The sequence below is a fragment of the Paroedura picta genome, chromosome 9, assembly GCF_049243985.1.
Source record: "Paroedura picta isolate Pp20150507F chromosome 9, Ppicta_v3.0, whole genome shotgun sequence".
Classification (NCBI taxonomy): Eukaryota; Metazoa; Chordata; class Lepidosauria; order Squamata; family Gekkonidae; genus Paroedura; species Paroedura picta.
Genome location: NC_135377.1, coordinates 82738989 through 82810774, shown reverse-complemented (window position 1 = coordinate 82810774; position 71786 = coordinate 82738989). Strand labels below are relative to the sequence as shown.

The 71786-nt window shown below is 48.0% G+C and overlaps 1 protein-coding gene across 8 annotated transcripts; it reads right to left on the bottom strand.

Annotated features, from left to right (window-relative positions):
* Positions 1-15783: 15783 nt before the first annotated feature.
* RNF152 (ring finger protein 152) lies at positions 15784-69600 on the bottom strand. 8 transcript variants are annotated; one of them, XM_077353438.1, is made up of 4 exons: positions 68541-68728; positions 66959-67084; positions 52454-52531; positions 15784-17343 (listed from the first exon to the last, which is right to left on the bottom strand). In XM_077353438.1, exon 4 carries the CDS (start codon positions 17188-17190, stop codon positions 16579-16581), a length of 612 nt encoding a protein of 203 aa, XP_077209553.1. In that variant the 5' UTR covers positions 17191-17343; positions 52454-52531; positions 66959-67084; positions 68541-68728; the 3' UTR covers positions 15784-16578. The 8 variants fall into 8 exon arrangements, with proteins under 8 accessions (XP_077209553.1, XP_077209555.1, XP_077209556.1 ...); XM_077353440.1 differs by lacking the exon at positions 52454-52531 and adding an exon at positions 34968-35057; XM_077353441.1 differs by lacking the exons at positions 52454-52531; positions 68541-68728 and adding exons at positions 34968-35057; positions 68073-68367.
* Between the last annotated feature and the right edge of the window lie 2186 nt (positions 69601-71786).

The window sequence follows — 71786 nt, the reverse complement described above, 5'->3', positions numbered from 1 at the left end:
TCATTGGCCATTTTGGGAGGGGGGAGCAGGTCAGCATGACCATATATGGTCCTATCACCCAATCAAAGTTTAACACATTTTTAAAATATCCTAAACATTAATTCCCACCCATTTGGGAAACCCCTAATGGAACCCTGGTTGGAAAAGCCTGGTCTATCCAGATAGTCTCTGGGGCCCATTATGCACGGCCGCCGAAACGGCGATTTCGGGTCACATGGAAAACGCGGAGGGGGAAGACGCGACGCATACCGGTTATACACGGGGCGGGGCGCGACGGCGGCAAAACCCAGAGTAACCGATTATGCACGCGCCGATCCGGGCGCCGCTTCTGGTTGCGCCCCGCTCACCCGGAAGCTGCGCTTTCTTCCGCGTTTCACTGACGCGGCTTTTTTGGCGGCATGCACCGAAGCTGCAGCCGGTTGCAGCCGGCTCCGTGCGTTATCCGTGATTTTAGTCGCCGCCATTCCACCCCGAATGTGCGCTAAAACCCCCGTGCATAATGGGTCTGGGAGATGCAGGGCATGGAAGTGGAGAATTCTCTCATGCTGCATCTTTGGGCGCTCCATGCAAAAGAAGGTCGGTGACTGTATCAGGCAGCTGCCTCGTGCTGCTGTCAGAGACCAGTCCAAGCTCAGCACCCTCTTGAGTTAAGCTCGACCTTCACTGAAGTGGTCCTCCACTGAGGACCAATTCTCTCATACAAATAAATCTGACTCTGGCCTGACATTTGAAGGTCACCTCCTGGTACATAATTCTTGGCAGTGAAGCCTGGATTTCCTTCCTTGCTGCCAATCTTATTAAAACTTTCCCATGTGAACCCTTGCCAAGTTTCCTGGGGAGGTGGGACGCAAAGAGCACATTAGTCTGCTCAAAACCATTTTTAAAGGTTTTTAGTCATAAGAAACGGGTGTTTCAAAAGTCCCTAGGAAAGCCAACATTGTTGCCTATACAAAGGACAAGACAGAAGAGATTGGACATTTAAAAATATCTTCAGATGCAGGGCTCTCAGAACAGGGGGAGGGAGAGGAAGTTTGGGGGACACTAAGACAGAGGAAGTTTGGGGGACACTAAGACACTAACACCCACCCAGCAGACATTGCTTTGAACACATTCATATTTCTCAACAACCATTTGATGCATTCCCCCCTCCCCTCCCCCCTCCTGTTCACAAAGTCAATATTTGGCAGCCTTTGGTTCAACAGCTCGTATATCTGGAGGGCTGTTTAGCCTTCATGGGCACAAATTCATGTGAAAATAAATTATCTACATTATTGCAAAGGACGCATATATCAAAAACTTCTGGCTGACAGGCAGCAAGCAGTAAACGCTATGATTATATTTTACTGGGTTGTTATGAACTTAAGGGGGTGAGCGAGACAGAGGGAGGAAGGAAGGAAGGAAGGAAGGAAGGAAGGAAGGAAGGAAGGAAGGAAGGAAGGAAGGAAGGAAGGAAGGAAAAGGAGAGGGAGGGAGAGAGGGAAAGAAAGTGCTTTGTGTGATTCTAATGCAAAAAGAGATGCCACCTCTGCATCCACAGCAAACGTTGGAGAGCCTAAACTAATATCAACCATCACGACTTATCACTTACCAGCAAACAATGCTCGAAAGAGCTTTTAGGAGAGTCGATGTTTCAAGGGTGGGTAAACAGGGAATTAGCAAGGCGACACAAAAGCAAAGATTTAAGGAAAGGAAAGCATGCTTTTCTTTTCTTTTTTGTCTCCTGGTACAAAACCAAAGTAGTGCAGAAAGCATAATGGTGGATTAAGAGTGCCATCCTAAAGGGTGTGACGCCTCTCCTAAACCCCTTGTCATCAATGGCCTAAAGGAGGGCTTCACTCACCACAAGACAGCTCTGACTTGGACGTAACTCTGCTTGGGATTGCACTGCAAAGACATTAACACTGCATGGATAACTTTCTGCTTTGTAGTCGATTGTAGGGAATCCTGAAAGACATGCACATCCTGGCACTTGGCCAAACTGCTCCGGCAAAAATAGTCCCCCCTCCCTCCTCTTAACATTTGCTAGTGCGTCCTTCAGTACAGATCACACAAGAAGAAGTGTTGTTTTTATACCCCGCTTTTCACTACCCGTAAGAGTCTCAAAGAGCCTCTTGTGGCGCAGAGTGGTAAGGCAGCCGTCTGAAAGCTTTGCCCATGAGGCTGGGAGTTCAATCCCAGCAGCCGGCTCAAGGTTGACTCAGCCTTCCATCCTTCCGAGGTCGGTCAAATGAGTACCCAGCTTGCTGGGGGGTAAACGGTCATGACTGGGGAAGGCACTGGCAAACCACCCCGTATTGAGTCTGCCAAGAAAACGCTGGAGGGCGTCACCCCAAGGGTCAGACATGACTTGGTGCTTGCACAGGGGATACCTTTACCTTTACCTTTAAGAGTCTCAAAGTGGGAAATCAAACCTGACTTAGCAGATTAGAGGCTGCTGCTCTTAACACACATAAGCAAACTGAGTTACACATAAGTAGGGATGCCAACCTCCAGGTGCAACCTGGGGATCCCCTGGAATTATAACTCATCTCCAGGTGACAGAGATCAGTCCCCCGGAAGAAAATATGCCGCTTTGGAGAGAAAATATGCTGCTTTCCACTGAAGTCCTTCCCACCCTAAATCCCACCCACTCCTGACTCCACCCCCCAAAGCCTCCAGGTGTTTCCCAACCCTGGGTTGGCCACCCTACGCATAACCCACCCCACTCCTAACCTGCCTACGGGTGTTTTTTCAAGAGCTCAGATACTTCTCAGAATGACACAGCAGACTACGGCAATGTAAGGAGTTAAAATTAAAATAAATGGCCAGTTATTTTGCCTGGAGCCTGAACACCAAACATCATGACTGTGCTGGTTCACAAGCCCATCTGAATGGGATGTTACTTCTCCTTCAGTGAATAAGCAATTTTGGACCCTGCCCGTACCATGAGTAAGGATGCAGTGTGGAGAAGAACCCATGTGCCTCTTGGGCATTCAATAAGGCCTGCGATGCCTGCCATTGGCCATTTGATTCCTTAACCCAGGGGTAGTCAAACTGCGGCCCTCCAGATGTCCATGGACTACAATTCCCAGGAGCCCCTGCCAGCATTCGCTGGCAGGGGCTCCTGGGAATTGTAGTCCATGGACATCTGGAGGGCCGCAGTTTGACTACCCCTGCCTTAACCACTGGAGCCCACAATCTGTTCTTAAACCCTGGAGTTACCCAGGCAGACGGAATCATTGTTCTTTGTAGATTGTAATGCAGCCATGACTACTAGCATGCAATGCAGTATACTGACACGGTTTTCTCTGGCCTGCAAACAGAGGAGGCAGCCAAATGCTCTCCTTCAAAGAAGAAGAAGATGATGCCCTGAGATGCTTCCGTGCTTGAGAGGAGAGGGAAGGGGCAGAAGGGCAAGGACTCAGCTAACCGCTGTCAGCAATTGATTATATATTTGCTCATTATCCTCTTAATGTGGACATCTTTAGAGAACGCAACGAAATGCAATTCAATCGCCAGCGAGTACAAACAAATCCAAATTGCTGTTTTGTTTTTTCTGTTTCTCTCTTTGTTACCCATTTTCATTATGTTGTATGTAAATTTGCTCTTACACTTGTCCTATAAGTATGAACAGATGGCTTCCATTCCATGACACTGTCTTGGGCTTTAAGGTGCCCCTGGACTCTAAATTTGTTCCATTGTTCTTTAGCCTGGTATTCTTATTAGGGAAGTTCTTTAGCTTAAACAAAGAGACACAGAGACTCTTAATATGGACCTTTATTGCAGGAGAAGCCCTAATAAAAACATTCAAACAGGTACAGAGCAGATGGAACAAACATGGCTGGAATTAAGGATACCTCTCCCTGTTTTTCTTGGTTCTTGTTTCTCTGCTTGACCACTGCTAAACCACTGAAAAAGGCAAGACACAAGAGAAACAAAAATCCAGAGAGAGTCTGACTGTAGCAAGCCACAAGCCCCTTTCTTATTCTCCTCATGAATCCTTCTTGCGCTCCCAAGGGTTTTGAGATGATCCTGTTTTATGGCACAATCGTTTTACGATGCCACAGTCCATGAGCCATTAAGCTGGCGCCAACCATGTTGTCTCAGATGCGTTGGTTGCAGCAAACATCTTGGATCCTCTTTATTGACTTGTGCGAGGGTCACATGCTCAGTGCCGGTTAGATTTTTAGCGATGACATGCTGCAAATGCCATGAGGTTGACCTTTGGATCTCTGTGAGGCTGACAAGTGAAGTCAGAATCATTCTCTCTCTCCAAAGGCTGGACTAACCCTAGAAAAAAGCAAGAGTCCAGTTGCACCTTCTGCAATGACCCACCAAAGCTCGTCCACTGCCCCAGATTCTGTTAGTCTTTGAGGTGCTCCAGGACCCCTCAATCTGTGCTGTTTTTTTCTGACCTGTTGGCATGTCTTTCTGTGGAATTCAAGACCGACCTGTGCAGGCTGATATTCTCTTTTCCTTGGTCTGGGGACTACTTTCTTCATTCTAGCTTGAAACATAATTCTGTGTGTAGGAATGTAACAGCATGATCCCAAACTGGGTTACATTCTTCTAAGGCATAAACCAGACTTTCTCAACCTTTTTATGTCTGAGAAACTCCCGAAACACTCTTCGGGCTTGGAGAAACCCAAGAAGTGGCAGGATAATGAAGAATAGGGTTGGGAAACAGAGCTGTGGACACACCCACCTGGGACTCCTCCCCTTTCCCATCATTGGCCATTTTGAGAGGGGGAGTTGGGTTAACATGACCATATAAGGTCATATCACCTGATTAATGTTTAACAAATTATATATACACTAGGGGCAAAGCCCGTTGTATCCAGGAATACAACAGGCACTAGAGCTTGGCAGTGGGAAGAGGAAGGGGAGGAGTTGTCCAGTCTGTAAGGGCATGGGGTTGTCATGTGTGTTGTGTGGGAGGTTGTGGTGGTGTGGTGGCAAATGAGGCCATGGGTGTGGAGATATGGGTGTCAAGAACCTGTGGTGTGGAATGTTTGTTGAGTGTGGGACAGGTCTGACCTTTGGGAATTGTGGCATAGTGGTTACAGATGAGCTTTCCAGAGCCATGTCTTCAGATATGTGAAGGGAAAATCAGACTGGAGACTCTTCTTAGGAGGAGATTACATGGCAACCAATTCCTCCCAGTTCTGCGTCATTTCCCTTCTTGTGTGAATTAGGCCACATTCACCAAAATGCCCCTCTGCCCTAATACACATGGGGTAGTCACAGTACACAGGTGTCCACCCTGTTCCTTCTGTCTCCCATGTTTTCACTGTTGGTAAAATGTTATGTGCCCACGTGCTTCTTTCATGGTTGCTCCTTAGAAGAACGGATTTTGTACCCTATTGTTTACTACCCAAAGGAGTCTCAAAGCGGTTTACAAACACCTTTTCCATTCGTCTCTCCACAATAGTCAACCTGTGAGGTATGTGTGGCTGTGAGAGGTCTGAGAGAACTGGGAATGGGCCGCAGTGACCGAGCAGGCTTCAGGTGTCTCAAAGCATTTTCCAATCGTCTTCCCTTTCTCTCTCCATAGCAGACTTCACATGAGGGAGGTGGGGTAGCGAGCCTCACAGGGAAGCTGGCAACCCTAAGAGGAAGACTATCTGTGTACAGCAGCCTTGACCTTAGTAAGGTTTTTAATACTATTTTTGTTATTTGCCAGGCCAAGGTTATTTGCCAGTCCAATAAGTCATTCAGTTACTATGTGTCTCCAGACATTTACTTGTTCTCTATTTACAGTTTCAGGCTGTAAATATTTATTTAGATCTTCCTGCACTTTCCAAACTCACAGGACTGATGCTGGTCTGCCTGTCTGTGCCCCAGAATACAAACAGTTGCTGGTAAGGGCTGGCCATAACCCATAGGCCAGGAGGGACACTTCTGCACCACTCCCTACCAACTGCAGGCAAAAATAGCTCATTTGAAGGCTGGACTCTGAGGCATTGTATGATTTTGAAGTCCCACCTCCAAACCTCCAGGAATATTTCCAATCTACAGGTGTGGCCTGGAGAGCTCCTGGAATTACAGCTCACCTGCAGAGTAGAAAGGTCAGCTCCCCAGGCAGAAAAGGGCTACTTTGGACAGGGTTGTGGTAGAGAAGAAACATTTAAAGCTTCCCACACAGGTTGTAGTTGAATTAAAAGACTTGAGGCCTACTGCACTGACCACTGCAGGGAGAGGAGGTCAGTGGGGCTGCCAAGGGGGATGAGAACAGAGGTTTGGACAGGCTGCACCAGCCCTTTTCACCCCAAGGCTGTCCTAACTGTCATGTCCAACTGTAAATTGCCTCAGAACCCTGATAGAGCTGGATGGAGGCTGCAGAGTGCTCCCCCTCCCCCCCCTTCAGGCCTGCTGGGAAGGAGCCTCTGACAGGCCCTGACTGAGGAGAGGGAGGCCTTTCCAAGAGCAATGCAGGGGAGCCTGAGGACCTTCCTTTTGAGGGGGGGGATTTTCCCCTTCTGCCAAACAGTTGCCTGACAGGAAGGCCACAGAAAACCCCCTCCTCACTTCTCACCCCTTCTCAGCCATGTGTCTTTCTTCTTTGCAACTCTCTGCAGATTTGAGGCCACTGCACAGCGTTATTCTGCAGAGGAAACTGGCTCTTTTGTCTCCTGTTTCATCTGCACAACAACCCAGCAGACTGGCAGCCAGACTGGGCTGGGTGAATGGAATTTTGGTCTGTCCTGCTGAGGGGCCAATAGGAAGGCGCTTTGCGCGCCTCCCCATTGGCTGCTTGGCCCTGGATGGACACTTGGCTCCTGATTGGGCCCTCTGAGTTTTTATCCTGGACAGGGCCCGCCCTAACTCCTCCCCAAGTGGCCTTACCCTTTTATTTAATACTGCAGGAGCGGTTAAAGACTAGCTTCAACGCTCGTTCCTAAGAACAGGCTTTGAAAGGGTCCCCCTTCCCCCCCCCCCCATGCCTCTTAAGGTGGCTTTGGGCCGCTTGGAACAGCTCGCAGCCAGATCAAGAGGCGTGGGCAGGGACTGGCCAGCTCGTCAGCAGGCCAGGGACAGAACTTTAGAAGGGGGGAGGGAAAGGAGCTCATTAGCACAGGCCAGGATGGAGGTTGCCCTGGATGAAGGATGAGATGAAGGTCATTAGCACAGGGCAGGATGGAGCAGCCCTGGACCGAGGTCGTTAGCAGCCCAGGACAAGACAGAGGTTGTTAGCACAGGGCAGGATGGAGCATCCCTGGTCCGAGGTCGGTAGCAGCCCAGGACAAGACAGAGGTTGTTAGCACAGGGCAGGACGGAGCATCCCTGGTCCGAGGTCGTTAGCAGCCCAGGACAAGACAGAGGTTGTTAGCACAGGGCAGGACGGAGCATCCCTGGTCCGAGGTCGTTAGCAGCCCAGGACAAGACAGAGGTTGTTAGCACAGGGCAGGACGGAGCATCCCTGGTCCGAGGTCGTTAGCAGCCCAGGACAAGACAGAGGTTGTTAGCACAGGGCAGGACGGAGCATCCCTGGACCGAGGTCGTTAGCAGCCCAGGATGAAAGTCGTTAGCAGCCTGGAGGGCTCGCCCCCTCCACCACCGCCTTTCGCCCAAGGCCCTCTCCTCTGACCTGCTGCTGTCTCCAGCAGCAAGGCGCGTCTGAGAGCCAAGAGGCTAGCATTCAGGAATGGCGGGTGGGAGCTGTAGGGGCAGGGCCAATCAAAATGCAGCCAGCCACACCCTGATTGGCTCTATTCCAACTCGGACACCCCGGACATGTTTCACCCCCTAGGCTGTTTCACAAATATTAAGAGGAACAATGGATAAGGATATCTATATCTATATCTATATCTATATCTATATCTATATCTATATCTATATCTATATCTATATCTATATCTATATCTATATCTATATCTATATCTAATTAACTCTCACACATTTGGGAATCCATTTCAGGGCTATCAAGAAATGGCAGGGTTTCACAAAACCCTGGTTGAGAAAGCCAGCCATGGACTTAGAAGGGTGTAACTGCTGCAGATTGCATCCTGTATAAGGAGCAGGTTTCTGTCTTTTGCAGGGATGGAGCTGTAAAAGAGAGCTTGGTACAAAACACAACTTCTGAAGCCTGTACTGGGTTAAGTTTTTCCCATTCTTTGAAAATGGATTCATTTTCAGGCATGTTTCATACGCTGGCTTGTGGACCTAGAGTCCAATAAGCCCCATGGAAAGTGCTGGGATGTTAAATTACCCTAATTAGTAGCTTACTTTAGCTTTGTTTGGACGCATAAGTACAAGAGATGAGGCAGAGTTGTTTTCAGTTTGCCCCAGAGGGCCAGACCACAGCAAGTGGGGTGAAATTAATTCAAGAATCCTTGACTAAACATCCAGAGGAAGTCCCTGAAGGTTAGAGCAGTTCCTCAGTAGAACAGGCTTCCTCGGGAGGTGGTGGGTTCTGCATCCTTGGAATTTTTCCAAGCAGAGGCTAGGTAGCCATCTGACAGAAATGCTGATTCTGTGAACTTAGGCAGATTGTGAGTGGGTGGGCAGAAGGGATTGTGTCCATGCTTGGCTCTTGTAGACCTTTCTTTCATGCCCAGGGAAATGCCAATTGCTACTTTGGTGTCAGGAGGTGAATTTCCTCCAGGCCAGACTGGCCAGGGTTTCTGGTTGGGGTGGGGCATCATCTGAGCAGGGGTCACTGTGGATGGGCAGGTAGTTCTGAACTTCCTGCATTCTGTAGGGGGTTGGACTAGATGACCCTGGAGGTCCCTTCCATCTCTGTGATTCTAGGAGAGCTTTAACAAACTTCTGAGAAGCAACTAAGTCTCATTTCTAGGCTGCTGGCTTCAGAGCAACATTCACTCTTGTTTTCCTTGCAAATGTTTGGCCCAGCCCTTCAGGGGCTAAGGGGTCATCCGGCATTTAGGGGAGTAGGGTGTCTGAACCAGCAAGGCTTGGTATGTGGCCATCCCTAAGAAATGTGCTTTCAAAATCCGCTCCTCTGAGCTCTTGGCTTGCTAATCTCGCATCCGAAGGCTTTCAAGGAAACGGGCATGACGCTTCTTGGTGTGTAATTAATCATGACAGGGAAGAACTTGCAAGATCAGGGGTTTCAGGAAGGCGAGCAGGACAGACGACAAGCCTTTGCAGTCTCCAAATGAAGAATTACAAGATTTTTGAGTCCCAGCAATTGGTCTCCCTGGGGCAGACAAAGAGAAAAGCTCACAGCAGCTGGGTCAAGCATCAGCCCTTAACAAATACAAGACACTAGGAGAGGGATTGTTGCTCAGTGCTGTGTGCACAGAAGGTCCCAGGTTCAAGCCTCCCTCTGAAAGGACTGGGCCATAGGTGATGAGAAAGACCTGACTGGGATCCTGGAGAGCCGCTGCCATTCTGAGTAGGCAATACTGACCTTCTTGGACTACTGGTCTGATCCAGTATAAGGCAACTTCATGTGTCCCCAGCAAAACTGACTCCTGGAGAGAGGATTTGGGGCAGAGTTTTTGGCATATTTGTCCTGTGTGCATTTATTTTCATTTCATTTTATTATTCCAGCTTGTATACCACTCCTGTCCACAAACTGACTCAGCCGTATGATAAAACAACCATGAAAACAATTAAAATGGCATACAATATTAAAATTAACAATTAAAGGTCAGCAACTAACAAAGCCCCCACCCCTCCCACAGCCATCCTCCTTCTGAACTGCAGAGCTGGTCATACATGATGGCAGAGGAAAGAGGAGAGGGAAATAGAGAGGAGGGGAGGGGAGGGGAGGGGAGGGGAGAGGAGAGGAGAGGAGAGGAGAGGGGAGGGGAGGGGAGGGGAGGGGAGGGGAGAGGAGAGGAGAGGAGAGGAGAGGAGAGGAGAGGAGAGGGAGGCCCCTATGGTGCTAAATTGCCCTAACCTCAACTATAGACCTGGTGGAAGATTACACTACACCCTGCTTTTCTCTACTGAGGAGTCTCAAAGCAGCTTATGGTTTCCTTCCCTTCCCCGCAACAGGCACCTTGTGAGGCAGGTGTGCCAGGAACAGCCCCGAGTGATCTGAATTGGCCCAAGGTACCCCAGCAGGTATCACGTGGAGCTGGCTTTGGAACACATGGTCCTGACTACATTCTTTCCCACAACCTAACCATCTCAAGCAACCAGAAACCCACTATTTCATACCTACAACCATTCTTTCTCCCAATGACAACTGCATCTCGGCCCCAGAATGTTTAGCGGTGGTGGTGGAAATGGGGAACTGTGGATCAGCAAAGAAAGGGGTTTCTTATAGATATAAATCTTCCATAATCCCTCGTAATGTTCTCATTCAGAGGTCAGTTTATCCCCCCCCAAAAAAAAACACACACACACACACATACACAAAAATTAGCTCTAGCAACAAGTGTCATGGATGCTTTGTTGAAATGCCACTGGGAACGGTTTTGGTGAATATTTGTAAAACAATTTTGTTGCCAAAACAAGGCGAAAGTCCCCTGCATGAGGAAGATGGGAGGAAATCCTGCAGTGCACTGGCTTATTCAACAGCTTTTGTTTGAAATTGGGTCAATATTAATTGGAAAATCTTTTGGTTGGTTGGTGGGTATAGAGCAGCCAGAGAACAAGGCAGGCGGCCTGGCGTCAAGGGCCATTTGCCGTCCAAGAAAGGTCATTAATACATTCAGATCCCCTTTGCCGTCCTTCAACAGATCCTTAGCTTGATAAAGAGGAACAGGAAGCCTTTTGTATGGGAATTCTTACCATCGCAGGCTGCCTGGCGCACAAACTGAACTGTCTCACCGCATTTCCCAAGCAAGTCTCTGACAACAAGGTTGCAAAGCGACACAGTCTCGTGTCCAGCTGGAAAGAGACGGCATTGTGTAACAAGCTGGCTTTATTTATGAAACATAAAAAACAAATGCTCTTTTGCAGAGAGGCACATAAGCTTCATTGTTGACCCAGCGTTAATTAGTCATTGTATTACGTTAAGCTGGGACGTCTTGGCCTGCAAAAGACCTAATGTTCAGAAAGCAGGAATGGAAAACCCAGATCTAATTGATGTGCCCTTGGCAGTTATGGCTCCGCAAACATTGGTTCACGTTAGATGTTGCATGGAGCCAAACTGGGATCTCCGGTGGATCTCTGGGGAAGGATCTCGCTCCGTTCAACTTGTGTTGGAGCTGGGAAAGCAGTGGAACACGGGATCTGCCCTTTGTGCTTGGTTTGGCAGGCCCCCTTGTTATGCAGTAGGAAAAGGGGGTAGGATCCCCATGGTTGATAGAATGGACCATACCACTTCAGAGCTAAGGGAGGGGAGCCATTTGTTCCCACTGCCTTGTAAATACAAAATTAGCACAGCAGGAAGGTGGTTTCTCCGTGAAGGGCTAGCTGATGGTCTTTTTAATATGGCCACCGAAGAATGCCAGCTCTAGGTTGGGAGGAACCTGGAAGTGGAGGCTGAGGAGGGTGGGGCTTGGGGAGGGGCTTCCACAGGGAGTCCACTCTCCAAAGTGGCCATTTTCTCTAGATGAACTGATGTCTGTCACCCAGAGAACAGTTGTAATAGCAGGAGACCTCCGGACACCAACAGGAGGCTGGCAATCCCACCGCTGACACCTTTCTATCCAACTATGGGGCCTACCATCACATTCTGTGGCTTGAGAAGACTGAAGTTAAGCAACAGGCTTGTGAAGAATGCCGTGCCAGGGAGAGAACGTGACCAGAATCCTCTCCTTGGCTCAAAGGGAGATGCCAGGCTGGAAGAGCCGCTGCTTCAGCCCAGCCAAAATCCTCCTCTTCACGGAGAAGCACCTCCTTCAAACTCTCTCAGCCTGACCGACCTGACTATCACTTGTGGTGATGATAACATGGAGGGAAGGAGAACAACGCAAGCCACGTGGGGGGCACCACTGGGGAGGAGGGCAGACTATTGTAAATCGCTACACACAGGGCTACCCTTGACGCTTCTCCAGAAACTGCAATTGGTCCAGAACGCTGTGCATACAACACTCTAGCAACATTATATATTGCACACAAAACACAGTCCTGCTGCCTCACCCACCCCTTGTTGCATGGGCTTACTCAGTGGAGTAGGCAAAGAGGGGTTCTGAAGAGCCTGGCTTGCTCATAGGGAAAGTCTGCAGCATAGATTTGATCCTGCCATGGGCTGAGTGCAGGATGCCAAGAAAGGCACCACACAGAGAGAATGTGCTCGCTTCACAGAATCCTAGAGTTGGAAAGATTCAGAGACCATCTAGCCCAACTTCCTGCTCAATGCAGGATCAGCCTAAAACAGGCTTTATCAACCAGGGTTGTGTAAAACCCTCTGGGTTCTTGAAGGCCCTGAAAGGGTTTCCTGAAAGGGTGGGAGTTGATTTATATATATTTTTAAGAATTGTTAAACATTTGTTGGGTGATAAGAACATATTTGGTCATGGCCACCCCTCCCCCCTCCCAAAGTGGCCAGTGATGGGTCTGGAGGGGGTGGGGAGGGAGGGGTCCTGGGTGGGCACGTATACAGCTCTGCTTCTCAACCATATTCTTCATGATTGCGTCACTTCTGGGGGTTCTCAAAGCCTGAAGAATGTTTCAGGGGGTTCTCAATGATCAAAAAAAGTCAAGAAAGGCTAACCTAAATCATCCATGAGGAGTATCTGTCCAGTCTCTGCCAGTGAGGGGGAGCTCACCATTTCCTTAGGCAGCCAATTCCACTGCTGAATTACCCTGTGAAAACTTTTTTTCCTGATCTCTAGTCAGTACCATTCTACACATTATTGCGGGTCCTCTCCTCTGCTGCCAACAGGAACCTTTCCTTGCCCTCCTCTAAGTGACAACCATTCAAATACTCAAAGAAGCAACCCTGTTCCCTCTCGACCTCCTCTTCTCAGGCTGAACATCCCCAAGTTGGGTTCTGCGTTCCGGCGCGCACCGAAGCCCAAGGCAGACAGAGCTCTGTGCCTGCATGTGGGCGCCGGCTGGCATGCCACCACCACCCCTCCCCTCCATGCTGCTGGCCGCCTCGGGCTTCAGTGCTTGGCGAAGCGTCCGGAGCACGCAACCCTATCCCCAAGTCCTTGTTTTTCCTTGTAGAGCTTGGCCCCCAGGCCCCAGATCATTCTCGTTCTCCTCTGCACCCTCTCTATTTGGTCCATATCCTGCTTGCAATGAGGCCTCCAAATCTGTACACAGGACTCAGGCATGGTCTGACCGATGTGGTATACAGCAGGGCTATGGCATCTCGTGATTTCACGTGATATCTCTGTTGATACAGCCCAAGAATGCATCAGTCTTTTTTTTTACTGCCGCATCACACTGTCTACTCATCTCTGGCTTACAGTCCACAAGTACCCCAAGGTCTCGTTCACCCACACTGCACCCAGGAGTGTCTCTCCCATCCAGCAGGCTCGATTCTCATTTTCGTGGCCCAGATGGAGAACTCTGCACTTCTCCTTATTGAACGGCATCTCATTCACCCACTTTTCCGGCGTGTTCAGATCTCGTTGAACCCTGAATCTTCTGGGGTGTTTGCCACTTCTCCCAATTGGGTACCATCTGTAAATGTAATGAGTCGCCCCTCAACCCCCTCGTTCAGATCACTGGCAAAAATGTTGGAAGGTACCAGGCCCAGTAAGTGCCCTGTGGCACTCTGCTGCTCACCTCCCTCCAATCTAATAAAACGCCATTTGGCAAGGGCTCTTTGGGTGCGGTTTTCTAGCCAGTTCCCTGCCCACCTAACTTGTTTAAGCCCAACATATTAGTGCTAACTCAGCACAGTGTTTCCTTTGCCTAACAGAATCCATTTGCCAGCACAGGTAAGTCATGGAAATTCACAGCACATCTCACAGATCCAGTCCCAGGGCAGGACAGGCTGCATCCCTTCATTTGGAGTTCAGTGCTTACCAACTATGGAGGAACTGTACTCTAGGACTGTGTGGTATCACAGAATCTGTTATTTGGTTTCAGGGACACGTTCACTGCCCGAGCACCTTAGATCAGCAGTTCTGAGGCTCTTCAGCTTGGTGACCCACTATCCCAGATTTGCTTGGTAAAGGTAAAGGTATCCCCTGTACAAGCACCGAGTCATGTCTAACCCTTGGGGTGACGCCCTCTAGCGTTTTCATGGCAGTCTCAATATGGGGTGGTTTGCCAGCGCCTTCCCCAGTCATTACCATTTTACCCCCCAGCCAGCTGGGTACTCATTTTACCGACCTCGCAAGGATGGAAGGCTGAGTCAACCTTGAGCCGGCTGCTGGGATTGAACTCCCAGCCTCATGGGCAAAGCTTTCAGACGGCTGCCTTACCACTCTGCGCCACAAGAGGCTCAATTTGCTTGGTAGGGGGGGGGGCATATATGCCGTGAAGAAATAGCTAACGTATGACATGGAAGATACTGTTTCCCGGGTTAGATTTGGGTTTCCGAAATGCAATAGACAGGGGAAACTGCAAGGGCAGGCATGGCCTGCAACCCGTTTTCAGGGGCCTGGCGACCCCATTTTGGATCCAGACCCAGAGGTTGGGAAAAACGGCCTCAGGTGGAAGAAAAAGAATTGTTTTTTATACGCTGCTTTTCACGACGTGCAGACTCAAAGCAGCTTACAATCTCCTTCCCTTCCTCTCCCTGTGAGGTAGGTGAGGCTGAGAGCTCTGACAGTTCTGCTCTATGAGAACGGTTCTAACATGAGTGTGACTATCCAGCTCAAGGTCACCCAGCTGCCCAGGCTGTCTGCTTCAAGCATTGTCACAACAGGATGAATGAGATGATTCTTCTTAATGGTACCTCTTCCTCGGGTTCCGCTTTTCTTGAAGAAGGTTGGGTCTTCTGTCGAGGGTCACAGAAAGCAGGAGTTTCTTTCATATTCCGCTTTTCACTACCCATAGGAGTCTCAAAGCGGCTGGGTCACCCAGCATGTGGAGAAGCAGGAAATCGAACCCAGCTCTCCAGATTAGAAGCCGCTGCTCTTAACCACTCTCTACTAGGGTTGGGTGCTTCAGCGCCCAAAGCGCCTGGTCTCTCCCGGCTGTGCCAGGAGAGACCGACCACTTCGGGCACCGAAGCACCCAACCCTACTCTCTACACCAGGGGTAGTCAAACTGCGGCCCTCCAGATGTCCATGGACTACAATTCCCAGGAGCTCCCTGCCAGCATTCGCTGGCAGGGGCTCCTGGGAATTGTAGTCCATGGACATCTGGAGGGCCGCAGTTTGACTACCCCTGCTCTACACCAAGTAGTGAAGTTGGTGCAGCAGTCATCTTGGAACTCACCTCTACCCCATGGGGTTTCAGATGGAGAGAGGTCACTCTCACTCACTCACTCACTCACTCACTCACTCACTCACTCACTCAGTGAGAGCCTCCTTTCATAGATATTCCCTTGACCAATTCTTCTTGCTTTACCTTGACTGAGACGAGATGTCGCAACTATTTCAGCTCTCTTTGCTTCTCTCCTCTCCCACAGTGTGGTGATTGTGACTTTTCCATACTGTGAACCCTTTAACAGAAGTGGGGTACACCACGCTATTTTATTCTGCATACGTGTCATCGTAACCACAGCCTCTGACAGCATCTCATGGGTGCAACAACGAATAAGATCTGTAGACTTCTCCCCCAGTTACGCTTCCATCCGTAACACAGTGTTCAACCTGCACTCAAAATTACACACAGGCAGCCCTATGTGAACAAAGCTCTTCTACGTCTCGACAGGACTGAGCCTTGAGCTAGGCCATCTCTTCTTCGGGTCCTGAAGAAATCCCTTTAAGGAGCTTATTTTGCCCGCTTAAAAAGGAATGCCCGGGGCTTTCAGTTCCAAGTGATCTTTTGCCACAGGGGCGCAGGCAAATAAGAGAGTTTTGGCTGGACATCTAGATATCCTTCCTACTTCCCTTTATTGCGTCTCTGCTTGAGTCCAATAAGCAAAAAAGCCACTTAAACGACAGGAGGAAAAACAAAAGCGCACAGAAACATACACATATACACATTACATCTGAAGTATTTCCAACAATTAAAAAAAAATTCTTTCCTTTCTATAACGGCAAGCACAGATTGGGGGGGGGAAACAAACTTTTTAATAAATGTGCAATTTAAAAGATGCCTCAGAGAAGTCTTATTGAAGTAAATTCCTGCTTTTCACAATTTTCCCAGTTTAAAAACGGAAAAAAAAAGAAAAGAAGCTCTTGCTATGCCTGGGGAAAAGGACCGTGTAAATTTGACATTCTGATGTTTAATTCTACTTGAACAGACGGCATTTCTGATTTGCGGTCGACTATTCTGTCAAGGCGGGGGAAAGAGCTGGAGAGATCATGTTCTACGCTTGTAAAGCAGAACCAGCTAACAGACATCTTGAGTCTCATAGCACGAGGACATCGTTATGAATTACAGTTTGTTTGTTAAGTGATTATGGTGATGCATGCAGCCCTCTCCTTGACACAGCTACCAGAAGAGGAGCATGGAACGTGCCCCGTCTGCCTCCAACACATCACGCAGTCCTACACTTTAGGGCAGGCGACCAACTTTGCCTGCTGTCAATCGCTTGGTCCTGGAGAACAGTCCACTGGAATGGTCCCAAGGCTCCACCTCAAGGCATTCTCCCACCACCTCCACCACCTTTCCCAAACCCCGAAAACTGGCCCATGGGAGTCTTGCTGCTGCGGTCGCCCTTCAGCCGCAGGAGATCACCGTGAAACGCTTGGAGATGCACGACATGTTGTGGAGGACGATGCCCAGGAGAAAGACTAGGACGCAGGCCACCAGAATGACCGTGCAAACCCCCGACCAGGTCGAGCTCTTCACCACGCCCCTCCTGTCTTGTTCCTCGTCCCCTGCGTCTGGTGGGATCGCCGCCTGCAACGGCTGCTGCTCGGCCGGGATCGTCACCACAGTGACGGACTTCTGCTGGGTGCCCGGCAAGAGGCGGCAGCTGATGTCCCCCGGCAACAGGGACCTCTCCTTGGAGATAGGCAGCGGCAGCATGTAGCACCCGTTGCTAGGGAGCTTGATGAAGACGGGCGTGTGCTCTGACGTGTGGGGAATGGCGATCACGGCAATGACCTCGGGATCATCCGGCAGCTGCGAGACAGAAAACCCAGGGGGCAGCTTGGTGACCCCCCGGCACCACGGACACCTCAGGTCCTTCTGGCTGGTCCTCATCTGCTGAAGGCAAACGGAGCAGCAGGTGTGTTTGCAGTCCAGCAATTTGGGCCTCCGCCGAGGGCTGTAGTAGTTGAAACAAATCTGACACTCCAGCAGAATGTCCTGGGACAGAGTCTCCATGGCGGTCCAGCTGGAGAAAGAGAGGAAGATTATCCTGCCGTCGCCCAGGGCTCGCTCTCCGGTCCTTCCAAGGGGACGCCTTTGTATCCTGCCACCAGACCAAAGACCAGAGGAAGTCTGTAGGGAGGCATCTGTCTAGCAGTCCTTCAGCATCTGAGAAGACAAGTTAAAAGGGTTAACCACAAAGGTCCTCAGAAATATGGGAAATCCCCCCCCCCAGCCCATCGTTTTATTACTGCAGAAGTACAGAAAGGCATACTCAAACTTCACCCCCCCCCCCAAAACAAGATTATCATAAGGGGGATTTCCCATAGGTACAATCAGCATTAGTGAGCCAAGGTCTCACATTACGGCTAGTAGGCCTTCTGGGCAAAGGGACAAGCCCGGCTAATTATATAGATGCTGTGAAAAGGGATAAAAGCCTGATCCAGAGTCAGTAAGAAGAAAGGTGTTTTATATGCAGAGAGCAAAAAAGGAGAGGTTTTTTTTTTGGGGGGGGGGAACAGTGTCTGTTTTCATGCAGGCTTTAGGAAAAATCATCATAATTGCCTGGGGCAAAATAATATTCATTCCAGAGGGGAGCGATGCTGGACAGCAGCAAAAACTAAATGGAAGTCTTGTGGCACTTTCCAGACATAGAATCATAGATTTGGAAGGGACCTCACAGGTCATCTAGTCCAACCCCCTGCACTATGCAGGACACTCACAACCGTATCTCTTCATCATCTGTTATAATTTCACTTTCTTGTCCTCGCAGTGGTCCTATGGTGTCCCTTTTCTTTTTCTTGCTTGAAATATAACTAAAGAAGCCTTTTTTGTTATGTTTGGCATTTCTTGCTAGCCTAAGCTCATATTGAGCTTTAGCTTTTCTAACACGCCCCCTACAATTATTGGCTATTTGTTTATACTCATCCTTGGTAATTAGGCCTTCCTTCCATTTCTTAAATGCCACTTTTTTATTCCTCAGATCACCTTGGCTTCCTTGGGCTCCTTCCATCTTTCCTTCTCAAAAGACGAAAACCATTTGTATTTCCGCAGAACAATTTGTAGACTAGAGCCCGCTTCTTCTGCTCTGAGGGCAGACACTGGACATATGAACACAGGAAGCTGCCTTATACCAAATCAGACTGTCAGTCCATCAAGGGTGGTGCTGTCTCTTTTGACTGACAGGGGGTCTTCAGGGTCTAGGACAGAGAGCGTCCATGTCACCCACTGGCTGGAGATGCCAGGGATTGAAATTTGGACCTTCTGTCTCTATGACAGGTAGGTGCTCTACCAGTAAGCTGTGTCCCCTAAGGCAGGGGCAGTCAAACTATGGTCCTCCAGATGCTCATGGACTACAATTCCCATGAGCCCCTGCCAGCAAATGCAGGGACCAAATCCATTAGGAATAGGCCCAGGGACCATAAACGGCAGGACGTACTGGGCAAAACGTAATCATATAAATTCAGGTTCAAATTAAGAAACATACAAAACCATTCACAAGTTACTCTAGGCCAGAGGGTGAGATGCGAAATGCAGACGGCATAGAGCAGGGGTAGTCAAACTGCGGCCCTCCAGATGTCCATGGACTACAATTCCCAGAAACTTCTGGGAATTGTAGTCCATGGACATTTGGAGGGTTGCAGTTTGACTACCACAGTTTGACTACCCCTGGCATAGAGCAATATGTATTTTTCTTGGTTATTTTGAAATTTTACAAAATTGTACTCCTTGATTTTATGGCCCCTAAACCACTTAAACTTTAAAAAAGAACATCCCGTTGTAAATATTTGCACAGTGAGGTGATACTTTGCATGTGAAGAAATAGACTACGGTCCACAAAAACACTGAAATAAAATCTGGGTGACCTTTTAAAGATCCACAAGACACTACAGTAACAAGACACATCACCCCCACACAGGTGATATTCCGTTGCATTACAACAGTGATATGAAAAAGTTATTACATGACCTTTTTGAAATGTTCCATATTATCTACAGAGGCTCCGTTGGCATTTAACACTAGCCGTGTGGGAGTGGATTCACGTGACTTCTAGCTCCGGGGTGACACACAATGGGACCGATTCCCTTCCAGCCAACCACTGCCCTCTTTCCCAATTATATGCTCAGGAAGGATCCCTGCCCCCATTCATGTGGCTCCTCTATTCTGAAAGTTACGGTAGCACGGGAAGCTGTCAGAATGCAGCTGAAGCTTCTAAGCTTGACCAGGGCTTGAGACGCAGCAAAGAACCCACCTCCGTGACCTTGTAGAGGACTCTGGCCTTCTGCTTTGCAATCCTCCAAGCCCCACTCGCTGCACAGGTTTTATAGCTTTTTAAGTACAAGAAATCTTTGTGCCCGAAATCTGTAGACACAGAGGGCACCGGCTATTCCGCTGAGTGGGTAAGAGGTACACAGAAGACCTGATCCCAATTATTTTCGTAAGGGAGAAGGTTAATGGCTAAAGTTCCACCTAATAAATTTTTAACCACGCCATCTCCCACAGCGCTCCTTCTTAATATTTTTGTGCTCGCTCCTATACAACTAAAGTTTAAAATCAGAGATGGCTATAACCCTCCGTGCCACCAGCCTTTTGGTTTCTCAGTCTGGTGGTTGTGCTAACAACTGCCTGCAGCATTTCCAGGTCCTGGGGGGAGTTTACTTATTTAGAAATCAAAGACTCAAGGGAGAGGCCATCTGCAGAGTTCTTCCACCCCCACACCCCTAGTGCCTGTTGTATTCCTGAATGCAATGAGTTTTGCCCCTCATTTTATTCATAAAACAATTCTGAGGAATCAAGAGCATATGAAAACTTCCTTTTAAAGAGCCAGACCAATTCCCTCCCCGCCTCTCAAGTCACGGCCAGTTTGGGGCAACCCAGCACAGGGTTTTCAAGGTGAGCGATTGTTGGCCACTGCCGTCCTCTTCATAGTGACCCTGGGCTTCCTTGGGGCCTCCCATCCAAATATTAACCAGGACTGACCCTGCCTAGCTTCCAAGAGATAATGCAATTGGGCTAGCCTGAGACATCCCCGTCAAGATGATAGCTCCTGGTTAGGGTTGTGCACTGTGGCGTCCGAATCGACGTGGAACGGTCAATTCGGATGCCGCTGCACACAGCCCTACTTCTGGTCTTACTGAAGAAAGCTCTCCGGGGTCTCAGGCTGAGGCAAAGTAACTTCTGCCCTCTGTTAACTGGAGATGCCAGGAAGGAGATGGGCTGAAAGGGGGCAAGCAGCTCTTTGAACCCAAATCTCCCCTGACTGTGGACAACACTCTTTAACCACACTGGCTCGAATTCAAGCAAGCGCATGCATTCCTGTGGCAGCTGGGTGTAACGAAATAAAAGTTGTTGCTTTGAATAAATGCCTGGATCACTCCTCCTCCTCCTCCCCAAAAAATGCCGAGTCATGGAGCGAGTTGGTCCAAAAGGTGACATGGACTGAAAATGCAAGAGACATGGGTCCAGCGCACAGAAAGGTCTGCAGAGCTTGACGCAGCCAGCCAGATTCCCTATGAGGCCGGAGCTGACTTCAGCAACCGTCAAAACACGCTGTTTTATCATAAGTGTTTTCGATTAACTGATGACAGCCAAGAAAATGTTCCTGATGGAGACCCGGGGCTAGAAGAGAAATCAGGCTCTCTCGATATGCAGAGAACACGGGGAAGGGAGGGTGGGAGGCACACTGGGGTGAGACCAAACAACCAAGGGACAACCAGAAACAGGAGGATTAATATCCTTGGCTGGTGGAGAGTTGGTCACAGCTAAAACCTTGGCAGGGCTGAACTAACCTTGATAGAACTAACAGAATGTGTAAAAAAAAAGTTACATAGAGAATAAATCTGTCAATGACTGTTAGCCATGGGGGTTGAGGGGAACCTCCATGCTCAGAGGCCTTAAGCCTCTGAACCCCTGAACTAGGAGGCAACATATGAGGAAGGCTTGGGCCTCCATGCCCTATTCTTGCCCCTCCCCCCCAGAGGAACTGGTTGGCCACTGTGTCAGACAGAAGGCTTTTACTAGATGGCTATTGGTCTGATCCAGCAGGGCTCTTCTGATGTTCTAATTAAGGCATTGGCCTCCATACCATACCCTGTTGTTGGCTACCCAGAAGAACTGGTTGGCCACTGTGTGAGACAGGAGACTGTACTAGATGGACTTTTGCTCTAATCCACCAAGATATGAAGTTCTAATTAAGGCCTTCATGCCTTGTTGTTGGCCCTCCAGTGGAACTGGTTGGCCACTGAGTGAGATAGGAAGCTGGGCTAGATGGACTACTGGTTTGATCCAGCAGGGCTCTTCTGATGTTCTTACAGGTGGAAGCAACAGGAAGGAAGGTGCCTCAGCAGCCAGGGCTGGCATCAGAACACCCTGAGGTGAGGTGGCTGCCAGGGCCCAGGTGTTCTGGTGGGGTCCACTACCATTGATCCCATCCACCCAGCCATGCACCTCCCTTCCCACCCATCTGCACCCATGCTCCCAACTGCCCAGAGTCATTCAGAAAGTGCATGTGGGTAGTCCCCAGTGCTGGCACAGGAACCAAAAAAGGTTAACAAAAACTGAAGTGTCTGTAGGCCTCATGAGGGTACACCATAGAGTTTCTGAAATATGATGAAGTTATAATAATATCTAGTACCAGTATTTTTAATAATTAATAATGCCATATAAATTAAAAACACCCAATCAAGTAGAACATCATATACATGGAAAGTATGTCAAGTATAGGACACTTACATGGACACAGGAAGTGCAAGCTAGGACACAATTAATGCTTGTGTTGACCAGGGCCTGTTTTTGAGAATTTAGAGGCCTCCATTTTTTTTAAATCTGGCCCGCTTGTCTATACATGCGACTAACAGTCCACACAGTGTCCATTGTCCATGTCTGTTAAGGTCCTGGCTATGGAAAGGAGCTGATATATTACAAAAATCATTATCCATCTCTTGTACACCGTACTTATATATATACCCGACCACTGGGTATTTGGACACCAAAACGTATTTGGTCAGGGGCACTGAGACACTAACGTGTTCATAGGATTTCATTTCTCCTGAGGCTATTTATAAAGCCTTCAGGTGTTTTTAATTCACATTGTATTATTAAAAAATGCTAGCATTTTTATAACTACATCGTATTTCAGTAACTCTCTGGTGTACCCTCATTACACCTACAGATAGATCCCTTCTTGTTAACATATTTTGGTTCCTAGACGCTTGTTTGGGTCAAGATTTTTCTCCCTTTTGTTGTGTACAGCGATGGCACACCTGGTGGTAAGAATAACAGCACTCCCAGGTGAATACCAATGCTAGGACGCACCAATGCTCTGACAGCTGTCACAGAAAAGAGGAGCATGGAAGCCATGAGGGCCTACAAGAAGCAGACGGCTGAACAGAGAGGGGGACATGCCGGTGGAAAAGAGCGCGTATGCCAGGGGTGGCCAAACCGTGGCTCTCCGGATGTCCATGGACTACAATTCCCATGAGCCTTGGCTCATGGGAATTGTAGTCCATGGACATCCGGAGAGCCACGGTTTGGCCACCCCTGGCATCAGCAGTGCGCTAGGGGTGGGCAGAGAGCCCTGTGGACTCTGTGAGGAGCCACAGAAAGAAACGACCGCTTGCCAGACACGAGCTACCCTTGCTGTTGTGCATATTTCTCACTTGTTTGCAGAACCAGATCCATTAAATGAGATGAATCCAATAAAACAAGATCACGAAAACAAGCAGACCAGATATTCGGAAAATACAGCCAGCCCTTAAGAAACGGAGAGAAGTCTGTTTTCACAGCAGCAGCAGCACACCATAAAATGCAAGAGAAGCATCTGTGTTGTCATGGAAGCACTTTGTAAGAGTCTACCAACTTTTAGTGCTGATGAGTAAAAAAACAACCCTATTTTAATATGCTCTTGATAGGAGAGCCCTCTGGCGTGAGACTTATAAAGGAAATGTTAATCATATTGTGTTTGTTTCGTGGTTGTTGTTTGGGGTTTTTTTGGGGGGGGGTGTTCTCTACACAGTATTTGTGATGACACTATTATTTTTTCTTTTCTATGTCTTAAATAAAAAACTGGGGAGGGGGAAATAAAGGAAATGGCTTCGGTTGGTCTTGTAAGGTGAATGTGCGCTGGTTGGAATGCTCATTTGCAATACAAGCACCTCTTCTATTCTTTCTGAGCAGTCCCAGCAATCAGAGAATATACCATTAATAATAACACAAAAGACTCTGAGCAGGGATTGCACAGGTATATATGGACACGGCCACCAACAGAGCTCCCCAGCTCTCGATCACGTTCTGTTGATAACGTCACCTGCAATCAGAACCAGGTAGAAGGTGTCAAGCACTATCAGCTATGCCGTCCACTTTATGATTCCATCCAACCTTAGTTTGAATCAAATACTGTTTTGTATTTCCGGTTCGGATGAGGACCTAATTAAGTTTCTTTCGGCAGATGTATTCTCAATGGTTACACTGCAGGTAGCCGCATATAGACTATTATCCAGGGGTAGTCAAACTGCGGCCCTCCAGATGTCCATGGACTACAATTCCCAGGAGCCCCTGCCAGCGAACGCTGGCAGGGATTTTTGGGAATTGTAGTCCATGGAAATCTGGAGGGCCGCAGTTTGACTACCTCTGCATTATCCATGTCCCATCAGAGAAAGATTTGTTTCTGATGCAACCCAGAGTCCATGATGATTATTTTACAACTGTACAACCATACAGTATTTTTTGATCTTAAAAAAAAACTTTTTATATTAAACTTTCATATTTTTAGTCCAAATTTATCTTATTGTTTGTTAATACACTTGTTTTAATTGTTCTACTTCAGTTGTTATGGCATAAGGCTCCAACAATAAACTTACTTATCTACCTACGTATCTCAACAACCAGTCTGCTATCTCTGTGCAGGCCTCTAGCTGAGCTTAGCTTTGCCCTATCACAAGGAACCTTGCAATCAGTCAATTTTGGGTTGCCTGTGGCACCTTGAAGCCACAGGGCTGGGAGCCTTCCCCCCTGAGCTTCAATATTTTGAGTTCCGGACCCAGCCCAGATAAGTTCCACTGCCTAATTAGCATTCCACTCCCACCTACTGTACAATCCAGGGGTAGCATTCGCTGGCAGGGGCTCATGGGAATTGTAGTCCATGGACATCTGGAGGGCCGCAGTTTGACTACCCCTGGTCCAAACCTTACATTAAATGAAAAGACTCTAGCTTTCCAGAACTTTCATTGCAAAATGCCTTCCGCACAGCTGCCCCGAGCCACAAAACAGGCTGCTAACACAGTCGTGACAAACGCAGAAGCTGCAAGTCCTGATGAAGCTTATAAGTTCGTAATGCATCGCCTATCTGCAAGGTTAATATCAAGCTTTCTGCACGGCAGCCTATTAGAATGTTTCACCTTTTCCAGGAAAGGTTCATTATGCGGCCTCCCCAAACACATTAAGCATCCTTAGAAACCATTACAGGCAATCTGTGATTTATGGCAGAGAGTAACATTAATGTGTTTGTTGCTCTAAAGCTGTTAAAAAAGGGGGGGGAGGAAGGAGACGTGGAGGGGGACAAGGTGGCGTTAGTTCTCAACAGGGAAATTAATTGCCAGAATCATCCGTGGCAACAGGATATGGCTGTTCGGAGGCTTTTCAAATTAAACATAAAAGGGAAAGTGTGGTGAATTTAAATGATTTCCATACGGTCAGAAATGAGTTCGGGATCTGAGCGCGGGTTGTTATTCTGCTCTCAGCGCTTAAGCTATCTGGCTTCTCCAAAGAGTCCCCACGGACAGGAGGGCTCACCTTATTTATAGACTCTCTTGTGGCTCTCACTGCCAACAGTATCTCAGAAGCATACAAACGCAAACCAACATATTCCCCTGTGCAGAACGAATGACTGTATCAACACACAAACAGCTACAGGCATCACAAGGGAAGGGAAGGGAAAGGGGGGATTCTTTTCCTTAGACGTTTTCAGAAAGGGCTGTAAACAGCTACCAACGCACAAGAAGAAGAGGAGTCCTTTAAGCCCCCCCAATTCCTAATGTCTGGGCAGGCATTTGTTTAAGGGAGGGGGGCTAGCAACTTTGCACACAGAAGGTCCCCAGTTCAGTTCCTGGTATCTCCGTTTAGGAGGCTGAGGAAGTAGGTGACCTCTGTCTGAGACCCTGCCAATCTGAGGAGACCACATTGGCTTCAGTGGACCAATCACCGGCTTCGGTGTTCATCATCCGCTGGATGTTCTGTTACTAATGGCCAAACAACATGAGATGCCACAAAAGCTGCTATTCCTTGAAGTCCCCATCCCAATATTTGCCAGGCCCAACCCTGCTTAGCTTCTGAGATCTGACAATACAGCAGAGCATTGTGGTTAAGAGCTGTGGCCTCTAATCTGGAGAAATGGGTTTGATTCTCCACTCAACCTCCCCCATGTGCAACCAGCTGGGTGACCTGGGGCCGGTCACAGTTCTCTCAGAGCTCTCTCAACCTTATGTACCTCACAGGACGTCTGCGGTGGGGAGAGGAAGGGAAGGCAATTGCAACCCCTTTGAGACACATGAAGTCTGCTGGGGGACCCTGAGCCAGTCCCAGTTCTCTCAGAGCTCTCTCAGCCCCACCTACCGCATAGGGTATCTATTGTGGGGAGAGGAAGGGAAGGCAATTGTAAGCTGCTATGAGACTCCTTCGGGAGTCTTCTCACAACTTCTTCTCACAACTCAGCTGTTCTGGCTCTCATTTAACAAGGGAACAAGGTTCCCCTCATTACTCCTGATCGGTTAAGTCAAGGGTTGCCAAACTGCGGCCCTCCAGATGTCCATGGACTACAATTCCCATGAGCCCCTGCCAGCGAATGCTGGCAGGGGCTCATGGGAATTGTAGCCCATGGACATCTGGAGGACCACAGGTTGACTACCCCTGTGTTAAGCCATGTTAACAGCTCTTTTTCCAAGCAGAAACACCTTCTGTTCTGTTTACAGTTCCATGCCCTGCGCTGGATACGGAATAAGACAGACGACTCAGCCTCCCTGCGTCCCTTTTTGTCCCGCCACATTTGCCGTCCAGGTTGGGCATTCTCTTCACAAAGATGACTGGAAACTGATTCTCACTTAAAATAAAGCTCTTCACAAACAAGCCATTCACCAACTTGACTCACTGGATAACAGAGCCGGAATCAAGGGTGTGTTAAGGTAGCAAAACCCATGGCAAAATAGCTGCATGGCTCTTGAGGCACAGCAGAGAATTTAAAAAGATCTTCCATGCTTTGCCTTGGCCTTAACAGTGTAGAAAACCACACACACACACAAATTATATTCTTCAGAGCCTGCCTTAAATGCTCCAACGCATACTGAAGGAAACAATGCCCCACAAAACAAAGGATTTAATTGTTTGTCACTGCCCAGGATTTCCTGCAGTTGTGAGCAAGGTTGCTGAACCTGCTGTATCACACAGAAACACAATTTCCTGAGGAAGCAATTTGTGTGTGTGTGCATGCGCGTGCACATCTGGGGCTGAAGAGAACAAAGCTCTGTTCGGTCACTGAAAGAAACGGCTTCATTAAGGTGGGGAGAAAATAAATTAATCCATATTTGGCCTCGTTTGTGCTCCTCCTTACCCAGTATAGTAAATATGCACACATGCTCAGCGATTAACTCCATCCGTTCATTATGAAGTCCTTGGATTATTGGGGAAGGAAAGGCAAAGTCATTCAAGTACGCACCTTTGTAACTTTTCGTGCCCAGGGACTGTGCACAGTTTTTTAAAAAAAATCTCATGCCTTGAAGGAATACTTCCCCTGTCCGCTCTTCTAGGACGGGCACAAATCCATTTTCTCTGCCGTTAGTAAACTGACACCCTAGAACAGGGGTAGTCAACCTGTGGTCCTCCAGATGGTCCTCCAGCGTTTGCTGGCAGGGGCTCATGGGAATTGTAGTCCATGGACATCTGGAGGACCACAGGCTGACTACCCCTGCCCTAGAATACATCCAATCCTCTCCTCTAGCTTAGGGTTGGCACCTGAACTCCAGCAGCCCACAGGAGCTGTAGAGACTAGTCCTTGCTAAGCAGGAATTACGGGGACACCACTCCCAGCTCATGCCGAGAACTGAAGTCAGTGTATGGTTGTCATGTTCTAGGATTCCACCAAAATGCATTCACGGCCATACACAGTCTGGGCCCAGTGTACCTGAGAGACCAGCTCTCTGCCTATACCCCCCAAGAAAGCATTATGGTCTGCCACGGCCAACTGGCTGATGATCCCTGGCCCCAAACAGCACATTGGTCCTAAACAAGGGCAGAGCTTTCTCTGTCCTGGCCTGCACCTGGTGGAATGAGCTCCCTGAAGAGATCAGGGCCCTGACGGAACTCCCACAATTCTGCAGGGCCTGCAAAAGGGAGCTCCTACCAGGCATTTGCCTGAGACTGACCAAACCCAATAACATCCACTGGTCCCCCTCAGACATCCCCTCCATGGCCTACACCAGTCTGACCTCTCTGGGGGCCTTATCTGAGTTGCCATTCCTGTTATATTGTTGTTGATTAAGAGCACTGAAATTGTGTTGATTTAGAACCACTGTTGGATTATTCTTGATGTTATTTTTGACTATGTGTTTAGGTCGTTCCATGTATCACCACACAACGTTACATGTAAACCACCCTGAGACGTATGGAAAGGTGGTATCCAAATCTAATAAATACAAATAAATTTCTGTGATGCCTAATTTCCCCCCTGTTGCTGCTCCACTGAGCGGTGCCAGGAACCAGGGTAGAAGATCTCCCAATAGGGCAAATGACTCGGATACCCTATTCTGGTTCCTTATTGCAGCAGAAGTTTGAGAATGGTGCACAAGGTGACAGCCAAGGAAGCGTGTTGGCCATAATCAAATCTCTTGAGAGCCCCTAAGAAGCTTCCAAGAAACACTAGAGTTGCTCTTGAGAGAGCATGGGTAATAGGGATGCCAGCCTCCAGGTGGAACCTGGAAGTACAGTTCCTCTCCAGATCACAGAGATCAGTTCCCCTGGAGAAGATGGGTGCTTTAGTGGGTGGTGCCCACTAGGATCCCAGTCCTCCCCAGGCTCGATCCCCAAATCTCCAGGAGTTTCCCAATCTGGAATTTGCAACGCTATTCTTCTACGCCAGGGGTAGTCAACCTGTGGTCCTCCAGATGTCCACGGACTACAATTCCCATGAGCCCCTGCCAGCCCCTGGACATCTGGAGGATCAGGTTGACTACCCCTGCTCTACGCCACGGCAGTAGCTAAGCGGGACCTGGGCAGCCCTAGAGTGTAAAAGTGCTGTCATGTCACAGCTGACACCCTTGTAGGGTTCTCAAAGCAAGCGATGAAGCAGAGGTGGTTTGCCATTGCTTTTCTCTGCAAACTCTTCCTTGGCGGTCTCCCATCCAACTACTGGCCCTGCTTAGCTCCTGAGCTCTGGCTACACTATGTCATTTCATTTGAGGAACTACGGAGTAGGACCCCTTTGTATGCTCTGCATGGCTCCTGACAGTAACTGAGCTGTGACATTCTGTCGCAGCTAGACGTTAAGGCTGGACCTAAGCACAGCGGCACTCTGACGGGACCCCTATGTGTGGCCAGAGTGGCAACATGAAGTTGCCTTCCAGAATTCACAAAGATGGCAGGAAGCCCTTCTTTGCAGCTGCATTAACTCGCTTCTCCCCTAATAACGCTGGGTCCTGCATAGCTTAGGCTTTTCACTGAGTCAGCCTATGTCAGCCAGGCTCTGTCAAATGCGGGAAGCACCACGTCCTTCAGGACCTCCGCCTTCCTTTCCAACCAGCAGCCCCTCCGCCTTGTCAAGATTCAGTTTTCGCTTGTTCAGCCTTGGCCATTTAACCGCAGCAGTCAGACTGCAGCTCAGGGCCTTCTGCGGTATCGTTGAATGATTTCGACAAAAAGAAACACAGGCTTGCGTGACGAATGTAAACCCCGCACATGTTGACTAGGGACAAAGCTTGCTCTCTGCCGTATGAATTCATTCCGCCTGACCTAGCGCAGCTGTGTGAAAGCTCCTGGACACTGCCTTCACAGTGCCAAAGAGTCAGGTTCATGCTGACCCCTGCACTGAAATGCCATGGAAGGCTTGGTTTGCAAACTGCTCCTGTAGAGATGCACCGTACTAGACCAATCCTGCAAATTCTGCTCCACGTCCCAGACCCTTAGAGTGATATGTGCTATTCTTCAATAATACACACAGCATTCTCATGGCTTAAGTGCCACTCAGCGGTTAACACCCACTCAGGGCGGCTGTCCCACCCCTGAGTGCCTCCTCCTCCAACCGGCTTGCCTGTCTATCCAGTGGCCAGCCAATCCACCCTCCATCTCCCACCCCTGACCACCCCCTCCTCCTTCCACTTCCCTCTGAGGCTCGGAGGCTGCAGATCCCTGCTGCGTGAGAACTGCCCCTGCCAGTGAGTTCCCTAACAGCTGACTACAGCCTTTCCAGGTCCTGGGGGAAGGCTGTCTGAAGAGTTCTTCCACCCCACCCACCTCAGGCTAGCGCCTGTTGTATTCCTGAATGCAACAGACTTGGCCTCTAGTCCCTACATAATGTTGGGACCCTAACACAGCCTTTCTCAACCTTTTTACCCTTGAGAAAGCCCCGAAGCATTCTTCAGGCTTCGAGAAACCCCAAAGTGGTACACTCCTGCAGAATATGGTTGGGAAGCAGAGCTGTGGACACGCCCACCTGGGACCCCTTCCCTTCCCACTCTCTCCAGGCCTAGCATTGGCCATTTTGGGAGGGAAGATGGGTCGACATGACCATCTATGGTCATATCACTCAATATTAAAAAAATTAACTCCCATCTATTTGGGAAATCCTTCCAGGGCTATCAAGAAACCCCTGGGTTTCACAAAACCTGGTTGAGAGAGCCTGCCCTAAAAGGTCATACCTTGGACAGTCTTCTATGTTCTCTCCTGTCTGCTCTTGCTGTTTGTATTCTGCTTTACCCGCCCACTCATTCCCAGTCCAGCCTAGCAATTCTTGTAGAGTCTAACTGGGATTGGACCATTTGCTGCCTTCCCTTTTCTTGTTCCTGTTCTGTTTTTTAACTGGGTCTCAATTTTGACACATCTCTCCCCAGTCTTGACCTCTTGGGTGGTTCTCTTGACATCACGTCTCGGTTTCTTCCAGTTATCAGTACGATAGTTGCTCAGATTCTACCTTGAACTTGACTCCACAAAAGACTGGCCTTCACTTTCTAGCAGCTAACTAGTACACATGACTGGGGTTTATAGCTCTTGAATTTGCAGACACCCAGCCTTCTATTACAAAAGATGTCATAACCCTTTCTGAATGATCATAACCTAAGGGGAAGGCAAGGATCATTTCTTCCTCCTCTTGCAATTCTCCATGGTTGCTAAGGGTATAAATGCCTTCTGGTATAAGCAAAGCGTTGGTTCTCAATTGCTTCTGTTTCTTGGGTGTGCGAAATATATAGCACTGCAGTTTATTCCCGAGCGTGTGTAGGGATTTTTATTATTGTCTTTTCTTCCCAAGCATTTAAGATGTGTTCTAAAGTGCAGCTGCTTAACTGCAATCACACAGGATCAGTGAATTACAGAAACTCAGGGACATTTTTATAAGGGGCAAAATTGTAGTATAATGAAGCCGTTCAGGAAAGTGCTTTTATAGGGGAAGAAGATTGTAGTCTATTGCAACATTTGCTCTATGGATCATCTTGGGTTTTTTGTTTGTTTGTTTGTTTTGCATTGTCTTATACTCTTATAATCGACTTTCTGCATTGTTTATTACAGGGGTAGTCAAACTGCGACCCTCCAGATGTCCATGGACTACAATTCCCATGAACCCCTGCCAGCATTCGCTGGCAGGGGTTCATGGGAATTGTAGTCCATGGACATCTGGAGGGCTGCAGTTTGACTACCCCTACTTTATTATATGTCGTGTCTCAAAAATTAAGGAAGACCTACAACTGCTGATTACAAAAATCAACAAAGAGAACAAGAAGTTTGGCCTTTACTTCAGCATTAAAAAGACAAAAATAATGGCCACTGCAAAAAATAGACATGGTACAATAGCAATGGATGGTGAAGAGATCGAATGTGGTCAAGAATTCATTTTTCTTAGATCACAAATGGATCAGAGTGGTGGTCGCAGTATGGAAATTAAATATTGAATTGCAATGCTAAGCTTGAACCCAGCATGGAAAAGCAAGGACATAAGCCTGATTACCAAATGTAGATTAGTTCAATCTAATGTATTTCCAGGAGCCACTTATGGCTGTGAAAGGTGGCCGATGAAGAAATCAGACAGGAGGAGAGTTGATTCGTTTGAACTCAGGTGCTGGAGAAGGCTTCTGTGGGATCCATGGACAGCCAAATCACAAACAAGGAAATACTACAGGGCATAAGGAAGGCCAAATCACAACACTCCGGCTCACTTACTTGGGCCATATCATGTGATCCAACTCAATGGAGAGAGGATTTATCCTAGGACTGGTCAGTGGAAAAAGGAAACCAGGCCGACAAAGAGCACGGTGGTTAGAGAGGATCAAAATGGACACTGGTTGGAGCATTATTCAACTACGAGAAGTGGTGTAAGATCGGAAGACGTGGGGACAACTGAGCCAAGAGTCGGACTTGACTGAATGCCTAACATCATCATCAAGTCTCGGACAATTTTGGGATTGCATTGCCCTGAGCCTTTGGGGAAGGGCGGCGTACAAATGTAAAGATAAATAAATAAATAATTTTCTAATTCATAGAATAGAATCATAGAGTTGGATGGTCCATCCAGGGTCATCTAGTCCACCCCTCTGCATAATGCAGGAACTCACAACTATCTGCCCATCCACAGTGACCCCAATTTCATGCCCCCACCAAAAATCTCCAGAATCCAGCCTGGCCTCAAGGAAATTCACCTACCATCAGCAATTCCCACGGAAGGGCCACAAGAGACAAACACTAGCACATGCCTTCCTGCCCACCCACTCATAATCTGCCTAAGTTCATAAAATCAGCATTTGTCAGATGACTATCTAGCCTCTGGTTAAAAATGTCCAAAGAAGGAGAACCCACCACCTCCCGAGGAAGCCTGTTCCACTGAGAAACCACTCTAACTGTCTAATTCTGTAATCCAAGTCCTACAGAATTGTTTGGTAGAGGCATTGTGATGTTCGACTGCATTGTTTTTATATTTTCTAATCTGCCTTGAGTTGTAGCAAGAATAAAGGTAAAGGTATCCCCTGTGCAAGCACCGAGTCATGTCTGACCCTTGGGGTGACGCCCTCTAGCGTTTTCATGGCATACTCAATACGGGGTGGTTTGCCAGTGCCTTCCCCAGTCATTACCGTTTACCCCCCCAGCAACCTGGGTACTCATTTTACCGACCTTGGAAGGATGGAAGGCTGAGTCAACCTTGAGCCGGCTGCTCGGATTGAACTCCCAGCCTCATGGGCAGAGCTTCAGACTGCATGTCTGCTGCCTTACCACTCTGCGCCACAAGAGGCTCTTAGCAAGAATACAGGGCTATAAATAAACTACAAAAAAACAGAATAGAGCAAGTGTGCCTCTAAAGGGCTTTTGTGGTGTATTAGGGATCCCTGAAAAAGCACTGGCATCCATGCAGGTTCCAACCAAGGTGTATAGAGCCACCAGGCAGAGTCTCCCAACATGATCCTCTGGTCCCTCTGGCAAGGAAGTCTGAAAAATGCTCGTCTCTTTCTCTCCTCCATCCAGCCACAGCTGCCTTATGGTGACTCCTAGTGGGGTTTTCAAGGCAAGGGGTGCTGAGAGGCAGTTTGCCATTGCCTGCCTCCGTGTCTCGACCCCTTTATGCCTCAGAGGTCTCCCATCCAAAAACTGACCCTGCTTAGCTTCTGAGATCAGGCTAGTCTGGGCCATCCAGGTCAACAGAAGGCATGAAAAACTGCCAATGTCGGTGCTCATCCATCTCTTCCTACAGGCATTATATGCTTAGAACGTACACCTAAAACCTGATCCCGAATGTAGTATGGCATTTGTCAGAGCTGCATTTCCAGACTGCCTGTCCCCAACCAACAATGAAGTAAAGCCTGCCCGTTCTGTCAAATATTACCTCTACTTTCTACCAGCTGCATGGCAATTCAGGGGACTCCACGGGCCATGAGAGGAAAACGAAAGTTAAAAGGCTTTCCCAAAGATATCTGTAGGAAGCCTCCTGAGTTTGCTCCAACCAACTCTTCTGAAGCCTCAAGGAAAGGAACGCAGATGTTTTTCCAGGTCTCTCGATAATTCTGAATTTCATCCAATAAGAGGTTCTTCTCCTGGCCCTATTATGTGCCTGATCAAAAGCATCATGCATTCCAGTAACCCCATTAAAATAAATTAGTGAGCAACATCATAGCTGCCTTGCTCTCTGTTTCCATGCAAACGACCGGAGAACCACCTTGAACTTGCTCCATGCCTTTCCTGCAGTTTGTGGAAGTAGGCTTGTCTACATTCCACAAAGCATGTATGACCAGACTCTACCAACAACATGGTGGTTCGATTCTGCACTCCCCCACATGTAGCCAGCTGGGTGACCTTGGGCTCGCCCCAGCACAGATAAAGCTGTTCTGACCAAGCAGTAATATTAGGGCTCTCTCAGCCTCACTCACCTCACAGGGTGTCTGTTGTGGGGAGAGGAAAGGGAAGGCGTCTGTAAGCCGCTTTGAGCCTCCTTCAGGTAGAGAAAAGATATGGAATCAACATGTCTCCCCTTGATGGGTCAGATGCATGAATTGCCAGTCCTTTAGAAATCTTTTCATTCACCCCTCCCAAAAACCATTCACTCCTCCCTAAAACAAACCCATTTCCTCCACAATGAAGATTAAACAGCTTGTCTGGATATTCAAAATCCAAATGTGCTGCTGCAGGCAGTAAAACTTAATTCTTTGGACCTGGCTCCAAACTGCACACCAACCAGTCCAGGTGGCAGAACAGCCAATGAACTGGCTCTGGAACCCCTCCTGATTGGTCCTTAGAAACCACCTGGCCCTAAGGGAGGAGGGTAAGCTCCATTTTCCCTGCTGGAATTAAGCCACTGGGCACTAACATCTCATCTATCATCTGAATCTAGTTTTCTAAAGGCTCTATAAAAGAAAGAGTCAACCCAGCCATGGTTCTTTGCTCTGATCTGACCGATCCATGTGGAGGGAGCAAGAAACAAATTTGCCTCCCAGGTGGTTTGCCAACTTTGGCTCAAGGTACCTAGAATTCAACGAAGGAAGTGCTCTCTTGGAAATTCTTTATCCTAAGCATTTCTGCACCCCTCTTGTCCCAGGAGACCCAAGGCAACTTACAAAGGTTTCCAGGCCCAAATTCAACTAGTTTAAATAATAAACAAATGAATACCAAAATAGAATCCTGGATTAATCCGGATCCACTAAATTGGGGACTGTAGGTTTCCGAGTTGTGCCTTTGGCCACGCTCTGCCTATATATCTTCAGGCAGGAAGGGGGCAAAAACATCTCTGAGATGTTATGCAGCTGTCCCCCCCCCAAAATTACCCTGTCCCAGGGTTTCCATTTCCTGGCCACTCTCCAGAAAAAGGACAGACTGGAACTCTCGAACTCATGGCTAGGTGGGAAGTAGGCTTACTCTCCCCCTCTTCTGACAACAGAACTCCCGCCCCCAATCCAGGATTCTCTTGTCCTCCCACAACCCCACATCACCCTCCTAGCACCAATCACAGAACACAATCCAAGAACACCTTCCACACTCGCAAAATCTGTTGTACACAGACACAAACTCCCAAGCGTTCACGCACAACCTGAGCATTTATTTGAAACCAAGTGAGTAAATGTCACCTATGGCTGCCATTCTGTGGCAGCACCAACTGCCCTTCCTCAAAGTCCTGCAGACTCCCAAAAAGTTAATGTCTGCTGCATTTGGTGATCCTGGGGGGGGGGGGGGGACAAGAAGAGAAGAGGAGACGTATTTGGCTCTGCAAATCCAGAACATTATTTTCTTTTCCAGCAGAACCTCACTGCAATACATCTTCAGAAACAGAAGGTGACAAAAGGTAATGCTCCGTGACAGGGAAAGGGCAAGCCCACAGGCAAAAATATCCTAAAGTCGGGGGAGGGAAATGAAACACACGAAGTGCAGATGTGTTTGCTATTACCAGGCGCATGGCAGCATTATGGTTCCTTGGGAAGAAAAGTGAGTCAGGGTCCTAGCAGGGGGTCCCTGCCTGATATCCCCATATCAATGCAGAGCAAGCAGCCTTTCTCAGCTTCTTATCATCAAGAAACCCCTGAAACATTCCTCAGGCTTCAAGAAACCCAAGAAGTGGCATAATCATGGAAAATATGGTTGGGAAGCAGAGCTCACCTGGGACCACTCCCCTTCCCACCCCCTCCAGGCCCATCAGTGGCCATCTTGGGAGGGGTGGGTGGGTCAACATGACTGTATATGGTCATATCACCCAATAAGTGTTTAACAAATGCTAAACATATATAAAACATGAATTAGCTTCCACCCATTTGGGAAACCCCTATATGGCTAACATAAAACCCTAGTTGAGAAAGCCTGATGTAGTTTTTATTTATTTACTAGTTTCAAAGCCCGTTCCTAAGAACTGGCCTTGAAAGGGTCCCCTCCCTGGCCAGGCAGCTTAAGGTGGCTTTGGGCAGCAGCTCGCAGCCGGATCAAGTGGGGCGGGTGGGGGCTGGGCAGCTCATTAGCAAGGCTGGGACAGATCTCCTTAGCTAACAGCAATCAGCAGGCTGGGAGGCCCTTATCAGCAGGCCCAGCCTAGCAGGCCAAGAGGCCCTCGTTAGCAAGGCCTCCACCACAACCCTTTGCCCAGGGCCCTCTCCTCTTACCTGCTGCTGGCTCCAGGCACTGAGGCATCTGAGAGCAAAGAGGCTGGAGTCCAGGGATGGAGGGCAGGATCTGCAGGGACAGGGCCAATCAGGGCAAAGCTGGCTGCACCCTGATTGGCCTTATTCCAACTTGGACAGCCAGACATGTCCTACCCCCTAGGCTGTTTCAATGTTTACTGAAGTACAGAGGAGAGCAATGAGGATGATCTGGGGCCAAGGGACCAAGCCCTATGAAGATAGGTTGAGGGACTTGGGAATAGGGTTGTGCGATTCGGCCGCTTCGGCAGCTATTCTCTCCGGGCTCAGCCAGCGCCGCACCACAGCGCGGAGACCTGCATGGTTGCGCCCGCTTTCACGCCGCTGCCGGCACCGCCCTCCCCCCCCCCTGCCCGCGGCACGGTGGCCGAATCCCACAACCCTACTTGGGAATGTTCAGCCTGGAGAAAAGGAGGTTGAGAGGGGACATGATAGCCCTCTTTAAGTATTTGAAAGGTTGTCATTTGGAGGAGGGCAGGATGCTGTTTCTGCTGGCTGCAGAGGAGAGGACACGCAGTAATGGGTTTAAACTTCAAGTACAACGATATAGGCTAGATATCAGGAAAAAGTTTTTCACAGTCAGAGTAGTTCAGCAGTGGAATAGGCTGCCTAAGGAGGTGGTGAGCTCCCCCTCACTGGAAGTCTTCAAGCAAAGGTTGGATACACACTTTTCTTGGATGCTTTAGGATGCTTAGGGCTGATCCTGCGTTGAGCAGGGGGTTGGACTAGATGGCCTGTATGGACCCTTCCAACTCTATGATTCTATGATAAGTGGAGCTGGCCTCAAAAGCAGAGACAACCAATTCAACCCAACCCTATTCTTCACCAGCGCAATTTCTAATTCCTGATGGAGTTTATTCGTTTCTATTAAAGTGTGATGAAGACATTCTTCCTGCCTCCGGTGCAAGCATATTCATAGGCTGCAATGCTGAAGGGCAACAATCCGGAAGACGGTGATGCCAGACGGGACTCTGAGAGCAGTAAGCATTTGGGCATTCGCTGGCAGGGGCTTAAGGGAACTGTAGTCCATGGACATCTGGAGGGCCGCAGTTTGACTACCCCTGCATTTGGGGATGTGCAGCCATGACTGTGCTGTACCTCGAGTCGGAAAAGCTGCACCTCTCTAAAGCGACAGAGCCCAGACTGGGAAAGGCAGAACGGAGCGAGGGTCAGTCTGCGAAGTCAATTGGTGTTGACGGAAGAAAACTAAAATGCTCCCGAGCGCATTGGCTTTGCCTTCTGTTCCATTAAAAGCTACAGGTAGGAGAGCGAATGGGGTTTGGCACGTCAAGCGTTCTGCCGGGGCTGGAAGAAAAAGGCGTTCCTGAAACATACGTGCTGTTTTATAGAGAGAGAATTAAACTCAGACGCCTCCCCGTTCGGAAAGTAATGGAAGTCGCCACAGGCACACCGAAAACCTTGCAAGCTAAAAGAAATTTGCAGTGCTACAGCAAAGTGGACGGGGTTGCAATGCAAATCTCCCTCCTGCCTATCGCCCCATTTATTCCCCGGAGAGGCACCACGTCCATTTCAGCTCAAGAGATGTTTCTTGTTCTTGGGAGCTACAATTTCATTTATTTTGCTATACGTTGCACCTGAGCAGCTGGTAACAAGCAGAGGGGACCATATAGGTTCAGTTTGCGTGTTTAGGGATTCTGAAAGCCTGTATCATTTGGGGGGGGGGGGATACACACACACACACACACACACAATGACACTATAATGGAAAATGAGCTTGCTTCAACCACATTGTAAATGCCCAGTGCACCTGAAGCGGTTTTTGCACGGAGGAATTCAACAAGCGTTTACGATGCAGAAGAGAGACCTGCTGCTAATAAATCGATAGAGCTGTGTTAAGCAACAGTGGCGGCGCATTTTTCATTCTTATTTTTAAAACGGGTAAACACAGCCAAAATACTAAACAAGAGGCAGCAGAAAAAGCAGTGAAAGCAAAAACACGGGATGTGCAGTGAATCAAAAGAGACAACGTGGTGATTGGGGGCAGGGGGGGGATGAGCTGCCTAGCTGCTGCATAACGGGCAAAAAGGCTGAGGCCAAAAGCATCCTATTGAAGGGTCAAGCTGGCCAATGAAATGTCTGTGGACGGGAAACATTAGAGACACAGAGAATTTCCTGAGAAATAGGAACGGGGGCAGCTCCCATCTATAATGAGGATCTTCAGATGTTACGAGTGGATCCTCGTGACACAGTCATGGTAAGCAGGAGATTTAAGGGGCACAAACGGCAGGTCAAGGGACCATGAAGTGCAGGAAATATGGGTGAAATGTAATTATGCAAAATTCAAAGGTAATCAGGAATAGTCATCGACCAGTGCTGGTTTTTCTAAGCTTGTCAACACCTAAAATGATTGAGGAATCTGTAGATCAGGGAGCCTCAGCATGGTGTCTATGGGCATAGTGGTGCCCTCTGAGTGTTTTTAGGAAGTAGCTAAGCCCAGGTGGGGGTTTTACCCAAGAAAACATCAGACTGGCTGTGTAGATTTTGTAAAATGTTGCTCTGGCAGCAGCTATGACCACAACACAAGTATTTACACTGGGTTTATTGAGGTAATTGTGTGGCTGGCTCCGCCTCCTGGAGCAGCCATTTTGTGGAAGCCATTGTGTTGTCACACCCCACCATGTCATGTCAGAATTCCAAAAGTACCAGCAAGCTCAAAAGATTGGGGACCCTGTCCTACATGCACCACTAGATTCCTGTTTATCTTTGCTAGGACAGCTATTCTTCCAAGAAGACAGACAACTGTTCATGTCTGTAGAAACAGGCATCATTCTCGGGCGCAATCTTATTCCTCCATACCCCATTCTGCCAAACAGATAAATGTCCAACTCAACCAGTGCTGAAAAACCAAATTCCTGAATCTCACACGTTTCCATCAAATCAACTTAAAGGCTATTCCTAAATTTCAATATCTAAAGAGTTGAACTGCTTGCTTTGAAAAAAACTGAAGCTATTACCAAAGAAAAAATCAGCGTGTTGTCTAAAATTAAGAAAACTGCAACAAGCGATGGGGGTCAACTTTTTTGAGTCACTTAACACCCTGAACTAGGCTTGTGTGCTCCGGTGCGCTTCGGCGGCCATTCAAGCCCAAGGCTTGAATGGCCGCCGAAGTGCACCGGAGCACACAAGCCTATCCCGAACTCAAGAAATGTTGGCTCATCTCTACTTGAACACAACACAGTTCTTATCTCACATGCACAGATGCCATCTTGGGCACCTGCTGGTGGAGAAAGTGGACTGATCACCTGAGCGATCAAAGATTAATTTGCTGTGTGTATAGAAGAAGAAGAAGAAGAAGAAGAAGAAGAAGAAGAAGAAGAAGAAGAAGAAGAAGAAGAAGAAGAAGAAGAAGAAGAAGAAGAGTTGGTTCTTATATGCCGCTTTTCCCTACCCCAAGGAGGCTCAAAGCGGCTTACAGTCGCCTTCCCATTCCTCTCCCCACAGCAGACACCCTGTGGGGTGGGTGAGGCTGAGAGAGCCCTGATATCACTGCTCGGTCAGAACAGCCTTATCAGTGCCGTGGCGAGCCCAAGGTCACCCAGCTGGCTGCTTGTGGGGGAGCGCAGAATCGAACCTGGCATGCCAGATTAGAAGTCCGCACTCCTAACCACTACACCAAACTGGCTCTCTGCACCTAAGGGCAGCTTAGTACTGGCACCTGGTTAAGGGTGGAAGGAATCCATAGGAAAGGCAAAGAGCGACAGGCCAGGGTTGTAACTTGACTAAGGAGTCCTGGATTTAGATTCCTGCTCAACTGAAAGCAGACTGGATGTCTGCAGTCCAACTACTCTCTCTCTCTCTCTCTCTCAGGCTGAGCTACCTCGATGGGTTGTTGTGAGGGGATGTATGCTCCCGAGTTCCTCAAAGGAAAGGGAAAGGAATGGGGGAACACATAGGAAACAGGGCACTCCTGATAGCCAAAACGTGCTTTGGAGATCAATGCTACACTGATCTATAACCAATCCCTGCTTGAGGCAAACTCTAGTTCAGCCACTTGTACACAGTGACTTTCAAAACCAGATGTTCACCTTCTGTAATTAGGATTGTTCATCTTCTACTGTGTGGTACCCAACTTTCCAACCAGAAGTTTTCATACCCTGCTTTTCACTACCAGAAGGAGTCTCAAAGCAGCTTACAGTCGGTTTCCCTTTCTCTCCCCCAAACAGACACTCTGTGAGGTAAGTGGGGCTGAGAGAGCTCTGACAGAATTGATCTGTGAGAACAGTTCTAAGAGAACTGTGACTATCCCAAGGTCATCCAACTGGATGCATGTGGAAGTGAAGGGAATCAAACCTGGTTCTCCAGATTAGAGGCCGCTGCTCTTAACCAATCTGGTTCTCAGCTCCACGATATCTGATATCTCATATTTTTTAAAAAAATTAAAATTTTAGCCCCCAAACAGAAAGAGCTATAGCTACAGGGAACTATTAGTAAAGGATTTCAAGGGACAATATTTGATTAAATTAATCTGCTTTGTGTTGTCTTTCCCTTTATATTCCCAAACCATGTAATTTAGATTGCCCCTCAGAGACAAAAGAATTTAATCTGAATGCAATTTACTTTAATTTCATTTAAGAATAACCCAGTAAAACAATGAGATTATAAAAGATTACAAGTCTACTGTGTAATTAAATGCCAACTTGTTCTGTGGGGAGGGGGAAGGAGGGGTAGATCAGGCAGCGAGAGATGAAACAAAGATTTTCAGCCTTTTTTCAGAAAACAAAGATTTTCAGTCTCTCTTCAGAAAACAAAGATTTTTAGTCTCTCTTCAGAAAACAAAAATTTTGGTCATCACAGACTACGGATTTGCTATGGAACTGATACAAATTTATTGAAGGTGGCTACCCAAAAAAGTAGGGGCTAATAATTTTTGTGCACCACCACCAATAATTCTTGTTTCTTCCCCTGTGAAATTCCTATATAGTCAGTGATAAGTAACAGTATTTCTGAGATGGGACGAGATTGGCCTACTCTGTGTCAAGGAACAAGCCCCCTGGGCTGCTCTGGGTCCTGAAGGCGGAATGTGCAAACAAACCAGGCCTCAATTAAGAGTTTATGAATTGCATTATTATAGGGAATTAGAAAAAGGGATGAAAAGCCATTTTATTTAGGTCAGGACAGAATTCACAAAGAAAGCAACATGCAAAATAAGAGAGTAGCTAACAGGCTAGCATCTAGCCTCTCTTGGGTCACATGGACCCACCTTCATGTTGTTAAGTGAATATGAACTTCCATTTTGTTCTCCTCTCCTGTACGGTGTGTAGGTGTTAAACATATAAAATCCTCCTAGCACCTAGCATCTCCACCTTCACAGGCCCCAACTTTTAACCTTTTTGGTCTAGGCCAGGGGTAGTCAACCTGTGGTCCTCCAGTTGTCCATGGACTACAATTCCCATGAGCCCCTGCCAGCAAACGCTGGCAGGGGCTCATTGGGAATTGTAGTCCATGAACATCTGGAGGACCACAGGTTGACTACCCCTGGTCTAGGCAACCAGGCATTAATTCAGAACCAATCAGGGGTGTCTTCTGATGGAATCTATAGTAGAATGACTTGATCCTTTCCACCCGTCTCTCCCCCCATTCAGATTCTCAGGTTTCACCCTTCATCAATCATTCAGGGCAGCAAACTGGCCCTAAGATGTACCGGAGCAATTCAGGTCTCTTTTAATAACTCTGCTGTACATCTGCCATTAATCCCCAATCTTAATATTTTTATTCCCTCTACTATGTTTTCAAACCGGAGTTGAACACAAAGGACTGATAGCCTTGTCACCTCAGTTTGTTATTCCACGAGGCTTTCAAATCTGTTAAACATCTCCAGTACACTGCATAGTTGTTGGATATCTTCATGATGCTGTTTACTAATTTACTACTAATTCACTCTCCCCTTATATATGTAATCTAGTGGTTTCCGTTTGACAGTCTGAAGAAGTGTGCAGGCACACAAAAGCTTACACCTTGAATAAAACTTCATTTTAGGTATCCCTGGACTCAAGCTATGTAAAACAATTTTCAGGCTGGCACAAGCTAGGGGTGAGCGGTTCGGTGCAGTTCGGCCACCTTGGCTGAGGTGGCTGAATTGCTCCGAACCACTCACCACTAGCACCACGGGCAAATCGATGGGCTCTCCACGTGCAAAAGCTTTCAGTGAGCTTCGAGCACACTTGCTGGCCCATGGCTGTAACAACATACACATTTTAGAACTCTCGGATCATCATCACCATGTTACGGCTTCCTTTTGGAAGAAAAAGATGCTGTATTCTGTCACGCTGCCGACCAGGATTAGCTTGATTTATTTTGCTTGAGTAATATTGATCATCTTAATGAGCTGTATTCTATATGAAAGCTCTTTATCACTGGGTTGGATCCTGCCAGCTTCCCCACTCAGCCTCATCCAATTTCTATCCGTCCACAGACACGCGCACAATTTCTATGCATGCAGGCTCCCAGCACAGCAGTTTCTTTTGGTAGTCACCAGCAGAATAGCTTGTTAGATCTAACCCAATTTGCATTTCCCTTCCTGCAGACTGGAGAACGGCTACTTGTCAACTGCCTATTTCCTTTTGCATGGGCGGAAAATGCTGTTAACCTCTGTCATTTGGAATAGACAAAAGAATGAATGACCTACAACCTCAGGAGGAGCAGGAGAAAATGGGTTACTGGTTCAGTCCCATGCCCATTTTCAAAAAGGTGATTATGTCTTGCGAACTGGACATATCTATATCAGGAAACAGATTATTTGGGGCTTATGCAATCACAAATGTGAATGCAAGTTACTGCCTATCTCACATCTAGGTGAGGTTTAAGCCCAATATATTGGGCTTTTCCACACTTTTGTTTTGGTCACTTGGGGGCCAATTTTGTGTGGCTGGTTGAGATTTTTTATTTTCTGCATGTGACCACTTTGGTCAGTTAGACATACAGCAATGTAATATTGAAGTGGCCACTAGAGGGAGCAAAACACATGCAGAAAAGAATGACACAATACAGACACACAAAAATAAGAGTGCCGGAAAACCTATATATATATGAAGAAGAGTTGGTTCTTATATGCCGCTTTTCCCTACCCGAAGGAGGCTCAAAGCGGCTTACAGTCGCCTTCACATTCCTCTCCCCACAACAGACACCCTGTGGGGTAGGCGAGGCTGAGAGAGCCCTGATATCACTGCTCGGTCAGAACAATTTTATCAGTGCTGTGGCGAGCCCAAGGTCACCCAGCTGGATGCAAGTGGGGGAGCGCAGAATCGAACCCGGCTCGCCAGATTAGAAGTCCGCACTCCTAACCACTACACCAAACTGGCTCTCAATATATATATTGGTTAAACATTTATTGGGTGGTATGACCATATATAGTCATGTCGACCCACCTTCCCTCCCAAAATGGCCAATAATGGGCCTAGAGGGGGTGGGGAGGGGAGGGGAGGGGACCCAGGTGGGCATGTACACAGCTGTGCTTCCCAATCATATTCTGCACACCACTTCTGGGGTTTCTCGAAGCCTGAAGAATGTTTCAGGGGGGTCTCAATGGTAAAAAAGCTGAGAAACGCTGGTCTAGGAGGTGTTTTTCACAGGGGCCAGCCTTGTGTAGTGTCCCTGGTGCTGCAACGACTGTTAATGCAATGCAAAGCCAACACAACTTTCACACGGGTTTCTCCAATAGTTTTCTTTTACATTGGCAGTTTTATAGTGGGTTATCTATTTACTTGCCACCTGGAGGTTGGCAATAATAATAGTGCCTTTCATCTCAATCCAGAGACATCTGCCCAACTGTTTTTGTGCCTTCTCAGAAGGGGGCAACCAGGTGTCGGCTCCATTTGAAATCTCCAGACCTGGATTCTTACAAGACAAGGCCTTAAGATTGTGGTTACTCTATCTTCACTCCTTTTAAAGAAACATACAGCTTGATAAAAGGTCAAAAACCTGCCTGCTTTTTGAGTTACTTGGGTTGGTCCCCATAAAAGCTCTTTTGTGGCTTTTGTTCTCACCAGTGATTTAAATCAGGGGTAGTCAACCTGGGGGCCTCCAGATGTCCATGGACTACAATTCCCACAAGCCCCTGCCAGCATTTGCTGGCAGGGGCTTGTGGGAATTGTAGTCCATGGATATCTGGAGGCCCACAGGTTGACTACCCCTGATTTAAATCCATTGGATAGGAGTTGAATTAACGTTGTGGCCAAACAGATCCTTGACACGCTCTCCAAAACAGCTAAAATTCGCAGGGAGTCAGATCCAGGTCTAGCATAACCACACAGCTAGTGTGGTAAACGGATGAGAGTGGCCAACTACTTCTGCAGAGCTCAGATCCCCATCTGGTTATGAAACTGACCAGATGACCTTGGGCCAGTTGCTCTTTCACAACCTTGCAGGGTTGTTGGAGAGATCACCCAGGGAGAGAACCACGCGTGCCACCCTGAATTCCTTGGAGGACAGTCCTTGGAGGGTGCTGACAGCCAGAGGCCTCCTTCTAGGCTTCAGCCCGTAAGGCTATAAATTTCAATTTAAAATTTAGCCTTTCGTAACTGACTTAAATTATGAGCATTAGGAGCAATAAATGGTAAAGTCTAGGGAGAACATCTATCCCCATCTTTCACTTGTAATTATTCTGGATATTACACATTACAATCTGTCAACGTACTCCTCGCTAATGCAGGACTGGAGGTTTCGGGGGGAGGTAGCTTTGTTTTTAAGTGGAGCAGAATATTGATTGTGGCTTAAACGCCATCTCTCGCACATTTTTTTAAAGCCTTTTTTCCTAAATGATAGCCGGTCTGTAACAAATGTCATGAAGGCAACGCTCATCTCGCAATCTATGTTTTGGTGCAAATATCCTGGTTTGGCCTCCAGCCAGTTATCTTACAGGGAAGGTGCCAGGCTATTAGACGCCAGAGGCCTGAGGCCGCTGCTCCTAGCTAAGACTGAAATACCGTGAACAATGAGGGATGGCAGAACCACCCAAGACTGCCAAACATAGCCAGAGATCTTAAGACAAGATTGCCAGCTCTGCATTGGGAAATGGGTTGGGCCTTCAGTGCCCGACGCAGCTGGTCTCTCTTGGCACAACCAATGGTGCGCCATGGGGGGGAAGCGCGGGCGTCAGCACGCCGGCAGGCGCACACATGCAGGCGCGGAACTCCGCGCCAGCATGTGTGCACTCGCCGCCGTGCTGATGCCCGCGCCTCCCCCCCCCCCCCACAGCATGGCACTGGCTGCGTCGGGAGAGACTGGCCTCTAGGAGCCCAGAGAAGGCAGGGTTTAGAGCAGGCTACAAGTCTAGTTTGAAGAGGGGAGGGACATCAGATCATAATGTCCACCTTCCAAAACATCCACCAGCCATTTTCTCTGTTTTCTTCCTGCCTTGAGCAGGGAGTGGGACTAGATGGCCTGCATGGCCCCTTCCAACTCCAGGATTCTATAACTCATCGTGGTCATCACTTGTAATGCAGTGGAAGATCTCCAGGTGCCAGCTGGAAGTCAGCAAGTGACAGAACCAAGACTTTATGTTGAGAAATCCACATTTCTCACATCTACGTGAAGACAGATAGGCTGTGGGGAAGCCTGTGGACAAAGGAGAACTGGGGTTCGCTCTCCAGGCATGCCGCACAAAAGATTCCTTTTCAGAACCAAGTTGGGAGTCCTTGGGCAACTTTAAGACCAGCCGAGGTTTGTTCAAGGTGTAAGTTTTCCTGTGGGTGCCTACAAAAGCTGATACCCAGAATAAAACTGTGCTAGACTTCAAAGTGGCCCCTGGACTCAAACTTTGTCCTGCTGCTGCAGCCCAACACAGCGGCCCACCTGAATCCGTAACTAGTTGTTCATTATGCTGTCTGACTGCGCGGCTTTATATTTTATAGCCTGTAATCCCCTTTGAGTCTCGGCATGAAAGGCTGACTACAAACAAAGGGGAAAAGATCGAATGACAGGATTAGACAGAGCCAAGCAATTCGAAAACAGATCAGACCACGCCAGCCACGGCCCTTCGTTACACAAGACAGAAAGTCTCTCCACAGGAAATCCGCATCCAGCATCCTATCTGCCCATCTCATTAGCTCACCTTCAACCAGGAGTCACCAGTCAAAAGCGCTTTCATCCACCCTGGGCCAGGCACACATTCCCACCCGGCTTCCCTCAGCTACCTTCCCTTCCTGCCAGGTAGGTTTGGGAGATCCTGACTTGTTCCATCCACAAGACAGACGCGTGATACACAGAGGCAGACACGGTGGAAAGCCATTTGGCTGCAGGCAGCGTCAAAACTCATCACCATCCGGGGCGTCACAAGGAAGTGCTACTCACTGTTGGTGCTCACCCCTTCTTCAGCGAGAGGTCTCAGCACCCACTGTGATGATGCTGCACTCTGCCATTTTTGGAAGAACGAGCAAGACGCCTGAAAGAAAAGGACTCCTCTTGCACCTTGCCCTTCCTGAACATTTGCCTGTGTTCTAGATAAGGAGGAAATTGGGGATACTGATACGTGCATCAGACAGGAAGCAAACGTCGAAATGCAGGAAATGCCTACTGGTATCCACCGAGATCACCAACGTCAGAACATTTTTCCTGACGAGCGTCATATATCATTTCTCTCTCTCTTTTTCTTCCTTGTCATTTCTTGAGCTGATACCAACAAATCCTTTATGCCCTGACCTGGATGGTCCTGATGCCATCGGATCTCACAAGCTAAACAGTGTTAGTCCTGAATAGTATTTGGATGGGAGACCACCAAGGAAGCCAAACAGCAGAGGAAGGCAATGGCAAACCATGTCTGAACATCTCTTGACATAAGTTTGCTGCCTCTTAAAGTCCCTTCTTGCCCCACCGCTCCTTTAGATACCAATCCAACAATAAACACAGTAAGGCAGTGGTCCCCAACCCTTTTGTGGCTGGGGACCGGCAGGGCAATTGCCCTCCCACGCACGCCACGCACGTGAAAATGCAGCGCATGCGCGATTTCGGCCGCGCATGGCGCATGTGTGCATGCACGGCCTGGCCGCGCATGCGCAATACGCGGGTGCAGCCCTGATTCCCTCAAGCTTGCGGCCTGGGAAGTTTTTTGCTGCAGGGGGGCAGGGAGAGGGAGCCGCAGCCCGGCGCCAAGGCCTTTGCGGCCCGGCACCAGGCTGCGGCCCGCGGGTTGGGGACCACTGCAGTAAGGGACGCTCTTGATTCAATTCTATTTGTATGATACTGATGGGGAGGGAAAGTAATGTGGTCCAGCCCAATCATGTCAAGCCTCAGAATCTAAGGCAGTTCAGTGCCTATGTGGGAGGCCAACAAAGAGGGCCTCCATAGTTCTGTAGGGCCTGCAAAACGGAGCTCTTATGCCAGGCCTTCAGCTGAAGACCAATGATGCCAGGCAGCAGCTCATGGCCTCCTCCTTCTCAATTGCTCATGTTTCTGAGTTTTGTTGCTGTTGCCTATTAATGATGGTTAAGTTCTGTTCTCAATTCTTAAAAGTAGTTTAATCTACATTCTGTTTTATTGGTTCTATGTACAGCGCCCCAAGACGTCATAGCGAGAAGCGGTAAAATGAATGAATGAATGAATGAGGCTCTGCAGAGGAAGGCAAGGGCAAACGGCCTCTGCTTCTCACTTGCTTGAAAGCCCTTGCTGAGGGTCACCATAACCCCACTGCGATTTGGCAGCACATGCATACATATTTATGACACCAATAAGTCAACTTCCCTCACACACAGGAGCAACAATGAAAAACAGCCATCTCCCTATATCAGTATCATTTGCTACTGATAATTGGAGCAGCTTTGTTTAAGGCGCAGGCATGTTGGTGCCTCTACAGTAACGGTCATTGCTCTACAGATTTCCCCGCCATTGCAGTAGATAACAAGAGCACCAACTGGGAAAACATCAACCTAACTGAGTCTGCCTCTTCCTTCTCCCGCAGGGGGGAACATTTGGCCCGGTGCACCTCATCCATCCCGGATTTGTGCTCCTGCATGGGAGGCAGTGAAGTCCTAAATGAGGAAATGGTCTGAGTAGACCCAACCTAACATCACAATTCCTTTTTGAAATAGAAAATAAAAATCTTTAACACTTAGCTGCCTTTAATATTTGAGCAGAGGCCTCCTGGGCGGAGAGTGTCCGGCCTCTGTTTCTGGCCAATCAGGATTGGCCCGTGGACTGGAAACAGAGGCTGGACCAGCCCCAACAAACCTGGCAAGAGACAGTCTGGTGCAATCACTGTCAGTCTGCCCCTGATCGCCACCGGGAGAGGAGGTTGGTGGGGTGGCCAGAGGGGGGAGGGAGTTCCCTGCCCTAAAAACAACCGCTGAGGCTTGGATAGGCCGCGGCAGGCATTTTCGGAGCAGGGGGGAGGGCTGGCAGGAGGGCTGCTGGGAGGGAAGGGAGGACAGGGCATGCTAGCGCCTGCTGCATTTACATATGCAACGGGCTTTAAATCTAGTCTAGTTTGTATATATTACTGGAAACTGGAGATAAATGCCAATTAGGCTTTAGGGATTGTTGGCAACTGAGAGGAAAATTAGACCTTCCAAAGTATATTCATAAGTATTTGGCATGACGCTTAGCTCCTTTGCCTCTTGCCCTGCAGAAAAGGATGCAACAAAGATGGTGTTTTGCAATCAGATCCTTCCCCTACTCCAAAATGGAGAATTTGGAAAGTAATTTCTATGCCTGTTTATTCCCGTTGCTGTAGAGGGATAAATACACCAGACGCAGTTCAAACCACCACATAGATTTTAGAAGGGATGGACTGAATCAAGACAAAAACGGTTTAGCACGAAGCCAGCGAAATCACTCCTCTTGACAATGCCGTGGAGTCTAAGCCTACATTTCAAGGGCATTCTCACTCGTGCTGTGCTGGACTCGATGACCAGGATCCTGAATGCAATTAAAAGTTGAGTTCTGGTAAGCTTTTCGCGTCCATCTGCAGTTTTATAATCCTCCCATCCATCAACTCTGAAAGAGCATTAATACTGACACGGGCTTATCCCACAGTCTTTTGCTAAGCTAGCTTTTCCCAAAGATCTCTGCCCCCACCATTCAAGATCTCACTATCATTTCTGAAAAATACTTGGTTCAGAGGTGTCTGTCTGTGCGTGTTTCCTTTAAACTGGCAGTCCATCTCTGCAATGCAACTGTGGAAAATGACTACAGCATACAGATAGAATGCCCAGACAATGTAGAAATATAGCTGTTAGCAATGAGTCCCAAAGTCCAGTAAAAAAAACTGAGATCCTTGTCTGAGAAAAAAAAAAACTTGGCATAAGAACATAAGAGAGGCCAACACTCTGTGTCACACAGTGGCCAAAACTCAGGTACCTTCAGGAGGTTCACCAGCAGGGCCAGAACTTCAGAACCCCTCCCATTGTGGCCCCCCAAGCACCAAAAATCCAGAACATCACTGCTACAGACATAGTGTTCCCTCCACACCTTAGAGCATTCGCTGGCCGGGGCTCATGGGAATTGTAGTCCATGAACATCTGGAGGACCACAGGTTGAGGATCCCTGCCTTAGAGCATGGGTCCCCACCCTAAGGCCCGTGGGCCGCATGCAGCCCCTGACCTCTTTCTGTGCGGTCCTCCAACCTGCTTGTCCACTGCTATCACCCTCAAGGCATTTTCCCTCAGACCCATACTGTTCCTCCTGCCCCAAGGGACACTATCTAGTGCTGTTCATCCTGTCCCTTTCTTGCAAAAAATACAATAGCAACATTGTTTGTTTTGGTCTCCATCGTTCCTTCTGTCGGCCCCCTCTTGTTCTTATATCCCCCATAATAGCATTTTGGCCATTCTAGCTGCTTTGCTAGCCAGCAAAGCTCAGGCACCCAGACCACTCAGCTTTTTAACTCCCCCATCCATGAATTACCACGTTGAAGTTATGTATGTATATAAGGAAGGGAAAGGCACCGCGTGAATGGGTCAGGAGATGTCAGGTCTGCTTTTGCAAAAAAAAAAACAGGAAAACGACAGTAAAACGCCTGGTATTTTTGCAAAAAAAAAAAAAGGATCAAAGTATTTTACATACTGAACATTTCTAAAGGTCCCACTCATCAAAGCAAGTGGCTTCCAAAGTTACGGGTGAGTTTGCTGCTGCAAGCAAAAGCATTCTTCCTTCCACAAGAGCTGGTTGCTCCGAATTCTGGCCTTGCTTGCTTCTGCCTCTCCTCCCTTCCTCACTCCGGCTAGGAGTCTTCTTATACATCTGTGATTTCAAGAGCCGGTGAGTGGCCCCTTGAGTACTTTCTTAGCAGGGAAGCTTATGGCATTCCCCTTCTTGCATCTTCTTCCAGCCAAGTTCCCCTCCCTCTGGCTGCCATCTTTGTTGTTGTTATGTGCGAAGTCGTGTCCGACCAATCACGACCCCATGGACAATGATCCTCCAGGCCTTCCTGTCCTCTACCATTCCCTGGAGTCCATTTAAGTTTGCACCTACTGCTTCAGTGACTCCATCCAGCCACCTCATTCTCTGTCGTCCCCTTCTTCTTTTGCCCTCGATCGCTCCCAGCATTAGGCTCTTCTCCAGGGAGTCCTTCCTTCTCATGAGGTGGCCAAAATATTTGAGTTTCATCTTCAGGATCTGGCCTTCTAAAGAGCAGTCAGGGCTGATCTCCTCTAGGACTGACCGGTTTGTTCGCCTTGCAGTCCAAGGGACTCGCAAGAGTCTTCTCCAGCACCAGAGTTCAAAAGCCTCAATTCTTTGATGCTCGGCCTTCCTTATGGTCCAACTTTCGCAGCCATACATTGCAACTGGGAAGACCATAGCCTTGACTAAACGCACTTTTGTTGGCAGGGTGATGTCTCTGCTTTTTAGGATGCTGTCTAGATTTGCCATAGCTTTCCTCCCCAGGAGCAAGCGTCTTTTAATTTCTTTGCTGCAGTCCCCATCTGCAGTGATCTTGGAGCCCAGGAAAATAAAATCGGCTGCCATCTTACTTCTCAGAATTAAGGCTTGGCTGGCAAGCAGGGATGTGTATGCATACCTTGCATATAATCTGAAGCCAATTTAATGGCATATCCTCTGTTCCGGGTGGAAGGCTGCCCTCATTTACTCTTTCTGCCTACTTGCTCTTTTTTGGAGGGCCCCCAACTTTTAACAGATTAAAATTAAAATGTATTAGCAGGTGCATATTTAAACTTCAAGGGACTGTGTTTATTTAGAAATAAATATCATTGTATTCCATGTAGTTAGGATTGCAACTCTACCATCTGGTGGGCCAGATTTTTTTTAAAATTGTTCCTAGGCTGTGTATATAGCCCAGAGCTCCTGAGAACTGTAGTGGATAGGAGGGGCAGGGGTCTCTTCTTTACTATAGTTGAATTGAAAATCCCCAACTAATAGCAACTAGAGTGGAGTGGATTTAATGGGAAAGGGAGGAGTTAGACCCCTAAAATTATACTGTTCATATTTATTTATTTATTCTAGGATAACTTTGAAACTTTGTAACTGCTGCTCTCCTAAGAAACCCTGTAAGATGACTGCAAAAGGAAGTTCTATTTCAAATTGCAGATGAACACCGTGTCTTTAATGACAAATGGACTACTGAGTACTTCTTTGCTTTAAACAAGGATTAAACAGTTTGCCTGATATGTCTTGAGACTGTCTCAGTATTAAAGGAGTACAATATTAAAAGGCACTTTGAATCCTGTCACAAGAACTATTCAATATATCAGGGAGAGGTGCGAGTGAACAAGATGCTCTCTTAAAAAATCAACGTTTTTGCAGCAAAATAGTTTTAGAAAGCATGTTGAAGAGAATCTGTCTACTGTGACAACCAACTATCATGTTGCTAAATGTATTGCTGAGAGTGGTAGACCATTCTCTGATGGTGAATTTGTTAAAAAGTGTATGGTTAAAGTAATAGAGGAAGTGTGCCCTGAGATGTTATCTTGTGTTAGTTGTATCAGTTTATCTACAATCACCATGCATGTTGAAGAACTAGGAGAAGAGCTGCATATGCCATTGGTTGTCAAGGCAAAATGTTTTAATTTTTTTTCTTTGACATTAGATGAGAGCGATGACATTATAGACACTGCTTAACTAGTAATTTTTATCAAGGGGATAGATTCCAGCTTCAGAATTACAGAAGAGTTTGAAAGCACAACTGCAGAAAACATTCTTTAAGGTGTGTAAATCTTTAGAAAATCTTGGTCTGAGTTGGAATAAATTGAAAAGCATCACAACTGATGGTGCAAGAAATAGGGTGGGAAGTAAAACTAGTGTAGTTACAAAAATCAATGAAGAGATATTGAAATTAAACAGTATACTTCCCATGCAATTTCAGTGCATTATCCATCAGCTTGTGTAGTAAGATTCTTCAGTGAGAATGCATGATGCATATTGTTCTATCCAGCATTCATTACATCATGCATCATGACCTTGCTCATTGTCAGTTTCAAAATTTTCTCTCAGAGATAGATGTATAATATGGAGATGTATTGTACCATGCAGAAGTCAAGTGGTTTAGCACAGGCAAAGTCCTCAAACATTTTTTCAGTCTTCATTATGAAGCTGATGTCTGTCTTAAGGAAAAAGGAAAAGGTCAAGAAGCACTTTCTGACCCTGAATGGATTTTTGATTTGGCTTTCTTAACGGATATCACAGAGCATCTGAACACACTGAATCTAAGGTTGCAAGGAAAGGAAAGCTTTTGTGTCACATGTATACTGAATTGAAAGCTTTTGAAGCAAAACTAAACATTTTTGTGAAGCAAGTTAGTGAAGGTAAATTTTCAAACTTCTCATACTGCAATGGACTACAATTCAATGCTGAAACATCAAAGCACTGAACCTATTGCAGGTGGAATTTGAGAATAGATTAACTGATTGACATAAGCTTAGAAAGGAAATAAGAATGTTTCAGAATCCATTTGAAGTAGCACCAGAAGATGCAAGTAACTTTTTTCAGATAGAACTAACTGATTTCCAAGCCAGTAATTATATTAGAGACATTTACAAAGAAAATAATCTGTTAGATTTCTATTCTGGTCTTCCTGATATATTTATCAGCCTAAATAAACTTGCTGCAGGCATGTTCACAGTCTTTGGCACCACATATATCTGTGAGTAAACCTTTTCCAAGATGAAAATTGTGAAATCGAAGTGTAGGTCAACGCTTAAAGATGGACATTTACATGACATTTTAAGAGTGTCTATCACAAACCTTGACTTGGATATCAATGCCTTGGCTAACAGAAAACAGGTACAAAAATCACCCTGACTAAATAAGCATATATAGCTAAATAAAAGGTTTCTACAGTAAAATATTGTTCCAAAATGGATTGCATTGAAGTTAACATTTCTTCATTAACATTTGAATGTTTACTTTTAATCTAAATAAGTAAGTTAATAATTTTGTTACATTTTGGTTTAAGATGTGGCCCTGTTTAGGCTCTGGGAACATTAATGCGGCCCCCATGTGCCAAAAGATTGGGGACCCCTGCCTTATAGCTAATAGTCACCCATGGGCCTCTGTTCTATGTTTATCCCCTTGAAGCTGTCTGTGTCTGTAGCCTGGCCTTCTCCATATCACATTCCTTGGAAGCTTGAGTATCCCATCTTCACTCTTATTACTCCACTTACAATTACATCATTACATACAGTCATGGGTTAATGCTAAATTTGTGCTTTGGGGCCCTAAACTGGAGGAAAGTGCAGCTCAATCGTTTTTTAGAAAATCAACAGAAAATTAATAGTTTTTCCTACTATTCCTAGGCAGTGTTATTGTCCTAGTAAAGGGCAATTATAAACATGATGATGTTAACGAGACCAGTGGGCTTTGTGAATTACAAGTCATACAAGTGCGTGATCTTGTGTCTGTGGTATAAAATGGAGCATGAGACATTAGATTCAATTGGTAGGACCCATATTCTTGTCCGTAGCATACAGGTAGAAAAGAAACATAATAATGATAGCCCTGAAACTACAGCATAAATTAAATCCTCATGGAAGGAGATCAAAAGATTCCACAAGACAGCAATACAGGATTGGATCCAGGCACCCTTTAAAATTCAGTCCTACCCAATCCCCCTCCTTGGGACTGCTCCCATCCAACACACCCTTCTCTCCATGCCGGTCTCATGAATTTCAGCATAACATTGTTTGGGGTGGTGAAAGGAAACCACTCCTTCCTTTTTCATCAGCAGAAAAGCTGGTTGGAGCCAACCCACAGTTTTTACAATCTCACAGACACCAGTACCTGATGGACCTAAGGAATGCGGCACACCATTTACTGGCAGGGGCTCATGGGAATTGTAGTCCATGCACATGTGAAGAGCCACAGTTTGCCCCCCCCCCCCCGATTTACTCAATCAAGCCAAGTTGCTTGTCGGAATAGATCAGAGAGAAGATGACAACTTCAGTGCATCCTTAGGGAGATCCAGCAGTCACTTTGAGAGCCACTGAACAACCCCCCTTCACAATTCATAGATTCTGTGAGAGTGCACACACTGAGGTCAGACTAGGCTTTGTCTAACGAAATGGAATGTCCACTATGCCCAAAATGAAAGGCACACTTTGAAGGAATGGCTCAACACAAAACAAGAAGCTGCAATATGGAGGTGGGGGGGGGAAACCCAGGAAGGTCCCTGGATACATGTGGAAGTGGCTCCAAATTGCCTAGGGCAGGGGTCGTCAGACTGCGGCTCTCCAGATGTTCATGGACTACAATTCCCATGAGCCCCTGCCAGCATTCGCTGGCAGGGGCTCATGGGAATTGTAGTCCATGGACATCTGAAGGGCCGCAGTTTGACGACCCCTGCCCTAGAGGGTTCTTTGAGGGTCTTAGTTTTCAACTGTCCAAATTTTCACTCTTTACTGGCTTCTCCTTTGCTCAGTTGCTGGAAGAGATGAAAGTTTTGGAAGATTAGGCTCTTTGGCAGACTGGAATTTTGGAATACCCCCCTGACTGAACAGCAAACATCATTCATGCACAAAGATGTGGACTCGCAATTAAAAACAAATTTACACATACACAAGTCTCCGGATCTATGAAGGAACCTCACTAAAGCTGTAAAAGGGGGCTAGATACAGCCTCCCTCTTCCACTCCTTGCCTCTGCAGCTTAAAACCTTCCCCCAAATCATGCTTCCAGTTAGGTTTTGTAAGAAATTACTCTTTTGGCTGCAAAGTCAATTAACTACTTACAGTTCTCCTACTTTTAGCCATTATGTCAGTCAGAAACAGATCTAAATGGATGAGTGTGGAAGAAAAGCAATACAAAAAAAACCAGCAGATCTGACTAGATACCTAAGCCAGCCAGAGCATATATTCGGTCATATATTCACAGCATGCATATCAAAAGTCCCCGAGTGACAAATGGCTAGCAAAGATTAAAAGCAGAAGTTGTGGTTTGTGCTGAGCTTTTCTCAAAACTTAAATAAACAGATGAAATAGCTAGAGCCTCAAGGACAGGAAGGAAGTGGTTGGCACCAACCTACCCCATTGCTGCGTGAAGCCAGCAGAAGAGGAAGGGCGGCATGTTTTTAAGGCCCCCGAAAACAGGAACTCCAGTGAAAATTAATAAATAAATCATTCTTCCACCGCCCAGCTGCACTGCCAGCCAAGGGCAATTTTAAATGAGGCAGGGAACTGCTAGCCCGGTTGTTTGTGGTAAATATTCAGTGCTTCCAGGTAAACAAGCAAGGAGGATTTTATACAAAAACCAGCCAGCCTGGATCCTTGTTATCTTCACGCCATCATCAGTGTGTCCAAATAACAGAAGGAAGAGGAGGAGTTAGGTTTTATACCCTGCTTTTCATTAACCCCAAGGAGCCTCAAAGCAGTTTACAACTGCTTCCCCTTCTTCTCCCCACAACAGACACCCTGTGAGGTAGGAGGGGCTGAGAGAGCTCTGAGAGAACTCTGACTGGCCCAAGGTCAGCCAGCTGGCTGCATGTGGAGGAGGAGTGGGGACTCAAACCTGGTTCTCCCGATTAGAGGCCGCTGCTCTTAACCACTACACCAAGCTGGCTCTCCAGCGAGTGTGCTATCGACACAAAGGAGTGGAGGTGCTGAATCATGGCCACCACTGGTTAATTTGCTGACATTGCCTTATCATTCAGTACAGTTATTTTAACACGAGGATTCCTTAAGTAAAAAGTCTTTGCTTGATTTTCACTTGTATGCCTAGCAGGGCCCAGACCAAGTCTAGCGTATGCTCAAAGTCCTGTTCCGTTTTTGGTACCCGGTGCTGTGGCGTTATTTCAGCAGAATTCCTGTCTGCCTCTCCTCCTGTTCTCAAAGGTACAGGTTTCTCAGTCCAGCCAGAATAGATCCACCTGCAAGGATCTACTACTTACTAGGGAGGTTTGGGGCGGGAGCTTAAGGAGGACAGGATCCTCAGAACATCCATTTTCTCCAGAAGAACTAAACTCCGCAGTCTGGAGACTGGCTGTAATTCCAGAGAATCCTGAGGTCCCACCTGGATGCCAGCATCCCTATACAACAACCAACACCCACATTTAAAGCAGCTACTGCTCTCCACCCCTGGTACTGGAAGTGTCCCACAGAACAAATCCAATCCCCAGCTCCTTCACGCTATGCAGGTTTCTCCTGTAACATTACCTACAGCTTTTCCACACAGAACCGCTAGCTACTTACTGTAAACACAGCTTGGTACACCTTTCTAGGTATAAACAAATACTTCATCCTGAGGGCAGACAGGAACTGGGAGTGGGGGAATGGCTTGACTGCCTGATTTCCCTGGCCCAGCACCAGCCCAAGTGCAGCGTTCGCTCTTGACCTACGCAACTGGAGCAAACCTGGACCCGTGAAATGCTTTGAACTGGCTTTGTGGCACGGGGGACGCATACCTGCAAACGTCACGGACGGCCAGCCTTGCTTCAGACTACTCCGTCATGCTCCGCTCAGACACATAAATGCATAATGATCCTCACTGCACAGCAGAGGCTTAAAGCAGATTAGATGCTGCAGGGTTTCATTGCCCCATCATTTGGAAAGACAAAACAAATGGCTAGTTATGCGCTCCAAAACACCTCCAGGTGTTCTGGCTAGGTCTTCGACTTACTTCTCAGTGCACTCTTGTCAGGCATTAAAAAGTAAATTAATTGGCAGCGCGAGGCCTTTAGGGACGTTGCCAGGAGGATTCATCCGCAGTAATTTGCCCAGTTCACAGCTCCAGATTTTTTTAAAGTGCCGTCAAGTCACAGCCGACACATAGCGACCCTGCAGGGTTCTTAAGCCCAGAGAGGCTCAGAAGGGGGTTGCCACTGCTTGCTCCAGGCCGCTGTGGCTTTCCACCATCATCGCTGCTGCCGGACCTGGGGTGGCTCCCAGCCCACCCCCCACTGGTAAGTCCAGCATGGCTCCCAGGCTCTGCCACCAGCCTGTTGCAGCTTCCTCTACATCCTCCCAATTCTGCTACTGACAGGCCCCAAACCACTCCAAGGCACAGCGGCTGGCCCACCACGGATGCTGGCCACTGCTGCCAAGAGGGAGGGAGGGGGGGCATTGTCTGCACGAGCACAGACACAGCTTTTGGTTTTGGAGGGGATTTAACACACACACACCACCATGTAGGGTTTTTTTAAATCGGGGAAAGTCACAAATATTAGTCACCGTCGTAATCCGAAACAAAGCCAGAGTTTCTTGATTCAGAACCAGTGAAAAAGCACACCTTTGCCTGGTGTAAAAAAAGAACATGCAAACTGAGATCAAACAGTCCGAAAGGAGGAACAAAATCATCTCCCAGTGAGCTGTCACTAGTACACTCTGCTGTTCTGGTTTCTCCTGCACCTTGCAATTAATTATCCCGAAAGGAGCTGGCTCTTTCAAAATGAGTCAACATCTGCAGAGCTCTTCCTAGAAATGGCACACTGGCGTTTTTCAAGAATGGCATAAATTATTATTGCTCACGCCAGCTCAGAGGTTAGACAACAGGGCACTACCTTGCAGAACATTCAAGACCAATGCTTGCATGTCAAGCTGTATTTCTAAACCCAATCATGGGTTTTCCCCACAGATCCTAAAAACAAGTTTCATCTCAATCGGTTAAACCACATTTAGCAGACTAATTTCCTTCCGGTTTACCCTGAAGCACATCCCGTTCAACAGCATTTACACCCTTGCTGTTTTGTGTAGGACTGCACCTAAATTTACGATGAAAATGATCTTGGTCACCTCATCTTCACTCACAGATTATCAGAAGTGTGTTGTAAAAGCTTGATTTTACAAAGCCTCTGAAACTTTAGCATAAAGTGGGTGTCTTCCTCACATCCCTGGGAACTGTCAAAATCTTGTGATGCTTCCGCCATGTCTTGTCCTAGTCATGCTCACATAAAACATGCTTGGAGCCTGCAGGTGTGCCCCTCTGCCTTACTAGTTTCCTTCATTTAATGCATTTCCTCTTCCTCCAAGCACTCCAGTGAAGCAGAGCAGAAGGAGACTGCAATCTACTGACTTGGGCTCATGCTGGTTCCTGGTCCTACCACCCTGATCCCAATATACAGGTGGAATTCTGCCTTTGTTTACCTCCAATCTGCAGCTTCTCCATATCCTAATCCAGAGACCCTCAACGTTTCTAAGCTGAGGCCACATTTGGCGTTCTGACACAGCACGGTTGTTGGCGCAGTAACAAAATGGCTGCCGAAAGAGGTGGAGCCAGCCACAAAACGATTGCCTCGTCTTAGCTCCAGTAACACAGTGCAGGTCTTGCAAAAGGGACGTTTTTAAAAATCTGCGCCGCCAATCAAACCTCTAATAGTGAATAAAAAGTCTTGCTGTACCCAAGCCACACCTGGCCCACCCACCTCCTAAAAACACTTGGCTCAACCGGTGCTGGCAGGTGCCATAGTACCCACATGTACCCCACTGGGGATAGGATGCTAGCCTCCAGGTGAGACCCATTGGAATTAGGGTTGGGCGCTTTGGCTGCCGAAGCGGCCGTTCCAGCCAGAAGCAGCCAGCGCCCAACCCTCATTGGAATTACAGCTCATCTCCAGACTAAAGAGATCGGTTTTCTTGGAGAACACGGATTCTACGATAGACTCCATAGCATAAAACAACACTGAAGTCCCTCCCGGCCCCGAATCTCACCGACTTATGGCTCCACCCCCGAAGTCTCCAGATATTTCTCAACCCAGAGCTGCCAGCCCTGCCGGGGACACTTGTCCTAACTGCTCCTATAGAAGCCATGCGTTGTCACTGCCCCACAACTCACTCCTTGCACCTCTGTGCCATGGCGGCAGCATCAAATGGCCGAGACACAAGGGAGGGCGGGCTAGAAATGTAAATCAATCGATCACTGTTGATACACTGGGGAGAAAGAACTACACCTCAAAGATCCTTCAAGTCGAAAGCAAGAGGGACAAAAATGGCAGCTTCGTGCCCCAGCTCTGGCCATGCTGAAATCTTTCCCTTTTTTATTCTGCCAATTCCTTTTATTTTCTTCGGAAGGTACCAAGTGCCCATCTATTGTTCTGGGCACTGTGGTTATCCTGAGGATTAGCGCGGCATGTACTGAGCTCTCCAGAGCAAGAGATTATCTGAAAGAGGTCAGACCTGCAGCACGGCGGCAGTAGCTCAGGCCAGGGAAAACATCACTCCTCTTTTCAAAACCTCTTCCTACATAATTAGGGGTTGTTGTTTTTAAAAAGTTGGAAGCTTTCCGTCGGAGGCTTTGTGCTGTTTACTGTGACAGGCGATGCCAGAGGTTTCCAAAGCCTTCTGCGCCCTCCACAAAACCCAACTGAATAGTTATTTTGGAGGATGTGAGTTCAGCAAGGCAGGCAGCCATTCCACACCGGATCAAAACCAGCCGTGGAGGGTTCTGTTGTTTTGGGTTGTTTTGTTTTGCAGTCAGGAGGATGTGCATGTTTTACGAAGGGCAAAAAAAAAAAAAAGCGTCAAGATTAGTTTTAGGTTTCAACTAACAGCGAAAACTTGAGAAACTGTTATAAGCAAAGCCTCCAAAATGCCAACGGCAATGAGTGTAGAAGAGGAGTTGTGCTTTATACCCTGCTTTCCACAGCCTAAAGTAGTCTGAAAGCGGCTTACAATCCCTTTCACTTCCTCACACCACAACAGACACCGTGTTAGGTGGGTGAGGCTAAGAGAGCTCTGAGAGAACTGCTCTATGAGAACAGATCTAACAGGACTGGGACTAGGCTCAAGGTCACCCAGCTGGCTGCACGTGGAGGAGTGGGGAATCAAACCCGGCTCTCCAGGTTTAGAAGTCACCACTCTTAACCACAACATCAAGCTGGCTCTCTTTGATGTGTGGAGATGTGGCACAATTCAAAAACTAGGGCTGATGTGCCACAGTTTTTCATGATCCCCAAACTGTAGGGACTCAAGGACATTCCCAAGTGGTTGCATGCCTCCTTAGTTAGCAACACCTTCCCCCCCCCCCCTCCCGGAGCATGGGAGGTGGAATCTGAGGAGGCCGGGGACCTCAGAGGGGTACAAAGCCATAGAAAGCAGAGGTAGGCAAAGCAGATGTAGGCAAACTGTGGCCCTCCAGATGTCCATGGACTACAATTCCCATGAGCCCCTGCCAGCTAATGCTTGCAGGGGCTCATGGGAATTGTAGTCCATGGACATCTGGAGGGCCACAGTTTGCCTACCTCTGCTCTAAAGCATCAGTTACCAATCTGTGTAGTCTAGAAATCAGCTGTAATGTCAGGGAATCTCGAGGCCCCACACAGAGGCTGGCTTTCAGAAGCCAAAATCTCAATGACTGATTTGTTGCCGGGGGGGAGGGGGGGGTGTTTCTGCACTGCTTTGGCCTGTGATTTCATCGTTTCTCTAGCCCTCATTACAGAGGTCTAGCAGGATGACCCACCCACCCCAATGGAGGCGGCCTGCGGGTTCTTGACTGCATCATTGCTCCAGCAATGCATCATTCTTGTCTGGAAGCACCTTCAAATAAATGACTTGTGCTCAGAAGATAAGCATTTCTGGCCTTTACATGAAATAATGTTTTTTTTGGGGGGGGTGCACTTTTTTCTTTAAGTGTACTTCAGCTAAGAGAAGCACGTAAAACTTTATATACGATACTTACACACCCCTGTTGGAAACAAAGAATAGATAGGGCCAGGCAGAAATGACTTGAAATTTTTAATCCCGGAAAAGCCACCACAATAGGCCACCTCTAAGAGCAGGTAAAGTAGGTATAATATCTCATCGCTTACGCACGACAAAGAGCCAACCCGCAAACCTTTCCAACAGACAAACCACACACCTCACTGAATTTTAACCCAGCTACTGCCCAAGCATGGGTTAACCAAATTCTGTATACTTCGGAGTCTTTCCTTTGGCCCATACTTTGTACCTAAGACGCATTTTCCATTCAGACTATCCCTCTCATGGTCACAAAAAAATCTAACAGGAATAATGCCAGCACCATCCGGCAGTAACAACTCCCCAAATTAGATATTATATACAAGCTCCGGAGAAACAGAGGGAGGGAGATCTGACACTGAGGAACGAACTGCCTTTGTTTGTTATGTCTTGAAAATATTTCCTTACAAGCGAATCTGTGGGCAAATTTTCCCCACACGTCAGTTAAAATTTAATCCTTATTCATTAGACACCGCCTCTCCAGAGATTTGCCCAGGGGGGCTCACCAAGTGAAAACAGTACAACAAAACCTTAAAAACGAACAGAATAAAAACAAGTATCAAACACCACTCAGTGGCCTAAAGTAATATGCAGAAGCATAGGTGAAAAGCCGACCATAAGAACGGAATAAACCAGGGGTAGGCAAACTGCGGCCCTCCAGATGTCCATGGACTACACTTCCCATGAGCCCCTGCCAGCAAATGCTGGCAGGGGCTCATGGGAAGTGTAGTCCATGGACATCTGGAGGGCCACAGTTTGCCTACCCCTGGAATAAACTCTCTGCATACTTTCCCCCCACTCCATACCTAACATTTTGCTCAGTTCCTTCTGGACGTCAGCACTGCATCTGCCATGGGTTGCCAGTTCTAGGCAGGAAAATACCTGGACATGTGGGGACTGGAGTTGGAGGGGGGGGGGGTTCACATCCAGCTACCTCATTCTTCAGCCTCCGTTGTGAACCTAGAAATGTTTTCTACTTGTGCTACTGAGTGAAGGTTGTTCTGCTCCTTTTAAAAGGTTCATATCTTCCCTGTTACCCAAAAGGCGCATTTCCCCTTTTTTCATTCAGTGTGTCTGGTTGTCACCAGAGAGCCTGTCACCAGAGAGATCTGGGCATAACTCTGTATTATTTGGATGCCCAAATGCAAGTTGCCCAAATGCATGTCTGCTACACCAGTGCAGTCACATGCAACAAACTACCCAGAGGGCCTTTGCCTTTCTAATTGCTACTGATTCTCCCCTCTAAATGGCACTCCTCCCCCCAAAAGTTTCATCCAACCCAGCTAAGGACAAAAAGAGTTTTAAATACTGGATTCAGACTAGAGAAGAAGAGGTTGAGGGGGGCACGATTGCTCTCCTGAAGTATTTAAAGGGTGTCATGTAGTAGTGGAGGGTGGGGAATTGTCCCTGTTGGCAGCAGGGGACAGGACTTGCAATAGTGGGTTTAAATTACAGGCAGAAGACTACTGGCTGGATATTAGGGGGGAAATTGCAGTAAGAATAGTTCAGTGGCTGCTTAGGGAGGTGGTGAGCTCCTTCTCACTGGCAGTCTTCAAGCAGTGGCTGGGCAAGCACTTGCCAGAGTTGGGCTAGGCAGCCTGTATGTCCCCTTCCAACTCTATGATTTGCACTCCCTTCTGTCCCACCAATTCTCCCCTACAAAATGCCCCCTACCTTGCATTTGCTTCACAACCTGCGGTTCACACCCAGTCCTTTCCTCTCATACTAAAGACACGATACACTGTAAAGTAAATGGAGCCTCGTTGTCTGTGAGGGAGAGCCAACCAACACGCATCTAAATTTTATGCAGCTGAGCCGCCTCATTGACTAAAAGAGAAACTAAACATATCACATGTCTTCAGTCTGCACTCAAAACCTAACCAAAGCATCATACAAAATTACTGCAACTTCCCTGGGTATTTTGCAAGCAAGGGAGAACTTCACACATCTGGTGGGATGCTAAAACCACAGAGACATTACAAGTGTTGGATAGAAAACAAAATTAGTCTACAAGAAGAGAACTATAATTTAGCAGTTCCTTCAGCACGCTATGTTCGGGCTAAAAACTACAGGTTTCTTCTGAGTTTTTTGCAAATCCATGCAATTTCTATCCTGTCCTTGCTCAAGGCAGTTTATGTAAAATTGTCAGCAAGCTGGCCCCCTCCAGCCACAGCCCTGCTCAGCTTTAGAGAGGTTGCTGGACTATGTGACCAATGCCCTCTAATCCCATTAAAGTTAATAGAAATTGCTTTATTGCCTGTGAAAAAGGAACAAATAGTTTTCTGTCTGGTGACTATTTTATTCATTCATACATTACTTGGTACTCACAAACACATCACTTATCAATGGGCAATGCACAAGAGAGTGAGAACACAAGAAGAGCCCTGCAGGATCAGACCAGGGGTCCATTTAGTCCAACCTCCTGTCTCACACAGTGGCCAGCTAGTTCCTCTGGAGGGCTTACATCAGGGCAGAGAGGCCAAGGCCTTCATGAGAACATCAGAAGAGAACATCGCTGGGTTATTTATTATTTATTATTTATTTATTTATTTGATTTGTATGACCGCCGCTCTCGGAAACCGGCTCGCGGCGGTTCACAATGTTTTAATACAAATACAATATATTAACCATTAAAATTCCCCATTAAAATCCCATTAAAATAATGACTGAGTCACAATGATGGCGATTAAAAAACTATTCCCGTACAGGCCCACTGGATGAGCAGAAGGGAACGGATGGATAATTGGGCATAGGGTGGAACAATCTGGGGAACCAGGTCAGTCTAGTACTGGCCTCCCCCCTCCGGGGAGAGGGGTCCGATCTTAGCCCCGGGCCATCACCCGGCCTTAGACAAACGCCTGGCGGAAGAGCTCCGTTTTGCAGGCTCTGCGGAACTCAGAGAGCTCCGACAGGGCCCGCAGCTCTTCAGGGAGCTCGTTCCACCAGGTAGGGGCCAGGACCGAGAAGGCCCTGGCCCTTGTCGAGGCCAGGCGTGCCTCCCGGGGTCCTAGGATCATCAGCAAATTCTTACCCGCAGAGCGAAGTACCCTGCGGGGGGCATAAGGAGATAGGCGGTCCCTCAAGTATGCAGGACCCAAGCCGCGTATAGCCTTAAAGGTTAATACCAAAACCTTGAACCTAATCTGGAAACAAACTGGCAACCAGTGCAGCTGCTTCAGCAGAGGCTGAACATGGGACCTCCAAGATGATTTAGTGAGGACCCGTGCAGCTGCATTCTGTACCAGCTGTAACTTCCGGGTTAGAGACAAGGGTAGGCCCGCGTAGAGCGAGTTACAGAAGTCTAATCTAGAAGTAACCGTTGCATGGATCACAGTGGCCAGGTGTTCCGGGGGCAGGTAGGGCGCTAGTAGCCGAGCTTGGCGTAGATGGAGAAACGCCGTCCGAGCTACCTTAGTGACCTGGGCCTCCATGGAAAGTGTTAGACCATCTAGTCCAGCCTCCTGTCCCACACAGTGGCCAACTAGTTCCCTTGGAGGGCCAACAACAGGGTACGAAGGCTATGGACTTCATGAGAACATTAGAAGAGCCCTGCAGGATCAGACCAGTGGTCCCTCTAGTCCAGCCTCCTGTCCCACAGAGTGGCCAACCAGTTCCTCTGGAGGGCCTACAACAGGGCATAGAGGCTATGGACTTCATGAGATCATCAGAAGAGCCCTGCTTGGTTAGACCAGAGGTCCACCTAGTCCAGGCCCCTATCTCAGTGCCCAACCACTTCCTTGGAGGGCCAACAACAGGGCACAGAAGCCAAGGCATTCCCCTGATGGCTCTGGGATTCAGAGGATTAGAGTCTCTGAACATGGAGGTTTCCTCAGTCACCATGGCTAGTTGCCATTGATAGGCTTATCCTACAGCAGGGGTAGTCAAACTGCGGTCCTCCAGATGTCCATGGACTACAATTCCCAGGAGCCCTGGGAATTGTAGTCCATGGACATCTGGAGGGCCGCAGTTTGACTACTCCTGTCCTGCAGTACATACCTGAATCTCTCGAATTTTATGCCAACAATTCCAGACAAGATTTTGCCAATGTCTGCAAACTCAAGGGAAAAGCTGGTAAATGCAGAATATTATTAAGAAATGTTCATTAGCATTCACCAGCATGAGTCTGAAAAGGCAGCAGAATAAGTAGCTTTCTTCAGACATTCAAAAACTCCATCCAAAACTGTTGACATTGACACATAACTGTGAGCACTCACCAAATGTTGGACTCCCAATGCTACACAAATTCTCCACAAGGTCACTGTTGTTCACTGTGAGCCAGTGAAAACTGCAATTCTATTTTTTTTCCTAGTGTGGCATGAACAGTGTCTGTATTTTGAGGGTACGCTTCCTCAAGTGCAGTCCCTATGCAAGCCGTGTTTATTTTAACGTGGCTTGTACACAGAGCAGCGCCCAACAAAATTAATCCAAAGTTCTCCCTTTTCCCTGCTTTCCTTGACAGCTGTAGAAATGTCACCTTGGAAAAGCAGCAGCTGTTACAAATTATCCACTTAGCTGAGCTCACCCCCCCTCCCCCCTTCTTTAATTTTATTTCAAATGAAGGCACAAGTTAGGGAAGGAAAATAAAAGGAGAGGACCCAGTTACAGAGATAGAAAAGAGAGACAGTGCAAGAGCACCTTAAAGATGAACAAAATTGGTGGCAGGGTGGGAGCTTTTACTTCACGGAGCAATGACTTACAAAGTCTCCTGCCCTGCCACAAATTCTGTTAGTCTTTTAAGGTGCTACTGGACTCTTGCTGTTTTATGTTGCTATAGAGAAACCTACAAGATTATTCATCTTGATCTAGTTAAATAGAGAGAGGCAGGCGGGTAAGTCCAGGAGCTAGACCAAACCTTATGAATAACAGCCTTACAAAAACTATTCTAAGACTTTGCAATTATTGCCACAAAAGGTTCATTTCCAACTCCTCTCATTAAGGAAGACCAAAACAAAACCTGGTGACTGTAACAGACACAGTGACGAAGGACAGATGTAATGTAAAGAAAATCACCCGAAGAGATTTGATGATCACCCCTAGAAAGGGTTCATGATTTCAGTGAGATGGGCAACCTCAACTGACATAGAGAAGTTGACTACAAAGACCTGTAAACCTAAAGACACCAGCCACCGTGAAGGTCAGAAAAGAATGGTCAGAGAAGACACATCCCAATAAACACAGCAATTAAGGAAGACAAAGAAAGGATTTTTAGTAATTAGCCAAGGTAACCATAAAGCCTAATCAATAAATTAAAGTCTTCCACAGTTTAACAGACACCTTCACAAACCCCATTTCCTGCGACTGCTTCCCTCCACTGCATGGTACGCAAACACACCCCGCACATTCCCCATTCCACCCCCAACACTCCCAGAAACTTTGGTACGATCCAATCTTTGGCCAGTTTTATCTCCGAGTCCAATACTGAACTGTTTCCAAAAAAAGTCACTCCAGCGAATTGGATGTTGGAACGCCCGACGATCTCGAATGCCACCGGTTTACATTATTTTGTCCTCTCAGCTCTCCTGGCAACCTTCTCATCTAGGGGAATCCCATTTTTTACTCCTTCAGGACACCCATTTTTAATAAATAAATAAACGGACTGACGATGCCCAGAGATTTAAGTGGCTTTAGCGTTCCACCCTGCAATGTCACAAAGCAAATGAGGTTTTAAAATGCACACTCTAGGTACACCTCTGTCAAATCACTCACCACCTGCCCCCCTTTGCAGGTAGGTTACAAGAGACCCTGATCCAGCTTCAATTTTTTGTGGTTGTTGTTGATGAAGTGCCTGGCTCAGCATTGCCCCCTTGAAAACCGACAGCGATACAACCGCAGACACAGCAACAGATACTGAGCATATTTGGGGTGACATTACCTGGCTCTCTTCTTGCATTTCATTCCTCTCCTTCTGCATGATGAAATGGGGGGGGGGGAGGTTCGGCGGGTTGCAGGCGGGAGGCGACAATCAGGAAGCGCGAGGGTGACAGGAGCTTTGTTCTGCCTGCAGTGAATTACAGGAAGCCGGGGTGAGAGGAGGGCGGCAGCAACAGAATTAGGAAGCCAAAGTGTCCTTTATGGCCAGCGTGTGCATTCACAGGGGAGATGGCCAGCGAAAGGGGGAGGGAGCTGCCTCTGACGAAGAAGACGCTGTGGCGCGTTTGCAGATTTCTCTGTTTAATGAACCCGCAAGTTCATCTTGCCCACGGCTCATTCAGGCAAGGGCTTTCCCGTTAGCCATTCCCCTCAATGCCAAGCGAGAGAAACGGACACCCTGTAGCTACGGCAGGCCAGAGTTTGCTGTGGATGCAAGAGAGTTGTCTGTCTCGATGCAGCTCTCTATAAATACAGCGGCTGGTGAACTTGCATAATCGGGCATTCGGTTACCATCATCACCGCCTCCCCGGCGAACTAACCAAAGGCTGGTTTCTCTGCCTCCTCTTGTTTTTCGAGCCATGCGCTTTAAAAAACAGAAAACAAGACTTACCCCTCCCACATGCAAGGAATGATGCAAACCTTTCCTTCTCTCTTGTGCAGCCTGCAATGCTCCTCTCTCCCCCCTACCCGGCTTGGTTTGCCCTTCCTGTGATCGCTTCACCCCAGTCAAGCAGAAACCGGCCAAATGAAAAGACCTCAACATCTGCCTCTTCTTTCCCTGGCCTCTCCTCATCCCAAAAGGGGGGGGGGAGAGATGTGGAAAGAGAACATATAGGGGGTCTTTCTCCCACTCCCCCCACCCCCACCTATGGCTTACAGGCAGCCAAGCCTAAAAAAGGGGGATCCTTTTTTTGAGAAGCAAGTCCAATCACCCACTTTCTGGGGGTCAGAGGATCAAGGGGAGAAGCGGCGGGTGTCCCTTTGCAAAAAGGGGCCAAAACTCCAGAAGGCATCTAAGGTCACCTCTCCAGTCACATGGGGACCCGGGTTCAGCCCCCACCGGGGCTCCCTCCACACGTGCTTCTCTCCCCCTCCCCCCCAGCCAGCCTCCTCACCTGCCCCTTTGGGGCTCAGCAGCCTCCCCTTGGGATTGTGGTCCTCCTTGGCCAGGCAATCCCGGGAAAGGCCCCTAAAAGGAGAGGAGAGCCCTGGCGCCGGCTCCCTCTCTCCCTCTCTCTCTCTTCCATCGATTGGTTTCGACGCCAACAAGCCCTCCTCCCCAGGGATATTAGGGTGGGGGGAGAAGGACCCAATCCCAAGACCCTGAGGGCCAAAGGCGGCAGCGCCAGCGCCCCTGCTTGCCAGGAGATGCGCGCGCAACAGGTGGCACCCGGGGGCCAAGAGGTCAAGGGGGGCTCGGCCCTCGAGGGTGCCCGCCCAGGGGGTCCCTCTCCCGGGGACTTCCAGCCCCACCCGCCGCCCCCCAGCAGCACCAGCACCAGCAGCAGCAGCGCTGCGTCCCCGGCCAGGCTGCAGGGGAGAAGGGCGGCGAGCCCGGTGCGCTCCGCTCGCGGCGCTCCTACCCGTGCGCGTCGCCTCCTGCCCGGCCGCTGCCTCGCCTGCTCCGCCGCCAGCGCCAGATGGAGCCCCGCGGGCGACGGGAGGGGAGGGGACGGGAGGGGAGGCTCCGCCCCCGGCCGTGCTGCTGCGCCGCGGACCGCTGCCCGGAGAAGGGGGCGGCGACCCTTTCCCGCCTTTTGGCGCCCCCGCCTCACGCGCCTCGAGCCGCCAGCTGGGACCGCAGCGCGCGAGGAGTGGGGGGGGGGGGGGGAGAGAGAGGCCGGGAGGGAGCCTGAGGGGCCGCCCCCGCTCTGCCTGGCTGCAGCAGTGCCCAGTCCCTGGTCGCCGAGACTGACCACTTTTGGGGCAGGGCAGAGGCTATTGGGAGTCCCCGTTGGCTGCAGAGAACAAGAATACGAGAGCACCCGGATAACTTACGAAATTTGGGGCAGGGCAGGAGCTTTCACGAGTCATTGTCCAATGAAGGGAGCAAGAATCCAGGAACCCTGAATGACTTACCACGTTTGTGGCAGGATAGACAGTGGCTGTTGGGAGTCACAGCTCACTGAAGAGAGCAAGAATCCAGGAATGACTTACCACGTTTGTGGCAAAGCAGGAGCTTTCACGAGTTCACTGAAGTGAGCAAAAATCCAGGAGCACAGATTGACTTACCACATTTGTGGCAGGATAGACAGTGGCTATTGTGAGTCCCTGCTCCCTGAAGAGAGCAAGAATCCAGGAATGACTTACCGCATTTGGGGAAGGGCAGGAGCTTTCACAAGTTCACTGAAGTGAGCAAGAATCCAGGAGTACAGATTGACTTACCACTTTTGTGGCAGGATAGACAGTGGCTATTTTGTGTCCCTGCTGGCTGAAGAGAGCAAGAATCCACGAATGACTTACCCCATTTGGGGAAGGGCAGGAGCTTTCACCAGTCATTGTTCACTGAAGAGAGCAGGAATCCAGGAGCACCCAAATGACTTACCACATTTGGAGCAGGGCAGACTGTGGCTATTGTGAGTCCCTACTCACTGATGAGAGCAAGAATCCAGGAATGACTTACCGCATTTGGGGCAGGACAGGAGCTTTCACGAGTCATTTGTTCACTGCTCCAGGAGCACCTCGAAAACTAACCACATTTGTGGCAGAACAGGGGCTTTTGTGAGTCACTGCTCACTGGAAACAGCCAGCGTCCTGGAGCACTTCAAAGACTAACAGCATTTGTGGCAGGGCCGGAGCCTTTGTAAGTCACACCATGTTTTTAAGGTGCTTTTGCTCTGAGATCTCTGGTAATGAGATGTGATCTCCAAGCGACAGAGATCAGTTGCCCTGGACAAAATGGCCACTTTGGAACTTCACGAAATTGCATCCCATTGAAGTTTCTCCCCTTTCCAAGCCCCGCCCTCTTTAGACTCCACCCCCAACATTTCTAAGGATTTCCCAATCTGGAGCTGGCAGCTTTACCAGGTTAAACTTTCTTCCTGGTGTGTGTCACACAACACACCCATTCACCGCACTGGATGTTCATGCTGGGAAGGAGGGGGGAATCTGCCGCGAAGTTTATAGTAGCGTTCAATAATGGAACATTATCCATATGTTGCATGTCAAGCGCCTGCCTTCAAGTGAGACCTGTTGAGACTGTTTTCTGACTCCCCCCCCCCCTTCTGGTCAACAGGTCTATATTTCTTGCCAGCTACATTCACGCACATAAATTCCGCCAGCGACTCCCCTCGTATCACACCATCTCCCTGCTGGAAAAGGTTACTGTCTGCTGGGTTTCACATCACTTGACAACATCATGTAAATAATCTCCTGCCAGAAGTAGCGAAAGACCTGCCGTGGAGATTCTCAACATGCTGGCAATCGTGACTGGAGATCTGGGATTACAACTAGATTCAAGTGAGTCGCCGTGTTGGTTTGAAGTAGCACGACAATAGCGGAATCCAATAGCACTTATAAGACCAACAAAGATTTATTCAAGGTGGGAGCCTTCGAGCGCATGCACAGAGTGCATGCACTCGAAAGCTCCCGCCTTGAATAAATCTTTGTTGGTCTTAAAGGCGCTACTGGACTCTGATTTTGTTGGGATTACAATTGATCTCCAAAGGGCAGAGATAAATCCAGCTGGAAGGTAGACTCTATGACATTATATCCCATTGAAGTCCTTCCCCTCCAAACCCCAACCTCCTTAGGAAGCCCTATATGTTACAGCTCTGGTGGGGCTCTCTTGCCCCTAGAAAGCGATCTAAGGAGCATCTCTGCCACGATATTGCAGCTGAGGGCAGCAAAACAATATTCTTAAAGAAAAACAGAACTGAATCTTTTTCTCTTTTAAGTCATAGGGTTGTCCGCCCTGCCGAGTGTATTCAAAAGTAATTATTGCAATCATTTCATGTTGCAGTTATTCAGAGCCAAGCGAGACAAATCAGACAAGCGAAGCTGGTAACATGTTGCTATTGATCTGGCAGAATCAAAGCACTGCACGCCACTTCTGCAAGAGATGTTTAAAAAGGTAAAGGTATCCCCTGTGCAAGCACCAGGTCATGTCTGACCCTTGGGGTGACGCCCTCCAGCGTTTTCATGGCAGACTCAATACGGGGTGGTTTGCCAGTGCCTTCCCCAGTCATTACCGTTTACCCCCCAGCAAGCTGGGTACTCATTTTACCGACCTCGGAAGGATGGAAGGCTGAGTCAACCTTGAGCCGGCTGCTGGGATTGAACTCCCAGCCTCATGGGCAGAGCTTTCAGACTGCATGTCTGCTGCCGTACCACTCTGCGCCACAAGAGGTTCTAAGAGATGTTTATGTCGGATATATGTCAGTGCTTGGCTTTTGTGGCCCTTTCATGCCCAGTGAAATGCCAAACACTACTTTGGGATCGGGAGGTGAATTTTTTCGAGTCCAGACTGGCCTGTTTTTTTGAGGAGGCATCACCTGAGCATGGGATTGAGTCACTGTGGGTAGGCAGGTAGTTGTGAATTTTGGGTTGGACTAGATGACCTTGGAGGTGTCTTCTAACTCTATGATTCGGTTATATTGTCTGCAGAAGAAAGAATAGGAATAGGACAGTTAACAGTTGTACTGGTAGAAGGCATTGAAAAGGAATATTTGAGATTTCTTAGGATTCTCGTGAGCACATGAAATTGCCTTACACTGAATCAGCCCTTCGTTCCATCAAGGTCCGTATTGACTACTCAGGCTGGCAGCAGCTCTTGAGGGTCTCTGTTAGATGCCTTTCACATCACCCACTGCCTGACCTTTTTAACTGAA

Bases quoted from the DNA above. Each gene is read 5' to 3' on its own strand.
- RNF152 (XM_077353437.1), bottom strand. From the start codon at position 17,190: ATGGAGACTCTGTCCCAGGACATTCTGCTGGAGTGTCAGATTTGTTTC.